The sequence below is a fragment of the Chenopodium album genome, chromosome 21 (assembly GCF_948465745.1).
Source record: "Chenopodium album chromosome 21, dcCheAlbu1.1, whole genome shotgun sequence".
Classification (NCBI taxonomy): Eukaryota; Viridiplantae; Streptophyta; class Magnoliopsida; order Caryophyllales; family Amaranthaceae; genus Chenopodium; species Chenopodium album.
The window spans coordinates 26,802,079-26,874,167 of NC_137854.1; the positions used below are offsets into that span (position 1 = coordinate 26,802,079).

At 37.4% G+C, this 72,089-nt stretch overlaps 1 protein-coding gene across 1 annotated transcript; it reads right to left on the bottom strand.

Moving 5' to 3' along the window:
- Positions 1 to 32,644: 32,644 nt before the first annotated feature.
- Positions 32,645 to 33,079, bottom strand: LOC145600579 (uncharacterized). Its single transcript, XM_081656464.1, has one exon. The coding sequence runs from the start codon at positions 33,077 to 33,079 to the stop codon at positions 32,645 to 32,647; it is 435 nt and encodes a 144-aa protein (XP_081512590.1).
- Between the last annotated feature and the right edge of the window lie 39,010 nt (positions 33,080 to 72,089).

Sequence of the window (72,089 nt, forward strand, 5' to 3'; positions counted from 1 at the left end):
AAAATATTGTGATTGGCTAGTAATTAGGATAGAATTTCCTAACTTTGTTAGGATAATCTTTGAGGATAAATATGATTTATCTTTTAAGATTAAAATAAGATTTTATTCTATCTCATGACTAATTTAGAATATATGATATTTTTATTGATGATCATGAATAATATATGATATTATCTAATTACATTAATTAAAATATGAGATATTTAGGTGTCATGTTTCCTTAATTGTGAACATAATATGTTGTAGTATATTAGGAAAGCATGATGAGTGATTTATTATGTGGCAATTTTATAATATATGATGTTGTTTTATTGCTATATAATGACTAGTATGGCCCAGTAGATTGCTAAATACGATCTGCGCATCGTGATATATTTTTGTAATCTTAGTACGGTCTACGAACCGATAAAGTATTTTGTAATTTTATTTTATTTTATTTAGTAGTAGATAGAATAGAGTAGAATTACAGTTGCAGTTAATCCAAGAAGCCCATGAAGTAAAGGCCCAAAGGAGCAAGGTGGATGCGATCCATGATGATTCAAGTGGGAGCATTTACTTTATTAGTTTACTTAGGATTAGGGGCCATGCTATGTCTTATTTATGCATTCAGTATTTTATGCATGTTAGATTTTATTGATGTTTTGTGATGATGCGCTAGAGTTCACTATTTAATCACAACATAATAAATCTAGATCCCAGTAATATTGATGCAGCTTTTCCAATTAAAAACTCGACGAAAACCTTGATCATTTATGATGGGTCGGCCCTCAGCAGAGCATCATAATATATCTTGGGGAAGTGGGGGTAGGACCGCATATCTACAATTTTAATTGGTTATATTCAACAAGGTTACCTAAAGCGTTTAGAACCTTGAAGCTAAGAGTAATAATTAAACATGCGATGCTTAATTATTCAACCAAGAATTACAAGAGTTGTAATCAGTAAAGAGTTTACTCACCTTGAAAATGTAATGGTTGATTGCAGGGGCTCACTCTGGTTAATTATTGCACGAATAAAGGATCTTGGAATCACTTAATTCAAGTTGGGATCAGTTAAATTGAATAGAGTGTTTTAAAGTCACCAATTTAATTCTCTTATGGTACTTTAAATTTTAATAAACATAATCGAATTTTGCATTTACTTATAAGTAACATGTCGTTCTAATTTTATTATTATATATAATCTCCTCGATTGAGAATAAAGTTGAAAAACGTTCTCAAAAGGTTTAAAAGATAATCCATAAACCTGTATTCCAATTTTGCTAAGATTGTTCTAAAAGGCAAGTTTTAGAAATTCATGTCACATGTCTAAGGTTGGTTTTATTCAAAATGTTTGAGTAAAATACCAACACATCTTCATTTTGAAAAATGTTTCAAGGGATATAATGAGATGAGAGGTACAATCCCTCAAAAGACAAGTGTACAAGTCCAATAAAATCTCTTATCTTCAATATGATTGAATATAAGAAAGTGATTGGAAATCTCTATGATCAAAAGTTGATCAAATAACAACATTCTTTATCTACTTTATATAGAGTTTAATGCTTGATTAAACTCAAATATAAATAATGATAGAATAGACTTAGCAAAATCATGAAATGTGCTTAAAGGTTAAGCAAAGTATCATTTTGAACCTAAGAGAAATGTTCTAAGTGGCTCAAACGGGAAAGGTTTAGGAATATATGAGGATTGCATTAAGAAGTTATAGGCCAAGAATTGCAAACAAGTTGCTACTTCTCAAACCTAAAACTACTTACATGCTAAAAGTTGTTATGAACAACAAATGGTTCAAATTAAATGGACCAATTCCAATTGATTAGATACTACCTCATATAGTTGGAAGGTAAAAGAATGGAAATGTTCCAATTTAAGAATTATATTATAGAAATTGATTTAGCATATTGCTACTTCTTGCACATATGATGTCTTGTTTAGATCACTCATTGCACAATGTGATTGAACTAAAGGAAGAAGTAATTGCTAAAGGAGAAATAAATCTACAAGTTTAGAAGCAAATGTTGCGACTTCACAAGTAGATCCTACAAGTTTGGAAGCAAAAGTTGCAACTTTACAAGTAGAACCAGTATTTCACCACTAATAATTGGCTAGAATTAAATAAATGTTATTCATTCTTGCCATTATCAAAACACCATTCAATGTTAGTAATGACTAAGCATCGAAGATTCAAAAACGTGGAATAAATGTTATTCTATGCTTCTTTGAGTCATAATGTGTTTTGAATTGCTAAATAGGTTTAAAGTTCTATATGATAAAAATAGTTAAACCATTTCTATGTATATAAATTGTCTCTATTATGTCAATTAATTCGAATGAAAATGAAAATTGCATGCGGAAGATCCAAAGGGATGGACTTTCAATCTCATTAGATTATGAATCCATTGATATATGTAATTATCATTCAAATTTGAATTTTTTTTTTTTGAAAGAATTCAAATTTGAAATTTTGACAAAGTCACCATTTAGAGAAATGATGATGTGAACTCAAGGTCAAATACATATCGATGTAAGAAAACCAAAGGTTCAAAGACTAAAGACGGAAAATGAAACTTCATTTGTGATACGATCACCACTTATGCTTAGTTGAAGCATGGAAGTGAAAATTTTGAAAAGTTCAAAATGTTCAATATGAAGTTAAGTATCAACTTGACAAGATAATGATTACACTACAATATGATTGTAATTGTGGAATTTTAAGTCAAGACACATGTACTTGGAAACACATTTGAAATATTGCGATATGATCGTAATAATGAGAATTTAAGCCAAGGCATTGATAAACATCCAAGAGTTATAAAATCGTTTTACAAAAAACTCCGAAAGAAAACCTTGAGAAGTGTTAATGAAGGGAGCTATCAATCTATATGAGATATATTTTGATAACGGATGAAAATACCCTATCTTCCAACCATTGTTCAAGGGATATACTTTTAAGATAAGCAACAAAACTAAACAAACTACATACGTCAAATCAAATTTAGCAATAGCTTCATATGTGATATGGATAAGAAAAGTTCTTATTAAGTCTTTCTACAAAGCAAGGAATAAAACATGTATTAAACCGTTTGATGCACGTTTGATTCCTATATAGAGCACGGGGTACTACTACACAACAATACTTAGCACAAAATGTTTGTTGCTCAAGTAGGTGCCCTTATGGAAATTGTTCCAAAAGGTCAAGTGGGAGTAGTGTAAATCTCTAAAGAGTTCGAGAAAAGCAACAAACAAATGTGTATCAAACCATGATTGGTTCACCCTATGCTAAATATGCCTCCTCAAAAGGCAAGTGGGAGTATAAGAATCTCAAAAAGTTCGAGAGCCTTGAAAGAGTTCAAGAAAAGTGATTTCGAAAATCTCGAAGAAATTTAAGAAGTTATCGAATAAAAGCAACAATATGAGCATGATTCACCTCATGTTACAAATGACAACGCGTGGTCTTATTATGTGTTATGGGATTAATAACCATGTGTCGAAGGTAGTACATTCCAAGTGCACATCCTCAATTGTCGTTTCTCATTGAAAGCTAAACAAAGTTGTTGTATGAGTTTCAATTGTTGCATCAAGCCCACAATGATGACTAGCATATGTAAAACTTAGCCAAAGAAATATGATTTCATATTGACTAAGAGTTCTAAAATATTTATTTTGGAACATGATGATTATGCAAGTAATAAGGATGATTTGACGAGTTATAACTCCAAGTGGTTTTAAAACCATGAAATCTGAAATAGATTCTAAGTCTGTAAGCAAGTGTATGACACTTAAGTAATTTGCCTAAATTGGGTGAAACCCAATATAAGCAAAGCAGACAAGAAAGATAATTGTTTTCTAACTAAAGCAAAGACTTGTTAAAGGATTTAACAAATTCATAGTATGACTATGACTACGATGAAACCTTTACATTAGTCATGTTGCAAAGATCTATTAAAGATACTTTAGTGATTTCTACCTTATAAGATTTGGTAGATGGATTTCAAAACACTTTCTTGAAATTGTTCATGAAATAAGATTTGTATATGATACAGTCGAAAGTTTGGAGATCCAATAATCCTAGGGATGCTAAAAGATCCATAATGGATTGAAGTTAGCATCAGGGAGTTATGTTCCTAATTTTGTGAGTTAATCAAATCGTTTGATGCTCTGGTAAAATAAAGAAAAGGTCTTATATGTACAAGATGTTTAGTGGGAGCTATGAAGTCTTCTTGGTCTAGTATAAAGAGCAATTATTCATTGCTTGAAGAGTCAAGTGGTGGGTAATACATTTTGTATGAAAATCTTGAAGAAGAAGATGAGTACATTTGGGATTCAAGATCTATATAGATAGGTCTCAAAGGATGTTTGAGTTTTGGTTAAGAAGCTTATATTGATAAGATTCTTATAAGGTTCAACATTTACTAAAAAGAGTTTCAATCCCATGTGACATGGCACGTTGCTTAATGATTCAATACCTTGAGAAAGGTTGATGAAATTAAGACTTTGAGTGATGATCCTTATGCAATTCGCAAAGGATGCATCATGCACATGCCATGGACTATACTCGTCTATTTGATTCGCGTGTTTTAAAGAACAAGTGATGATAGATTTCAATCGAAATCTAATGTAACGTTGGAATACAAATTAGAAATTCCAAAGTTCCTTGCGAAAGGGCGAAGGAAAATTTTTAGTGTATGGAGATGAAAATGATTATAAGATTTAGAAATTGAAAAGTTCATGTTTATGAGAATGTCTCATGAACTCTACTTATTGAACCCCTTCCATGACCAAGGTATGAGAGTCATACTAAGGTTTTTGGATTGAAGCAAGTTATGTAATTTTAGTTGTGTATGTTTTGAGAAAGCGTATTACAAAAGTAAATACATTAGCTTGCAGAATTATGTTTATCAATTGAAACAAAGTTTCAATCTTATTTTATCGTGGTTTTGAGATTAAATAAAATGTCCAAAATAATTATGAATTGATGGGCTCACTAGGTTGATGACCTTTTGAATGAAACCCCACAGGTGAACTAAATTCATATATTATTTAAGTTCCTAGTTCGGAATCATTAAACTGGACATAAATGATTTCATTTAATGGACTAGCATGTAAGATTGATTGGATAGCGCTGTTTCATGGGCTATAGGAGCGTAGTGATGCTCGGTCAATCATATGGATATACATGAATGATGCATGATCGAACTAAGACCTACTTTGAAGTTCAAGTATAGAGCTTCCGGATATATTAGTGGATTCCTTTGACATGCGTGGAACACTGATTTCATTCAATGATTGTTTTAACTGTGGTACATTCAAACGTCCAGCCGTAACTGGAGATTATAAAGGATGTTTCCCGGTAACTTCATGAGTTGAGTGGGAGCTTGGTTGCCACAAGATTGGATAGAGTCTACTTATTTAATTAGGAATGTGTCTTGGCCCCTTGAAGAGGGAGAATTCAGAAAATGCATGGCCGTGCTCAAATGGATTACATTGTAACCATTTGTTTTGTAATTCTAACTCAGATTTCAAGAAAAGATTTGTAGATTAATATGATCACGACATAAGATGCAATCATATTATCAAATCGACACACATTGACTTAAGGAATTTGAATATTGCGCACTTGTCTCAGACAAGTGGGAGATTAAAGGAGTTATGTCTTCGATAAGTGCAATTACTAGATATATCAAGGATCACTTTTATGGAGATAATAAGTTCATTCTATAGGGTCGTCAATATCTGGTGCTAGATATGATAATTGATCTTTGGGTTAGTTAAATAGCCCAAAGCCTTATAGAATGGATCCTATCTATGAGGTCACACAACAAGGGTATTGGGTTAAACAAGTAAGAGGCCCATTAATGGGCCTCATGAGATTATGACATACCATGTAGAGTGTTGGGCTAGAGTAGTGTGTTTAGGATAAGGGTTTCGGGCTTTTGACATGGGCTCTTATTTAGAGATGAGATCTATAAATAAGATCCATGCCTAGGGTTTGCCGTAAGCAGTCATAATTCACACACTGTGAATTTTGACATCAAGGCAACCAATCCCAAAAACCCTAAACACTCTCCTCACTCACGGCCCTCTTCTCTCCCCTTCAAGTCCGTACGTGCGGCGGCCCTCATGGTGGCTTGTGGTGTTCGTCGTGGTGGTTTGTGGTTAGCTCGTGTCTCTCTTCTCCGTTGAAGGTTGATTGAAGCGTTCAATCATGACTAACTAGCATTAGTGGAGGTTTAACTTGTGCCCGTGGACCAAGTAGAGGAATCACGCTTGGGGTTCTTTATCTCCCTTTGTTCTTGCTCGATCGCACGTGGAATCACGCTTCAAAGGTACAATTATGTGTTCTTTATGTGTTATGCAATGATCCTTGATTTAGGTGCTTTATGAATATGATTCATGTTATTTCCGCTGCGTAGTACCTATAAACTCCTACAGATTAGTCCAACGACCTAGTCTCCACCCCTAGTCAAAATGGCGCCGTTGCTGGGGAATGACATAATTGTTTGCTATTGTTGTTTAGTTTATTTCACCTTAATCCAAAAATACAAATTTTTTTTGATCTTTTAGGCTACACATGTTGCCGTGCTACTAATCATTTCTTTGAGATTGTATGCATAGGACAAGAGGAAGGAGTTTAGTGCCTTTTGATCCAGAAACTGAGAGAACAATTGGAAGGATAAGAGTTGTTAGAAGGAATTTGAGTTCTAGCTCTTCAAGTGAAGGAAAATTTTAAGAAGAAGAACAAGGAAGAATGGGAGAAGTTCCAAGGATTGCTTTGAAGGAATTGGGAACTCCCGGTGCTTATCGTTTTAAGAGTGGTATTGCTCCACTAACGACACCGGCTATTGACTTTTAGATAAGGCCGGCGATGATAACCATGATTGAGAGAAGGCAATTTAGTGGTGCCAAGCACGAAAGCCCAATAAATCATCTTAAGAAGTTTGAAAAATATTGCAACACGATCAAGGTCAACGGGGTTTCTCAAGAATTCATAAGGCTCAAGCTATTTCCGTTTTCCCTAATTGGTACAACTTTGGAATGGCTTGATAAGGAAGTGAAACCTAATTCCTTGAGAACTTGGGATAAGGTCACTAAAGAGTTTCTTTCTCGCTTTTATCCTCAAAAGAAGACCGACGAGGCAAGAACTTTAACTTAAAGTTTCAAGCAAAAGCCTAGCGAGATTTTGTATAAGGCTTGGGAAAGATACTAGGAGTATCAAAGAGAATTTCCTCACCATGGAATCCTGACCTACCAAATTATTCAAATCTTTTTTGGAGGATTGAGTCCTCACGGGAAATCGTGTCTTGATGCCGGAGCCAGAGGCCCGATCATGAATAAGACCGAAGAAGAAGTTGTGGACATTATAGAAGATGTGGTGCTCTATTATATGGATTGGCAAGAGGGAGAGAGAGAGTCTTCAAGCAAGAGTAGCTCAACGGTTTATTCGGTTGACAACCTCAATGCAATCAACAACTTGTCCTCTCAAATCGCAAGTTTGGGGAAAGAGATGACAACAATCAAGGCCAAGCTTGAGAGTGCAACTTCCAATGCACAAAGTCATCCCTCCCACATTAAGGGGAGAGGTACATCTCTCTAGAAGCTGAACATGTCTGTCTCAAGATAGACTCTTAGCTCATCGCAAATCAGATTAGGGGCAAATATGAGGCAAAAGAGCCCTCAATGATAGCCTATCTCGCCAAAATCAAAACAGTTATTGCGAAGTTCGAAAGAAGCGTCGACGAATCACCTGAAGTACGCTGCGTTGACCATGAATCGAGCTGGATGGATCCCATCCTAGCTGACAAACTTTGGGGAGAAATTCCCGAAAATAAAATTTTAGCCTCCAAACAAAAGCAAAATAGCTCAAGGTTAATAGTCTTCAGAGGAGAGTTCTTGAAAAAATCCTTCTAAGCCCCATTGCTGAAATGCGTGGGACCAACAGATGCTGATTACATCCTTCGGGAAATCCATCTCGATATTTGTGGGAACCTCATTAGGGGAAGGACTCTAGCCCAAAAGGCATCAAGGGCAGGGTACTATTGGCCTACCAAGATTGCTGATGCCAAGGAGCTGGTACAAAATGCGAAAAATGCCAAAAATTCGCACCAGTCATCCATCAGCCAGCCCGAGATCTTTAGCCAATCTTGAATCCGCTTCCATTCGCCCAATGGGAGTTGGATATCTTGTGTCCCTTTCCCTATGCCCCGTACCAAAAAAGATGGCTGATATTTGGCATCAACTATTTCAGCAAATGGATTAAGGCCGAAGCAACCTCGAACATCACAGAGCAAACTGTCACAAAATTCATCTGGCAGAATAAAATCACTCGCTTCGGTATCCCGAAGGTTTTTATCTTCGATCATGGGAGGCATTTTGATAATTTACCACGAAAGCGGTACACTGACCAGTTTAGAATTAAATTGGCATACTCAACAGTGTGTCATCCGCAAAGTAATAGTCAAGCCGAAGCCGCAAACAAGCAGATCCTCAATGCTCTGAAGAATAAAGAGGGTTGAAGATCAAAAGTCTAAGTGGATAGAGGAAGTCCCCGGAACCCTCTGGTCATTTTGGACAATTGAAAAAGAGGCAACATGCCACTCACCTATTAAGCTGGTGTATAGTGGCAAAGCGATTCTCCCAGTGGAAATCGGTTCTGAAAGTCAACGAGTGCACCACTTCTCGACTAAGAATGAGCAATTGATGAAGGAATCCCTCAATTTCTTAGACAAAGCTTAAGTCAAAGACTCAGCCCGAGATATAATGGCTGCATACAACCAGAGAATCAGCAAATATTACAACCTAAGGGTCCATGCGAGGCCTCTCAAAATTGGTGACCTCGTCTTTCAGAATGCTGTAGCTGTGCAGAAAAGCCGAATTCATGAGAAACTCTCAGCCACTTGGGAGGGACCTTACGAAATTTATGATGAGCTTCAGCCTGTGACATACCGACTTCGGGAGTTGGATGGAATAGAGCTGCAAAATCACTAGAATGCTGATGTACTTAAGAAATATCATGTGTAAACCCTTCGGGGTAGAACAATCTTTGTAAGGGCATCTTCAATTATTAATGAAAAGGCCTTTGAGCCACCATTTCCATAAATACTTGCAAATTTTTGTTCTTTTATTATTTTGTTTTCTATCTACTCTTTATGGGTTCTCCTTCGGCACTGTCCGAAGCATTTTCCTTTTAGGCACCATGTTTCGAATTGCCGACATCGGTCTTCCAGCTGAAGCAAATGCTTCGGATAGACTTGTTCCTAAAGGCAGTGAGTCCATGGACGAATCTGGGGTATTGCCTTAACTGAGCCTTGTACCTCAGATGATTATTCTTTGAGACATTGCCTTAAGTTGGCCCTATGTCTCAAATATCCATTTTTTCGGATAGACAGAAGCAAAGAGAACTTGCATGAAGTATTAAATTTTTTTCGTTAATATTAAACATAATTTTCAAGTTTGAATAAAAAAAGGACAAGCTGTTATCTTAGAAATCCGAAGACAAAGCCTTCAGATTTCTGGGAGGCAACAAGTGTACAAGTTTAAATTATCTTCAGCTGAAATTTTCCAAGCTTAAGCTTTTTACTTTTTGCGTATATTTGCGAATTTTAAAAAATCCAGAAAAAGCAAACACACAAGTTCTAAAGCAAGGTAATGGAAGGAAAAGCACTGGATTAATGAGAAATATGCTCGGATTCCGAGCTACAACAAGTTAAAGTGTGTCAGAACACAAAGATAAACATCGGCAGCCGCCCACAAGTGGAAAATAATGGTTGTCGAATTACGTACAAGAAAAAAACTAAATGTTTGTACATCAAGGCAAGCGAAAGCAAAAACAAAAGGCAAAAATTCAAAAGCGGCAAGTCAGAAATTAAGCATAAGTTGATCCACAAGATTCTGAAGACGACTACTCAAGTTCCTAGGCTTTAGTTGAAGGATCAGGATGATCAGCAGTGCTGGGATCTTTGTTAGCTTCGGCTCCAGCTATAGAGGAAGCAGGCTTGGCCATTGCCTGAGCTTGTTTTTCTATGTTCTCGGCCTCCTTTTTCTCTATAGCTTCGGCTGGATCAGCAGCATTAAGCCGAGCCAGAAAGTCATGTTCGGCTTGACTGGTTTACATCATGTGAGGATCCTTGAGGTCTTTAGCCCAGACTTCGCACTGGTCCCAATTCATCTGGGGTTCAGCGTGAAGGGCCAACCTCCGGTCCACTTTGTAGCCATTCTCATAACCCTTCTCATACTCAGCCCTTGTGTAGACTCTGACCTTCAGCAAAGCCATATCATCAGTTAGCTTCTTCTAAACCTCCTTTAAATTTTTCTTAGATTGCTCTAGCTCTTCAATGAGCTTAGAGGAGGACTCTTGCCGTTCCTTCAGCTCATCCTTGGCTTCATCCAACTGCAGCTGAACACTGGAAGCTTCGTCATTTTGGGTCTTCAGCTGACTCCGAATAAGATCTACGGCAGTCCTTACCTGAGACAATTTTGTCTCCTTCTCACGTAGCTAAGCCCATAGGTCTTGCAACCTCTTGTTCTGGGCCTTAGCAGGATTCTCAGCCTCGAGGAGTTCGGCATCTTTGTTGGCAACAACTTTTTTAAGAAGCTTCACTTCGTCATCCAGTGATTGCTATCTTATTCTGAACCTCTCCTCTTGGACAACTATCTGTTTCTTGGCCTCGTCTTCAATGCTTTGCTTAATTTGAGCTCGAAGACTAGGAATGTCAACTACTCCATACTCATTTAGCATCTTTTTGCCTTCATTAACAATGGGAAGTACGTGCTTTTCCATTTCAGCACAGAATGTGCGGAGAGCTTGGGTGCCTCTCTTTTCGCACGCCTCAGCATCAGCGTACTTCTCCTCTGCCGCTGTAGCTTGTAGCTTTGCCAGCTTAGCCTCTACTTCAGCTATGTCAACTCTGTGCTGAGGAGAGTCAATCATCTCCATAGTTAGATTATGATTGTGCACCACCAGTATATCTAAGGCACAGGTCAGCTAAAGTTATAAAAAAGGGGGAAAGCTAAATTGAAGTAGAAAGCTGAAGTTACCTTCATCAGCAGCCTCTGGTTGTCCCTAGTAGGATCTGGGATCTTTTGGCCTGGCTCGCCGATTCTAGCAGTGGCTCTAAGGGACTACTCTTTGCCCGACCCACCTCAGATAGATTGGAGAAGTCATCGAAGAAAGTCGCAGTCTTCTCCCGATGATTCCCCATATAGTTTCTTGAACGCTGTCGGGGATGGGAATGAGGGGTGCCGAGAACCTCATGTCTCCAGACTAGAAAGTCCTGAAAGAAAGAAGGGAAGACGAAGGAACTTCATTGGCTTTGGCTGGTTCAATTCTGTCCCTCGTCTCCTCGGTGGAGCCCAGCTAGTCTCCTTCAAGGTTGATGACCTCAACCTCTTCCTGAGGCTGATTGATGAAAGCATTAGCTTCCCGCTGAATCTTCACAGTGAACCCTTTATTAGCTACTGCAGTCAGATCCTCTTCAACTACACCGATAGTAGCGTCATCCTTGTTAGAGTGCTTGACACCACTTCTTTTGTTCAGTGCTTCCTCCTTAACCCCCTCCTTCGGATCAGGAGTCCTTTGGTCCACCTTCATATCTTGGGTTACGGGAGCTGGTGAAGGGGTCTTAGGAGGGATACTAATAGGTGAAGGAGCCATTGGCGAAGTCCTAGCCCTACCATCTTGGGTTTCCCAAATGTTAATGCCCCCAGTTGGCATCGGCCTTATAGTGAAATCGTCAGGAGCGACCACCGCCCTTCTCCTTCTCTTCCTTAGCGTCTCCATATCAGATTCAGAGCTTTCAAATTCAGAGAGGTCTTCGGCGTTTGCGAGGGCATTCCATTCTCTCCTGTTTCTACCTCCTCCTTTGTCAGATTGCAGGAAAATGGGGGGCAAGAAGTGGGTAAGAAAATAGTCGAAAGAAAAACTTCAAAAAAAAAACCTGTGTTAGTAGATCCCTCAGAAAAGGATGCAGAAGAAACTGAAGCCCATACTACAATTATCGAGTCTACACCCCTACATAACCTAGGGGTGGATGATGAATTCTGTCTGTGGCAGTGGGCATTCGGCACCAGTACCTATCTTCTTCCAAAATTCAGTAGAACAACTCTATCTGTTTGGCAAAGCGGTAGGCTTCAGCATTCTTTACCCACCAATTCTAAGGAGGACATGTCATCACGCCAAAGTTTGCTTTGGCGTTCACCTATTCATTTGCCCTAGGGGGCAAATTCGAAGAAAATTACCTTAATTCGAAGCGGAATTTGCCGATCTGCAAGTTCGGTGCAGCAAATTTTAGTTTTGAACCCTAATTCTCGGGGAATCCAGTGAAGTTTGAAGTCGGAATTAAGGGTTTTGCGCGTGTGGAGTATGAATTTGTGAAGAAATGAAAAGAGAGAGTGCGAGTTGCGGTTTTAATTATTCCAGAAGTCATAATTCAAGGAGCCCGCGCCTTTATTCTCATGTTAAACTCCCATTAAGTAATCGTTAAACACTCCCTCCAAATTAACTGCCCATTATCCGTCCAAATTCCTTAATTATTATCCTAATAACAGTTATGTCACTGATAACTGTTCAAGTTCAAATTTTTTGATTGATTAAATCATTTACTTCCCTCCTTTTTAGAAATTAAAACCCGACCCGTCATTCTTCCAAATCGGGACTGGGTTGCAAGTTTTTTGGGTCCAATCTAGCCTAATTAGGTCAGTCCATAAATGATTTAATTAAAAGCCCAAGGTCTAAGGTTCAACTCGCCAATCCATGCCATGTCAAGTCAAGGTCAAGTCAACATGGCAAGCCCATTTGGCTTTAGGCCCATTTCTCCGCATGTGTAAAGGTATAAAAGCCATCAATTGTCCCCTTTTACATTCATTCACATATAGCTTCAAGCAATTAATTCTCTTGCATAGCTTTCTTTTCCTTATGCACTGTACTGACTTCGGCATCGGAGGGGCCTTCCTCGGCACAACCCTCGAGGCCAGTTTACGTGTGTTATGTTGTGTAGGAAATCCTCGGCCCAGCGTCACTTGGACCGAGTTCAGTCTTCAGCCCATTATTTAGGACCTCTTTGAGGCATTATATATCTAACCCTAGGTCCCATTGTTTTACCCGAAACAATATCATCACCCTCCAGAAGCCATATTGAACTTCTCTCACTTGAAGCAAGCAGCAACAACGGTGGATTTACAGCCCATTTCAACTACAAATAGCAAAACCAATAGTTCTGAATAATCCAACTACCCTTCATCTTCCCCAACATCACCTCTTCCTCTAAATTTACCCATTTTATTACCTCATCTTCTTTACCCACCTCCACCTCCCTTTTAACCAGAAACCATCACACAGCGCAGCACATCATCGTCATCATCTTTGTCATTGTCATCAGAGTCATTGTTTGTCACAATACCTTCTCCGCTACACGAAACATTGGGTGCAAACTACCGCACCCAATAGTTTGTGATTTTGCAATATCATGAGATGATTAGGTATGTATATACTTGGTTTTCAATATTTTGAATGGTAATTTTTCTATGTCGTTGAAAAGTTTAGCATGGGTGAAATTTTCTTCTTGATTAGTTTCTTTTGATACACCTAATACCTCTTTTCTTTGTATAATATTCCTAAAATCATTTAGTTTGATTGGTCTGCACTTTTTAATTTATCTATAGTTAATATACAAAAAAACAAATCACCATGCCATATTTCACCTTTTTTAAATTAAAAACAATGCTACATGTAATGGCGGATTATGGGTGCTGGGTCACCGTCACTCATTAACCGCATACCTATCAATCCAAGAGGTAAAATTTAATTTGTGGAGGATGATTTTGTGATGGAAGAGGATGGTTTTGTGGACGAGGAGGATGAATTTTTGGCTAAAAAAACTTGTCGTTATATTACACCTTTTTCTTTTCATTCTAAAAAATAATTCACAATTCCAATAATAGTTATTGATATTGCTCATCTAATAAATTTATTAGGTTAGCGTTATGAATCTCACTAAATAGCTAGCATTAACTAAAGTATGATTGTGTTAAAAATTAGATGTAATATAGATTAAGGGAAAAAAAATGTAAAACTAATCACAATGATCCTTAACTAGAGTAAAAATAGAAAAACTAATAATTAAAATTCAAAATAATTAATATTATAGCAATTACTAATTAATCCTTAATAATATATTCTTTGATTATTTTATAATGATAATGAAAAAAAAATATATATACTTGTAATATAGAACAAATGAAGTTAAGAAATCATACAAATGAATCCATAATGGTCTATAAATCTTTTAATGCTACTTATGTAAATTGTCAAGTTTAAATAAAATATTCAAAAAATGCTAGTCCCAAGATTAGAACCCGCGCCAACTGTCTATTGATATTAGTGATAGGACCACTGAACCACCAATGCACTATTGTTAATTATATGTTTTCATTTCTATTTATAGCTTAGTTCTTTTTTTAAAAAAAAAATTAAAAATTTTTACAGGTCACGTGACCTAGCGTGACCAACGCTAGGTCCGCCACTAGCCACATGTCATCTTATTTAATCTTTCTACTAGGAGCCGATACTTAGCAGCCTACAAATAAGGAAATGACCATTCAAAGGATTCAAAGGATTAATTAAATAAAATGAAATTTGATTTCACTTACGCAAAATAAAGAAATGAGCTGAAAAACGAAATATGCATGGTCAAAGATATCAAAGAATATTTAATAGAATCATAGCTCATCAACCAAAGATTTAATTGATCCAATCAAAAAGTCAACCAAATCAATCCAAGATCATTTGAGATTAAACCCCTCAACCAATTTAGGAAATAGATAAATCAAAGCTAATTCAAGAAAGAAATCATTTGATTGACGAAATCTTATCCACACTACGGTCCAAACTAAGTTTTGACAGTACAGACTCAACTGCACCTTTGTGAGTAAGGTGACTGCCCTTCTAAACCTTAATGAGTTTGGCAACTTCCATTTGAAGCTCAGGCCAAATACGTAAAGAATGCACAATCACGTCCCATGATTTAAGGAGTGAATCAAGGAAATATCAAGCAACTATATTAATATTTCCTAATAGATGAAGATGTCAATCAATATTATCTACATTACCAAAATAATTAAGATTTTTTAGTAATTAACTTTGTTATATTTACAAGTCAGTATAAATAGGATACTTTTTGTAATATAATTCATTCGAACATTATCTAATACAATTTTCAACACTTTAATATTGTAGAAACCTGATTGTGTCTCCACAAAAACTAAACCCAGTGATGAATATCTTTCACATCATTGATTATCAAACAAAGAGAAATGTGAAAGAGTCTCGTGATTCCTCTGTATTTAAATAAATTACTTTCTTATGTTTTCGAAAATATTTCTTTTCGTACCCTGTTTATGACAAAATATCTAGTCCAGTTTTGTTTGGTCCATAATACGGGTCCAATAATGGTGTAGTTGGATGGGGATTGAAAAGGTCTTTCCAACGATATATTATAAGCCCAATTCCGATGAATAATAAGGAAGTTATGGCCAAAATACTAAATTGGGCCCATTAATTATTATTCCTAAAGTCATTAGGATTTACTTATCTTCTAGAATTATCTAGAAAGTTCTTCTAAGTTCTAAAGAAATTAGGATTAATAATTCTAATTATATTTTATCTGATTTAGAAAACATAAAGATTTTTATTTGGAATAAAATAAGCCTATTGTACGGACTCTAATTACCCAAGCCTATTGTACGGGCTCTAAAACAAGCCTATTGTACGGACTCTAATCTAATTTTAATTAATGATAAATACGGTCTCTAATTACCTAATTATATTGGAAAACGAACTCCGTACGGGAAATTTTATCGTACGACACCATCACGCTGCAACAAGCCTATTGCGTCGCGACAAGCCTGTCATTGCGATAGGATTGTCGCTGTACGACAAAGCTATCGCGTCGCGATAGAAGAAATTTGACTCCCGATTAAAATTCGACTCTTTTCTGATCGTTTTCGGACGATTTTTCTCTATAAGTAGGGTCGTTATTCCCCGTTTTCGAGCAACCAACAATCAACAAGCTTGATAACCATCTATCTTCTTTCTAAGCAAAGCTTATTCATTCTTTCTCTATATCTTGATTTCTAAGCCTAGCTTTTTCAAAAAACATCGTACCTTATTCACAAGACTTAGACACCCCTAACCAAGCTCGAAGTTGCCTTCGCCCTAGACGCTAAAGGTTGATAATTTCTTAGGGTTTGGTCCCAAATCCCTATTTCAATTATTTAAATTAATTGTTTCATTTAATATTTTATTGAAGTTTACTAACGTGTCCATTCTTTTGATAGAAAGAGATACAAGGCAACAAAGTGAGTAATTCAATTGCCTTATTTATTTTAGAAAGCATGCTTAGATTTTATGAATTCTTAGTATCATGTTAGGATATCTTTATTGCTTTCTAGTATCATGTTTAGGTTGCTTCTTATCTCTTATGTCATGTTATGACTAAAGCTTTGATCTGTAATGTTTAGTAACGTGCTAGGATTTGTTATTAGTCATGTTAGTATCATGCCTTGGATCTTGCTAATATTTTTAGTATGCTTTACTGAGATAATGAGGATGATTGTTGTGTCAATAATATTATAGTGTTGCTTGATATCATCTATTATTGTTATTGCTTGAGCACGCCTTTTATGCAGGTTTAAAGGGAATTTGTCCTTGAAATCGCGCTTAATAAGATAACTAATAATTTGATTTTTGGCTAATATGATTTTAATTTAAGTGATCACGAATTATAGATTTATTTGTCCATTGATAATTAACCAACATATAGATTAAACAAGTTTAGGGCTAACCTAATGATTATATGTTAGTCGAAAAGCGCACATGGATATGAGAAGAATAAAGTAGAGGCCTATTTTAGGGTAGGTTCAATCTCGTTTAGGTTGGATTCGTACCTTCATCCCTGAATATCCAGCCATAGTTCCATACCACTATGGAGTTAGTGATCTCTAGGATTGTGAAGGGGTGTAACCTTCACCCTGTGAACGGTTTAACAAGTTCCTAAAATTTGGTGGCGACTCTTTTGCTTTAGCTTCCTTCCCTGGACGCCACCATGCTTAAGTGCATGATCACAATTAGGTTCAAGTTTGGGATGCTTGAAATATTCCCTATATTTTTTGGCCACTCCACTAGGGAGGATTTCTATTTTAATTCCTAAAATTTATTTTGGCAACAATTTAGAATGAGTGGATGAGACTCGAAAAGTTCATGTACGTAATTTTTATTAACATTGTGGTATAAGCATAAAAAGGTCCGCATTTGATAAACTATTACACAACACCTAATTGCCTTGATTAAAACGAAAATCTTTTTGTATTTTTTTAACATGGGAACGCATATACCCAAAGACATTGCAAAATTGAACCAGCAAACCATCCAACATGAAATAAACGATCCCCCCTCAAGCATGATGAGGCAACATGGCCAATCAAAAACAAAGAATCCATGGGAAAGGGGAAATAGAAGTTCAATCTAATAATACCAATATAAGTCCAACAGGGCATTGCTAGGAGGGAAGCAAGAAGAGATATTACCGGGTGCAGGTCGATATAATACTCACAAAAGAGCCAATATAACCTTTCAAACAAGCACAATTCCTTCAAAGCAATGTCGTATAGCCTAATGCGAGCTATAGTGGATCAAAACTTCGCGATTCAAATGCCTTGGGACATACGCTCCGATGAAAGGCCTAGCAAGTAAAACAAAAGAAGGAAAATAGAAAAATCTATACACAAAAGAAAGTCAGTAACTTCAAGAACAAATAAATATAATAAAAAGAAAGCAGGAAGGAAAAGAAAGAAAGAAAAACTTTTCTAAAGAATGAAAATCATGGGAATCAGGTAGCATAAACCATGGAAAAGATAGCATGAGTAAATTAGAAGTAGAGAATCATTAGCCAGCAATTGAGGCATGATCAACAGAAACAACCAACGACATAAAGCATCAATAGACAAACTTCAACAAGAAGTCGACATCAACGGCACAGACCGACAGAGAAGCATGAAACAACAACCATCATCACTAATAAAGAAAAGAGACGAAGAGTGAACCATAGAAGCAAAGGAGGATAGGTAAAGCTCACAACACCAAAAAATAAACCCCTAAGCCTCAAATGAACTACCCCCCTTACTCAAAACCTAACATTCAATAGGCATAAAAACAACACCAAAGAAAACAACCAAGTAGGGGGGTATCTAAGACGGAATCACTCGGCACTATGGTAAGGGGTAGAATGGGTACTCCCCTCACCGGTCTCCAAAATGACATGATTAGAGCTAGCTAAATCGCCCACCTCCACGGGAGCCTTACCCTACAATCTACCCAATCTCCTCACCTTATCCTCCTCAAAAAAATGAGACCAATCATCCAGGATTTGCTCACCCGACAATCCCCACCTAACAAATGTCTCAAGGTTAGGAAAAGGTAAAGGGTTCGAAGGGTCATAAGTGAAATCACACCTGCCAGATTTCTTATAGTCATAAGTGGCCGGGGAGGTGCCCAATATAGCACAAGGAGGGACATGAGGACCTTCCCAATAAGGGTAACAAAGGCGAGGTCCTTTGGAGGGGTCTAAGGGTTCCCATTGAGGGATATGTCCTTGTTGGATCAAGAGGTACAAGTAGTTCAAGTATGGTTCAATCTCCCCGCTCCTAACATGTAAATCATACACTTCACAAGCATGATAGTCATAGTCAAGAACAAAGTCATGCCCCAAAGGCATAGAAGACAAGTGGCTCACAGGCTTAGAAGACAAAACACTAACAATAAAAGCAATATTGGCATATAAAGTAGATAGCTCAAGTGAAGAAGAAGAAGTAGAAGAAGCGATAGGAGTACCTCCCCGCTCAATCGGGGGCAAAGTTACGTTGGAAATTCGCCAAAGGGGCATCATCGGAGTTGGCATGTGACCGATTAGTCTTCCTTCGAAGAGAAGGATCAATGCTACACTTTGGGGGCCACCAAGTAAGAGTATTGTTCTTCTTCCTTATCCTTTGAGTGGTTTCCTTACTTGGGATCAAGCACCAATCCGCAACACGATTGACTTTCCATATGAAAAGATCGGGCTTCTTTGTTCGCTCAAGAAATTTTTGATTGACGAGTGCGTAGATGTTGAGGGAGTGTGAAGGAGACTTTTCCCGTGCACTAGACGAAAATATGAATTGGCCACTGGTTCAAAACCCCCCTATGCCACCGGTTTTGAACCGGTGGCCATTTGGGGGGTGGCAATAATCTTATTAAAAAGCCACCGGTTCAAAACCGGTGGCAAAAACAAACATTAACCGGTGCCAATAATGCTTCCCGCAATTTTTTTAAATGGTATTAACAAGAATTGCCACCGGTTAACCGGTGGCAATAATGCCCATAAAAAACAATTTTTTTTTTTTTTTTTTTTTTTTTTTTTTTTTTTTTGCATTTATTTCACTTAAATTGTAGCAGAAACTATATATATATATATATATATATATATATATATATATATATATATATATATATATATATATGTAAAATACATAAAAACACATATATATTCATCAGTATCTAGTAATTGTACACTTTTTAAGAGTGAAAAAACTAAATTAATAACCACAACTAAATTACTCATACAACAATTCCAATTTAAAAGAACAAAATTAATCAAATCACACAAAACTAAAATTCCAACATTAAAATCAAAAAAAAAAAAATTTACAATAAAAAACCAAAAAAAAAATTACAACATTAAAATTAAAAAACAACCCATATAACACTTAAATCAATAATCCTGCATCTTTATTCTTCGATTTAACATCTACATCTAAATCAGTATACCTGCATCAAACAAAAAAAAATCGATTAAATAAAAAAAATAAGCTGCGAAAAAAAAAATAAAAACCAGCACAATATGCATGGTACCTATAAATCGATTAAATAAACCCAGAAAAAAGACACAAAAATATAAACAAACCCCAGAAATTAAACAAAAACCCAGAAAAAATAACCCAGAAAAATAAAGAAAAAAAAACCCAGAAAAAAAATTAAACAAAGTTCCCAGAAATTAGTGAAAACCCGAGAATTAAATCGAACTCACAAAAAAAATCGAATTGATTTTCAAAACGAGAATTAAAAAAAAAATGAGAATCAAATCGAACTCAAAAAAACAAATTGATTTTCACGAACTCAAAAAAAAAACCCATAATTAAATCGAATAGGACCCAGAAGGAGATCGACTTAGAATTGATTAAAATCAACTAAAAAACGAATTAAAATCGATGAAAACACTCAAAAAATCCAAAATTGACTAATTAACCCAGGAAAATCAATAGCTAGTAATGAAACAAAAACCCAGAAGAAAACCCAGAAAAATAAATTAAACAAAAATAAAAACAAAATCCCAAAAATAAGTTAAGAAAACCGAGGAAGAAACCAAGAAATTGATTCACGAACTTAAAAAACAAAAACCCAGAATTAATTGATTAAAATCAAGTAAAAACCAAATTAAAATCGATTAAGAAACTCAAACAATTCCAAAAACGATTAATTAAACCCAGAAAATCAATCAATTAAACCCAATAAAATCCGATTAATTAACCAAGAAAAATCGATTAATTAAACACAAACCTCGTGCCGCTCTTCGTGGTGCATGTCTTCGTGGTAATCTTCGTGGTGGTCTTGGTGATGATGGAAATGAAATAGAAGAGAAGAGGGAGAAGGAGACGAAGGAGGAGATCGAAGAAGGAGATGAGAAGGAGAAGGAGGAGATCGAAGAAGCTGATGAATTCAAAGAGAAAGAAGAGAGGGGAGGGTAGGAGAGAGAAAGAGGAGAGGGGAGAGCAGGAGAGAGAAAGAACGGATGAGGGGAAATGAGGTAGCTAGGGTTTGGGGTTTATAAGGAGGGCGTTTTTTTTTTAAATTGATTATTGCCATAGGTTCAAACCGGTGGCCATTACCATTTATGCCACCGGTTCGGTTTGAACCGATGGTAATGTGAATTAGCCTATCCCGCCCATTTTTTCAGCCACCGGTTTTCAAAAACCGGTGGCCATAGAGCGGTGCCTTTTTGTATTTTTGTACTAGTGGTGGGTACTCTATGAGTGAAAGGTCACCAAGAAATGTCTTGTAAGAATCATCTAGGCACATGGCAAGAATTGAGATCATGCCCCCGAGTTGAATGCTCCCCGAGAGCGAAACACCATCTCTAACATCAAGCAAACGGTTTATCAAATGTTGAGTGAAGTCTACCAGTTCAAATTCTCCTTGGTCATGGCTAGCCATCCATAGCCAAAACAACACTTCACGAGAAATAGCACCCAAAGAGTCCTTGGAACAAAGAGCATATGTGAGGATGCGATTGAAGTAGCGCATGGCCGGATGAACAACAGAAGCGACCTTAAAAGTTTGTGGCTCATAGTTTTCTTCCTTGGAGATGCTACTCCACCACTTTTTCTCATCATATTGATAATTGTCACTCATCTTGACATTGGCCGGGTACATATAGTAATCTTCATCCGCGCCGGAAAAAAATCGAAAGAAAGCACCAAGTTGAGATTCCAAAATTCGACGGTCATTATTGAAGAATGTCAAGACCCTCGAATCATCATCATCATCATTGTGCTCCTGTACCGCTTCGAGAGAGGAAAGAAATCCAAAGGTCACAAGAACATATGAGGGAGATTTAAGATCCAAGAAGTCTAAATGTTGGGGTTTGGTGAGTCCGACTCACCGCGGAAACAACCCCGACCCGAGGAACCACTCGCAATTAATAAAATCATAAAGCATAAATAAATAACCACAAGAAAGGAGAACGAATCTTACCCTCGAAGCGAGCTTCGCCCTTACAAAACCGGGCTCTTACTTGAAAGCCACGAGCACCGCAAGCGCCGTGCCTCCGACAGTATCCACCCACAAAGGACGAACACAACTTTAAGGTTCGCTACCTTGGAGTTAGCAAGGTCCGACCAAAACCCGAGTGTTATATGAGTTTAAGAGTTTTCCCAAAATTATGGAATGCTCTTTCTAACTCCCACTCAAGCACTTTACTCCAAATCCCAAGGTTGGTATTTATAGAGGAAAGTATGAGTGGGAATTTCTATCCCATCAATGTGAGATCATGAAATACCACAAATTAATTTAAAGCTAAATTAAATTAAAAATGCAAATAAATAACAAATCTACAAGTGGCGTTACCATGTGAGATGGGTCGGTGAGGACCACATGGAGAGTAGGGGACCATACTTGCTCCCCACTCAATACTCTCCTTGTGCCACATGTCCTCCCCCACTTGCTCCCATATTCCCATGCTTCCCCTAATTAACGGCCCAATGGCCCGAGCCTAGCCACGAGCCTAGCTCGAGCCCGGCCCGAGCCCAGCCCACGCCCAGCCCTGCACCAAGCTGTGGGCTGCTGCTGTGCGCGCAAGCCACGCACTTGGTGCGGGCTTGCTGCTGCTGTGTTAGCGAGCCTAGCCGCGGCAGCTAGCTGCTGCACGCACCACGTGCTGCGGCTGCTAGCTGCTGCTGGCCGTGGCTGCTAGCATGGTGCGCTAGCACGCACCTAGCCAGCCATGCTAGGATTGGCTTGGTGCTTGCTAGCCACCTTTGCTAGGACATTTTTGCCCCTAGCATTCGGATGCTCGGGGCACTCCGATGCTAGGGGTATTTTAGGAATATGGTCGATTTATTAATATTTTTGCGCATCTCGTCTTTTATTATTTTGACTCGACTTCCGACGATCGGTTTTGACGCTCCATGCTCGAATTACCGACGTCTAAATATTTGACACTCGGGCGACGAATTAATTTCTTCTGAATTAATTTGTCGAGTCAGTTCATATATTTTTCTTGGGTGTGACCCGAAGGGTTCAGTCAAGATTAAGTTGTAATATTAATTATATTAATATTACTGATCGAAAGCGGCCTCCACCCAGGCATTCCGATCACTTGACCTTGCTGAATATATTAGCTTTCTAATAATTCTGAACCCGCTATCAGAATAATACACTTGTTCGAAGGACACCATTCCTTTCAATCTCCCACTTGTCCTTCCGGACAAGTGTGCATTTAGTGTATAGCCCTTATCCTATGTCTCTTCATGTCTCTTCAAGAACTACAAAGTAAGATTACTCGTCATCTCTGTTACGTCCAGAAGTGTTTCTCGAAATCCGAGTTTGACTGTCAATAAGCAGATGATTTCCAAAATCCATCTGAGCACGGCCATGCATTTTCACAGTCTCACTCTTTGAGAGGCCTTGTAAACAACAAGACATGTTCCCTATTGTTAGTAGGGGGACATTTTCAGTCTTGTAATGTAGCTTCTCTTACTAAGAAGACTCACCCGCCTGATATCTGTCTTTATAATCCCTAGTTACGGCAGACGTTTGGCGGATACCAAAGCGGACTAGTACTTAAACAAGAGATCTCCCACTACTCATGGTCAAAGGAAAAGAGTTCCGATAGTAATAATGAGAAAATACTTATGACAATTTTTAAATCTCTTAAAGTATCCTCATAGGTCGATCCAGTATGGTTCTAAACCAATACCTGTGCAAATGATTTATATACTCATAGCACAACAAACGATGCTATAAATCATACTACACGCTAATCTCTGATGGTCATCAATCGTCCACAAAATATGACCTTGATTAGGGATAATTTTTGATTAAAATATTCAATGTTCACTTAATAGGTGTTTCTTTATCCAAGCCATTGACTTGATACCCTATTTTGAATATTTATGAAAATCGAATGGACTCATTATTTAATTCTAAACCACAATTAAATAGAGACGGAGTGATTTAAATTGCATGAAAATTTTAATTACTCCAAAACTGAATGGTTCATCATGGTGCTTTACATAAACACTGTCCAAAATTTGATTAAGACACTATAATATGGAATTCAAAGCCAGTTCACGACATGCTTGATTCCCAGTGCCTCAATGTGTTTGTTGTGCTTCACTTGAGACAAAGGTTTAGTAAATGAATCGGCTACATTGTCATCCGTTCCAACTTTGCAAATTCTGATTTCACCCTCTGATTTCCATTCTCGAATCATATGAAATTGCCTCTGGACATGTTTGACCTTCTGATGTTCTCGTGGCTCTCTAGCCTGAGCAATAGATCCATTGTTGTCACAATAGAGGTCTATTGGACCCTTGATGGAGGGTACAACACCAAGTTCATCAATGAACTTGCGAATCCAAACTGCCTCCTTGGCTGCCTCAGATGCTGCCAAGTACTCGGCTTCAGTTGTAGAATCAGCGGTTATGCTTTGCTTTGCACTCTTCCAACTAAACGCTCCTCCATTGAGACATAATATGTATCCTGATTGTGACTTGAAGTTGTCTTTGTCTGTCTGGAAGCTTGCGTCGGTATATCCCTCAACAACCAATGTTTAATCTTTACCACCATAGACCAGAAATTTATCCTTGTTCCTTTTCAGGTACTTTAGAATATTCTTGGCCGCAGTCCAATGTGCCTCTCCTGGGTCTGATTGGTATCAGCTCGTAGCACTCAAGGCATACGATACATCCGGCTTAGTACATATCATGGCATACATGATCGATCCAATAAGCGAAGCATATGGAATATGACTCATCCTTTCTCGCTCATCAGGTGTCTTTGGACACTGCTTCCTGCTTAAGGTTATGCCATGTAACATGGGTAGGTGCCCTCTCTTAGCTTCTTCCATTTGGAATCAAGCCAGTACCTTATCGATGTAAGTACTTTGACTCATTCCTATCATCCTTTTTGATCTATCCCTATAGATCTTGATGCTTAATATGTACTGAGCCTCTCCCAAGTCTTTCATTGAAAAACATTTCCCGAGCCAAGCCTTTACAGACTCTAGCAATGGAATGCTATTTCCAATGAGCAAAATGTCATCGACATATAAGACTAGGAAGGCGATGTCACTCCCACTGACCTACTTGTAGACACAAGACTCATCTGGATTCTTGATAAAACCAAACTTACTGATGGCTTCATCAAATCGCAGATTCTAACTTCTGCTTGCTTTCTTTAATCCGTAAATGGACTTCTTAAGCTTGCATACCTTCTTAGGATTGTTCTGGTCGACAAAACCTTCAGGCTATGTCATATACACATTTTCTTCCAAAATCCCATTGAGGAAGGCGGTTTTGACGTCTATTTGCCATATTTCATAATTGTAATATGCAGCAATCGCTAGAAGAATTCGAACGGACTTAAGCATAGCAACTGGAGAAAAGGTTTCATCATAATCAACGCCGTGAATTTGCCTGTAACCTTTTGCTACCAGCCTTGCTTTGTAAATAAATACATTTCCATCTTTGTCGGTTTTCATTTTGAAAATCCAATTACATCCGATAGGTGTGTAACTTACGGGTAAATCAACCAAGTCCCATACTTGATTTTCAAACATGGAGTCCATTTCGGATTTCATGGCCTCTTGCCATTTTGCAGAGTCGGGGCTCGTCATAGCTTGCTTGTAGGTTGCCGGCTCATCTCCATCCACTACTAGGATGTCCTGATCTTCTGTTAATACAATACCGAGATATCTGTCAGGTTGAGATCTTGGCCGAGTTGACCTATGTAGGGTAATGGACTGAGCATTTGCATTGTCGGTTTGACTTTACATATTTTGACTTTGACCAATGTCAACAGCTGCTTTGTAAGCACTTTGATGGTCAACTAGTCCTTGTTGCTCGTCCTCTCGAACGTCGTTGAGTTCGATTTTCCTCCCACTTGGCATTTTGGAGAGATGCTCCTTCTCCAAAAAGACACCATCACGAGCAAGAAACGCTTTGTTCTCGGATTTGTTGTAGAAGTAACACCCTTTGGTTTCTTTTGGATAACCCACAAAGTAAACCTTGTCAGATTTTGGATGAAGTTTGTCAGAAATGAGTTTTTGGACATATGCTTCGCATCCCCAAATCTTGAGAAAAGATAACCTTGGCGGTTTATTTGTCCATCATTCATATGGAGTCTTTTCCACTGCCTTTGATGGAGCACGATTCAGTGTGAGTGCCGCAGTTAAAAGTGCATGTCCCTAGAAAGAGATTGGAAGTTCACTAAGACCCATAGTCGATCGGACCATGTCTAACAGGGTTAGATTCCTCCTTTCAGATACTCCATTCCATTGAGGAGTTCCCGGAGGTGTCAACTCTGAAAGTATTCCATGTTCTTTCAGATGGTCATCGAACTCTTGGCTCAAATATTCGCCACCTCGATCCGATCGAAGCGCTTTGATTTTCTTGCCGAGTTGGTTTTCAACTTCTTTCTGAAATTCTTTGAATTTATCAAACGATTCAGATTTGTGCGACATTAGATAGACATAACCATATCTACTAAAGTCGTCCGTGAAGGTTATGAAATACCGATAACCACTCCTTGCGGGTGTACTCATTGGTCCACATACATCGGTGTGTATTAGTCCCAACAAGTCACCGGCCCTTTCTCCTAACTTGGAGAATGGTTGCTTTATCATCTTGCCTAATAAACATCCTTCGCAATTCTCAAAGGATTTTAAATCAAATGAGTCAAGAATACCTTCTTGTAGAAGTTTCTTGATGCGTTTGATGTTAATGGGGCCAAGGCGACAATGCCACAAGTAAGTTTGACTAGACTGTGTAGTCTTAGCTTTCTTTGCAGGATTATTAACGTTATAAATTTCTCTGTCTAGTGATAACACATAAAGACCATTTTCTGAATGTGCCGTACCATATAAAACATTATCGAGATAAAATGAACATAGTTGGTCTTTAACTCGAAATTCAAAACCTTTGGCGTCCAACGCCGAAATTGAAATGATGTATTTGGTAATGTTGGGAACACAATAAACATTGTCAAGTTCCAAAACTAGCCCCGTGGGCAAAGATAAACTAAGAGATCCTACGGATATAGCACCAATCCTTGCTCCATTTCCTACCCGGAGCTCGATCTCTCCCTTCGCTAGCCTCCTAGTGTTCCTTAGTGCTTGTGAATTTGAACAAAGGTGTGAGCCACATCCGGTATCTAATACCCATGAAGCCGAGCTAGTGAAGTTAAAGTCTATAACGTAAATACCTGATGTAGAAGCAACGGTTCCGTTCTTCTTATCTTCCTTGAATTTGAGGCAGTCCCTCTTCCAATGTCCCTTCTTCTTGCAATAGAAGCATTCGGAATCAGACTTAGAAGATGCTACCTTTTTCTCCTTGTTGTCTTTGGTAGCTTTCGGCTTAGGCGGAAAATTCTTCTTTCCTTTCCCCTTGAAGCCCTTCTTCCTTTTGCCAGCCCTTTTGAACGGCTTGCCCTTCTTAATCATGAGAATATCATGCTTTCCCTCATCCTTGAGCGTCTGCTCAGCTTGCTTCAACATCCCAAGAAGCTCGGTGAGGGTTTTCTCCATGCTATGCATGTTGTAGTTCATCTTGAACTGGTCATAGCCTTTGTGATGGGAATGGAGAATGATGTTAAAAGCCATTTCAGTTGAATACCCCGCATCAAGCCTTCCCATGTTCTCAAATAATCCGATCATTTTGAGCACATGTGGGCTGACTGGCTCTCCTTTCTTGAGCTTAATCTCAAGGATCTACTTGTGGGTTTCAAGCCTTTCAGTTCGAGCCTATTCTTGAAACATATTCTGTAACTCAGATATGATCTCATACGTCGATTCCTTCTCGAAGAAGGTTTTTTGAAGTTCAAGAGACATAGTGGCTAGCATTACGCACTTGACATCCCGATCGGCTACTTGCCATCAGTTAAGGGCCGCTTGAGTTACCTCCTCATTGGGTGCCTCGGGAATTTCCTCATCAAGCACATACTCTTTCTGTTCTTGCATAAGAACGATGCGCAAATTCCTTTGCCAATCAAGGAAATTGGTACCACTCAACTTCTCCTTGTCGAGAATTGAGCGTAATGAAAACTGGTTGTTTGAGGTTGAAGACATGATTCTAAAATTGAAAGAATTTAAATGAAAAACCATTCAAAATTTATTTAAATAAGATTGAATCTTATTCATGCAAATGTTCAATACTTATTTAACGTCTTATTTACACGTGAAAATTGTCCCTATTTTGTGAAAATAAGGCGATTCCAAGATCCGAAGAAACAAAGAGTGGTTAAGCATGCTTTGGCTTGTCTTAAACACTCAATCTTCTAGGTTAAGCATTGCCTTGCTAATGGCTCTAAGCCACTCTTGGTTAGACAATCGTCACATCTAATGCATCTTTGACGATGTATCTCTTTTGCCACGGTATGTGAGGACTCCTCACTCATACCGATGAGTTGAACCAAAACCAACATGCACACCCGGTGTTCCTTACGCGCCTTGGAGAAGTAATGGCACCTCGCTTTGGCGTAGCCTACCATCATCCTCGTCCGGTCAATAAGTGTCGTTTTGGAAAGGCAATTTTGACTCAATATTATAAGGGACCTAGGATTTCTATGTTGGTTGATTTAAGTGAACTTAACTAATCATCTCAACATCAAGAAAACCTAAACATGCATCTAACGAATAATTCACATATATGTAAGCATAAAATATAAAGCGAAATTATAGATGCATATTGGCAACTAGCATGACCCCTTGAAATCTTCATATCTTCAAAAGGTCTTCATTTGCAATTCAAGGCTTTGTCTTCAAAGATACGCCGTCTTCAAGACTTAAACAAACTATGCAAATACTAGAGTCTACGACTAGAAATAATCTAAATATTAAAGTACAAAAATACTTAACGGTGCGTAGACCGTATTTAGATTTACAAAAATACATACGGCACGTAGTCTGTATTTTCTATCATAGTCGGGTCCCACTAGTTGCCATTTCATAAAACCTTTGAGAAAGAATATACATTCCATTCATCCATTCACTATTTGTGAATTGCCCATGCAATTTACAAAAACAAAACAAGTAAAATGCATTTAAACAACGCGCGCACTAGTAACTAATCTAGGTGGTTAATCCGATTAACACGCCTAATTAAAACTAGTAAAAGTTGTTTAACCGATTATGTAATTGACGTCATTAATAATTGAAGCTCCCACTAAATTCCGCATTTCCCTTAATTAATCTAATTAATTAAGTCGGTAGCACCCAAACTTGTCAAAATGAAATTTTGCCAATGCCGCTCAAAACCGAGGCCTAGCCTCCCAAAATTTTAATTTAAATAAACAAAATTAATTAAAATAAATAAAACGGAAAAATAAATAACATTAAGTCTATTACGGCTAGTCACCTCACCGCACCAAGCATACGCACACACCAAGAAAACGCACACACGGCCCACGGCACGCGGCCACAAGCTGCTGCCACGGCACGCCCGCGCGTGGCTGGTGCAGCCCGCGTGCTGCTACCGCGCGTGTGCTGCTGCCGTGCGTGTGGCCGCACGCAAGGCGGGACAACCACCTTGGCAGCCAAATGCGGGCTGCTGTGCAGCCCGGCTCGCCAAGGTGGTTCTTTGCCTCGTTTTGCGTGCCACGGCCTCGGGATTTGATCCACTTTCGTGAGACAAAAGTAATTAATTCTAAATTAATTTTAGAACTAATTTAGTGAGCAAAATGAAATTTTAAACAAGTCTAACTTAATAAAATTTTCAAAGTGCAAATAACCAAAATAATTCCAAGAACCATTCTTAATTAAATTGGTTTAGCTTGGTGCAAAATTAAATTGAGGCAATATCTCACTTTCAATTAAATCAATTTATAATATAAACTTGAGAATTTGACAAAATAAGGGGAAGTTGGAAAAATATGAACTTTAATGTTCAAATGAAAATTCTAACATCTAAATTTTGTGAATCCTTGGGGTTCGGTGAGTCCGACTCACCGCAGAAACAACCCCGACCCGAGGAACCACTCGCAATTAATAAAATCATAAAGCATATATAAATAATCACAAGAAAGGAGAACAAATCTTACCCTCCAAGCGAGCTTCGCCCTTACAAAACCGGGCTCTTACTTGAAAACCACGAGCACCGCAAGCGCCGTGCCTCCGACGGTATCCACCCACAAAGGACGAACACAACTTTAAGGTCTGCTACCTTAGAGTTAGCAAGGTCTGACCAAAACCCGAGTTTTATATGAGTTTAAGAGTTTTCCCAAAATTATGGAATGCTCTTTCTAACTCCCACTCAAGCACTTTACTCCAAATCCCAAGGTTGGTATTTATAGAGGAAAGTATGAGTGGGAATTTCTATTCCATCAATGTGGGATCATGAAATTCCACAAATTAATTTAAAGCTAAATTAAATTAAAATTGCAAACTAATAATAAATCTACAAGTGGCATTACCATGTGAGATGGGTTAGTGAGGACCACATGGAGAGTAGGGGATCATACTTGCTCCCCACTCAATACTCTCCTTGTGCCACATGTCCTCACCCACTTGCTCCCATATTCCCATGCTTCCCCTAATTAACGGCCCTATGACCCGAGCCTAGCCACGAGCCCAGCCCGAGCCCTGGCCCGCACCAAGCTGCGGGCTGCGGCTGTTAGCTGCTGCTGGCTGTGGCTGCTAGCATGGTGCGCTAGCACGCACCTAGCCAGCCATGCTAGGCTCGGCTTGGTGCTTGCTAGCCACCTTTGGTAGGACATTTTTGATCCTAGCATTCGGATGCTCGGGGCACTCCGATGCTAGGGGTATTTAGGGAATATGGTCGATTTATTATTATTTTTGCGCATCTCGTCTTTTATTATTTTGACTCGACTTCCGACGATCGGTTTCGACGCTCCAAGCTCGAATTACCGACGTCTAAATATTTAACACTCGGGCGACGAATTAATTTCTTCCGAATTAATTTGTCGAGTCAGTTCATATATTTTTCTTGGGTGTGACCCGAAGGGTTCAGTCAAGATTAAGCTGTAATATTAATTATATTAATATTACTGATCGGAAGCGGCCTCCACCCAGGCATTCCGATCACTTGACCTTGCTGAATATATTAGCTTTCTAATAATTCTGAACCCGCTATCAAAATAATACACTTGTTCGAAGGACACCATTCCTTTCACTAAAAGCCCCAAATTTTTGCCAAGAAGTCGGACATCTTTGTCAATACTAAGCATTGTAGTTGTTTCTTGATTAAAAAATCGTGTAGACTTAAGCTTCTTCTTCGATAATTGAATGAACCTCACCCAATGGAGTTTCTTTGAAAATTCGATTCCATACGTTGCAACTACACCGGGAGGAGGAGGGACAACATGATGGGATTCACTAGTGCTAGGCCTAGCTCTTTTCTTACGACACAAAGGGGCCATCTACAAGAACAAAGTTCAAGCATAAGCAATTCACCATGAATTTGGTTCATATACAAGTGCACAAGGAATAAAAGAAATCACCACCAAATTAAAATAGAGAATTGCTAAAGAAATTTCCAGCACAAAGATAATCCCAACTTGAATGAATCAAGGACTTGTTACAAAGATCTAATGCCATGAATATAGTAAAAACATAAAATTTACAATTTGAATAAGGAAGCAACTAATTACAAATCAAAGGCAAAAGTCCAATGAAATCATACCTCAATGATGCTTAAAAACACTTGAAATTGAAATAAAAGAATGAAACGAACTAATAATTAGAACACCAAATTGCAAGCTCCAAGTCCAAATTACAAAACCCCTAAATTTGAATTTTAAACTTGCGGTTTTTTTTTTTTAAAAAAAAAAGATCGAAAATCTGCAAATTTGAAAAGGAAACTTGCGAATTTTTTTTGCTATAATTTTCTGTTGAAGGAGGCGGAAGGATTAGGAAGGTGGAAAGAAAAATAAAATGAAATGAAAAAGGAAGAAGAGAAGAGGAGTGATGTTGAGGAAGTCGGAGAGAGGAAAAGAAAATGAAGTGAGGGAAGCAGGGTGGCCCAAAATGAAAGAAAAGGGGAAAAAGGCTGCCCTGCTGTGCCTGCGCGCAGAACCACGCGTGCGCACGCACAGCAGGGTGCGTGGGTGTGGTGCGTGTGTGAGGCAAATTGCGGAGGTGCTGTGTAGCTACTACAGTGTTGGAGAGGGGGGGTTACTGCAGGTGTGCGTGAATTGTTGGAAAGGGTGAATTGGTAGGCTGATTGGTGGTCTTTGCGGGAGCAGGGGAAAATGGTGCAAAATGGTGGCAATGCTGCTCAGGTTGTTGTGCTCCTGCTTTGTGTGGCTGATGGTGTTTAAGTGAGCAGGGGAGTGTGGTGTTGTTTTTGGTGTGGTGGAATGTAAGGGATGTGGGGTAACAGATAATGGTGGGAGAGTGTAGTGTTGTGAGTATGTGAGATGTGAGTGGATTGCGATGCTCTCAATGACGCTCTCGAGCGTCATGCTTGAGTGATGCCCACGAGTAGGACGGACCAAAATTCACTAAATAAAAATACAAAACTTGTTCATGATCAAAGTCCATGAGAGCGCAACCACGAGAGCGTCCCTGTTCCACCTTCACTACTTCGTTAGAACTCAATTTCAACCTCTCCGAACTTCCAAATGACATCAAAATTGTTGGAAAACAAAATCCAAAAGATCCAAAAGTACCTAAAATCAAAGGAAACAAAGAAAAACAAGAAAAATCCTGAAAATATAAAGGAAATAAAAGTAGGGAAAATTTAAAAGAAATAAAAGGGTTAGAAAACCGGGTTTCCTCCCGGGTAGCGCTTTTGTTTATCGTTGTTAGCTTGACGCTCTTCGAACTAAATCAAGGAGGATCAAATTGATGATGTACATCAAAAAGTGGATATGTGACTGGCTTATCAATGGAATTCCCTTCATAATAAGGCTTGTGACGGTGACCATTAACTTTGAACGGGAGATACTCATCATTAACGTTCTCGAAAGAACCATAGGGAAACACTCTTGTGATAATGAATGGACCACTCCATCGCGATTGAAGCTTGCGTGGGAAAAGCTTCAAACGAGAGTTGTAGAGGAGAACCTTTTGGCCTTCAATGAATTCCTTTTTGACAATTTGAGCATCATGCCAAGCTTTGGTCCTTGCCTTGTACATGCTTGCACTATCATAGGCATTCATCCTTAACTCTTCTAAATCATGTAGCTTAAGAAGTCGTTGCTCACCAGCACTATGGAGGTCAAAGTTGATTTGCTTGATAGCCCAATGAGTTTGATGCTCCATCTTAACGGATAAGTGGCAATTTTTTCCCATAAACAAGCTTGTAGGGAGTAGTTCCTATTGGAGTCTTGAAAGCGGTCCTATACACCCATAAGGAGTTAATGAGCTTCGATGACCAATCTTTCCTTTTTCTAGCCATCGTCTTCTCCAAGATCACTTTGAGCTCCCTATTGGTGATATCCGCTTGACCACTCGTTTGAGGGTGGTAAGCGAGCCCTCGCTTTTGAGATACTCTATATCTATAAAGAAGCTTAACAATGGTGTGATGCTTGAAATGTGACCCCCCATCACTAATTATGGCCTTTGGAACACCAAATTTCGGAAAAGTTACCTTCTTAAAAAGATTAACAACCACCTTAGACATTTGTAGGGGAGGTCACGGCCTCCGCCCACTTAGAGACAAAGTCAACGGCAACCAAAATATATTTGTTTCCATGTGAAGAAATGAAAGGGCCCATGAAATCTATAACCCACACATCAAAAATTTCAAGTTCAAGGATGGGGTTTGCGGCATTTCATCCTTCCTTGAAATAATCCCCATCCGTTGACATCTATCACAAGTCATGACAAATATCCAAGCATCCTTGAATAGAGAAGGCCAAAAGAGCATAGATTGTAGAACCTTGGAGGCCAAATTTTGAGCACTCATATGCCCACAACAAGGAGAAGAGTGGCACATATGGAGAACACTTTGAACCTCGTCGTTGGGGACACATCTCCTCAACAAACTATCGACCCCTCTCTTCAACAAAATAGGATCATCTCAAATGTATCTCTTAACCTCATGCTTGAGTCTTCGACGTTGTTGTGAAGTGAAATCCGGAGGTATGTGTAGGGAATATATCAAGCATCATAACCCCAATCTTGAACCCCACTGTGATCATACACTAAAGTATGGTGGCATCCAAAGGGAAAGAAAAGAGAGCAAAAGAGTCGCCAACAAGTTTTAGGAACTTGTAAACCAATCACGAGGTGAAGGTTTCACCTCTTAAACGATCCAGGAGATCGTCAACTCCATAAGGTCTTGAACCAAATAGGGTTCGGGGATGAGGGTACGAATCCAATCTACAAAAGAAAGGACTCGCCCTATAAAATGGGCCTCTACTTTATTCTACTCGTATTCATGTGCGTTTTTCGACTAACATGCAAACATTAGGTTAACCCTAAACTTGTTTATCTATGTTGGTTGAATATTAATGCACAAATAAAGCTATTATTGGTGAACACTTGAATTAAAATCACATTAGCCTAAACCAAATTATTGATTATCTTATTAAGCGTGATTTCAAGTACAAATTCCCTTTAACAAACATAAAAGGCGTGATCAAGCAATAACAATAATATAAATCAAGCAACATAATAATAATAAAGACCATGATAATAATAACAATAAAAATCATGTTAAGAATAAAGCTTAAATATAATAGCAAGATCCTAGGCATGATACTAACAAGATTAATAACAAATCCTAGCATGTCACTAAACAATAAAGATCAAAGCTTTATACCTAACATGGTACTAACATAATATTAGAAAGAATAAAAGGCACCCTAAACATGATACTAGAAAGCAATAATAACATCCTAACATGATACTGGGAATTAATCAATAATAAACATGCTTTCTATATTGAAAGAGAGTAATAAGATTACATACTTTGATGCCTCATACCTCTTTCTAATAACAAAATACACGCGTTAGTAAAATTCATTGAAAATAATAAAAAATTAAAGAATTAAATAATATGGTTGAAAGAAAGAGTTAAAAAGTTTAGACTGGATTTGGGACCAAACCCTTAGAAAAGTATAAACCTTTCACGTCTAGGGCGAAGGCAACTTCGAACTTGGCTAGGTGTGTCTAGATCTTGTTAGTGCGGAATTGTGTTTGTGAAAAGCTAGTTTAGAAAGAGAGATAGAAAGAATCAAGTAATTCTTGATGAGAGTTGATGATTGACAAAAGGGGAGATATGACCTCTATTTATAGGAAAAAAGAGGGTCGAAGAATTAAGAAAAGAATCCAAATTCGAATCGAAATAAAACTCGTGGACAGCAGTTTTTGCGGATTTTGTTTTTATCATATCTTTTGATCCAGAAGTCCAAATAAGGCTAATAATATGTAGTTGGAAATATTTTGAAATATACTTTCCAACCCAATTAAAATCAGATTAAAATCATTTTTAGATAAAAATATATGGCCGAAATAGTAGGACGGTATCAGTTTTTGATAGAGTTGCGTATTTCTTTCATATCTTTTTCATTATAGATCGGAATTAATATTATAATATATCATTTGAAAGATAATTTCAAGATCTATCCAACCACATAAAATTGGATAATAAGTATGAGGCACAAAAATATAATCTGACTGTCTTTGAATATATTTAAATCCGAATAGAATTAGGACTTTAAAAAAGGAAAGTTTATATTTCAATCAAATTCCTTAATCTTATCTTTTTAAAAAAGGATAATTAAGATCTTTTAGAAACTTATAAAAGATTCTAATCAATCCTTATTAGTTTAGGAATAGGATCAAACCTTTGGACCCTCCACATGATCATTGGGTCGTAGGTAAAATCCGGTTTGGGCCTAGTTTAGTATTTTGGCCATAACTTCCTCATTATTCATCGGAATTGGGCTTATAATATATCGTTGGAAAGGTCTTTTCAAGCCCCATCCAACTACATTAATATTGAACCCTTTTCATTGACAAAACTAAACTGGATTGGACGTTTTTATAAAATAGAATGGGTTTTCGAAAACAGATAAAAAAGAATTTTCAATAAAACTAAACCGCAACACTTGACTTTCCACACTTTCACTTCATTCGATTATGGTTCGACGCGAAAGGTATTCATCACTGGGTTTGGTTTTGGGGAGACACAAATGGGTGTCTACAGAAGCCCCCACTTTGACTGAGTTTGGAGAAACTTATGTTTCGAAAACAAAAGTCAAAGTATCGATAGGGACGGAGAATGATTCAGAACGTTCTGCAATCCTAAATCATTCTTATAACACCAATACCTGCAAAATAGCGTTAGTTAAACAGATAAAAAGAGTTAAAAAACGCGTATCTTGCACCGTCGAGCACATGTCTCTGGGGTAACCGTTTTGTTGTTGCATTTTATTGTTTGTGACAACCTCCACAGTATCTCGTGAACTCCATCATTGAAGGTAACATTACGTCGTCATCTTCAATATTTTTGGTGACAATCCTCCACAGTATCTCGGGAACATCGTCGAAAATGACCGTACATCGTCATTCTCAGGATTGTGGCAGTACGTCGCCACGGCATTACGTCACCATTATAGACAATCTCTTCTTTATCTCGAGAGATCGTCGAAGGTGACCATACTTCGTCATCTTGAGTTTTTCATGACAAATCTCCACATCCTAGGGAACGCTGTCTATCTGCTACATCTCGAACTTTTCCTTGAATCATGGTGAAAACCTTCCCAATCATAGCGAAATGTCGTCGAAGACCACCTTATCACGAACCGCTCTTCTGAAATCTAGGTGACAACCTCAACAATCTTAGCTAATGTCGTCGAAGACCGCCCATCTCATGCTATCTTCTCAAATCTGAATGACAACCTCCACAATCTTAGCGAACGTTGTCAAAGACGGCTCATCTCGTGCCATCTTCTCAAATCTTGTGATATCTTCCATGGTCTTAGCGAAAACTACCAAAACCGCTTCATCTTGAATCGCTCTTCTCAAATCTAATAATAACCTCCCCAATCATAGTGAAAGCTATTGAAGGTCGCTTCATCTCAAACCGTCCTTCTCAAATCCAAGTAATAGACTCTTTTAAATCTTAAAGCCCCCTGTTGAAGGCTTCATCATCTCGAATCTTAAAATCTTCTTCCATCCTAGGAAATCTTTGTGAACCGTTGTTTCGGTGCTTACGATGAGCCAATACTTAGGTGCTTTAAGCTAAGTGAGACGATCTTTTGTCAGGTCGATCACTCATTGCGATTGTAATCGAGCTGACTACTTAATCATGTCAAATTGCTTATAGGGGCTAGCTAGCGTACAAAGGAACCCGAAAGTTTTGTATGAGGTCTATATGACCACGTCATGAAGCCACATGACCTGTCGCCGCTCTGGCGCATGCAAGAACCTTCTGTCGCCGCGATATCGTTTTGTCGCCAGGCGACAACCTTGTTGTTTGGCGACAGATTTCTTTTCCATTTCTACTGCTGCTGCTGTTCATTGCCCGGTTTCGCTCCGAACTTTCAATTTGGTCATTTCCTTACAACCGAATCTGCTCAAATCTTTTGCAGATTAAAGCTCGTCATCTCTAATTAACTGATCCATATAATTTTTGCTCAAACTCCTCTTATCTTGGAAAAATCTCATATATTTATATTCATAGTTTTTTTCGAAAAATCCGGAAATATTCTTGCTCGCTAGAATGTACCTGTATTTATATCTTGGACTATAGGACTTTGCTCATCTTTTATTATCTAAGACCTAAGACCTAATATGTTGCTCGACTCGCTAGAATGTTGACCTAAGACCTAATATGTTGCTCGACTCGTTGCAATGCTATGACTCGACTCAAAGCGTTTGACACATGTGTTAGACTTCACTCGATGTGATTTGACACGATATGACTCAATGTACATGACTTGTGTGTAATGTGCGACTCGAAAATGCAAAAAAGAAAAAAATTTCCGTCATGTTTGTGGAGGGTACTGACTTTCTCCCGAAAAAGAAAGACGCGAAAAAGAATCGAAGTGTTTGATGGTGCATGTTGAATGAGCTTAATCAAGTATATACATTTGATACTATCTCTCAAAGTTCAAGGTTTAATTCATCATAGACAATCTTAGTTGAAAGTATTTAGGTAACCTAGGCGCGGAGGCTTAGTACTTCATACTTGGTGATGCAATGATGATTTGATGAGTGGTGAGTGAGCATGCTTCAACGTTTTGTTAAGATTTCATGACCAAGGGTTCCTAAAGGAAGTATCTTTTGGTCATGTATCTATGCAATGTGTGAAAGTGACACTAAAGTTAGGCTGCAAAGGCTAACAGTGTGGAAAATTATTATTTGATAAGAGTCAGATAATGGTGACTCTTAGGCTAGGTAGGCTAATGATGTAAGTATCAAGCCCCCAAGTCTAGGTCTAAGTTAATAGGGATGAGCATTGGAGATCCCTTGATATGATCATGGTGTAAGTGTAACGGCCACACCTCATTGTGAGGTTGCCTACGTATCCGTTAGGAATCAGGCCAACGTAGCTCTAGCCAAACCTTGCACAAGTGTGTGTATACCTCAAAAAGGTCTTTTTAAGGGTTGTAACGTGATTAGGCTAAAGGTTACAGAAGAAGGGGATAAAGGCTCAAGACCCTAAATAAGCCCCCAAGGTGTGCAACCTTGCTTTTGAATCTTTGTATTTTTACGCTTGAGGCTTTCTCGCTTTTGAGCTCTCTTTCTTTTTTTTTTTGTTAATTTTTGCTCTATCTTTTTATTTTGCTTTTGCATTTTTATTTTTGAATCTTTTTTGTAAGTGTGGGCAATCTCGATCATGCGGTTTATCACTCACTTGGCATTCATGTTTCTAAGGCACGGTACTGAGCACTCGATAAGAGACGCAATCTGAGACGTGTTCTTATCAAAGATATTTTCATATCAAAGACATTGGAACACTTGCCTTTTTGTACACTTTTATTTATTTTTTATTTTTATTTTATTCTTTTGAATCGCTCAAGCTTTTGTATTTTGAAAATTGCATAAGTTACACGCCATCCTATCCTAGGGTTAGGTAGATATGGGTTGAAAAATGAATGGTCTATCGTTAGACGAGGCTCAAAGTGGTGTATCAAAAAAAGATTATATATTTGAAGGGTGAAGATGATATGACATGGCTACAAGGGGTGCCTCTAATCATTAGTATACTTTGTGCTTAATGATCATATGCAAGAAATAAAATGCTCGTTTTATTAAAAGGAAAAAGGAAAAAAACCTATGGAATAAATCTAAGGAAGACAAAGGGTGCCTATGCTAGACTTATGGGGGAAAGGTTTGAAAAAAAGAAGAAGAAAGCATGAAATCTTGGTGTGAAGCTTGCCTTGTATTTTGTCTCATCATTAATTTTTGGAAATTTTGATTTTTACCACCTTCAAATAACGACTTGATTGAATTTACCACCTCCAAAAAAAAAAGATTTACTTTACCACCTCATAAAAAAATAAAACATCAGTTTTACCACCAATCACCTCCAACTAACGGATTCCGTCCATAAATCCGTTAGTGGGGCCTACCTTGCACACGTGTCGCCATATTATTGGGTAAGTTTTAGAAAAAAATAAAAAAAACAAAAAATAAATAAAAAAATAAAAAAATCCCAATCCATGCTGCATGCCACCGTCGAGACCCCCACCGCCGGACCGACTACGACCAGCCCCACCACCTGACTGCTACGACCAGCCCCCACCACCTAACCTCTACCAGCCCCCACCACCTAACCGCTATGACCAACCCCACCACCTAATAGACCACCGCACCGCACCGCACAGCCACCGAATTGATTTCGACCCCCTTTCCACCAATTTCCGACCTCAAAACCCTAGGCACCACCTAATCACTCACTACTAAAATTCGGGCGAATCGCGACCGTTTTTCTACGACCGTCATCAAAACGGTCGCAAAAATTGATATTTGCGACCGTTTTTAAAGCGGTCGCAAATTTGCGACCGTTTTTATAGCGGTCGCAAATTTGCGACCGTTTTTATAGCGGTCGCAAATTTGCGACCGTTTTTGGGCTATAAAACGGTCGCAAAGGTACTTAAATATATTTAAAAAATAAAATTCATGTGAAAATTTATTCAAAATTAAATTAATTCTGTTACGACCGTTAGTAGCGGTCGCAAAATGCTTTAATTACGACTGTTTGAGAAACGGTCGCAACATTACGACCGCCATAACGGTCGCAAAAGTGCTTTTTCAAATTAAAAAAAAAGGGTATAAAACAAGATCACCCAAACCCTAAGTCATAAGCCGTCCTCTGCTCCTAAGTCCTAACGCATCCTCTATCCTTTCTCTCTCCTCACACATCCTCTTCTCCTCTCTTTTTCTCACACCCTTCTTCTGTCTCTCTCTTCTCTTTCCTCTTTCCACCTCCCAGTGAACGGCGGCCCTCTTCTCACTCATCCTCTTCTCCTCATCTTTTTTCTCTTTCTCTCACATCTCCTCTCTTCACCAACCCGAAATAGAGCAGCCACCGTTACAAGTAAAGCCCACCGTTAAAAACAACACACGAACTTTGGTGTTTATGGTCAAATTCGACCTCAAAAATTTCAGATCTGGAGTTTTCTTGGTCGAATTTGACCATATTCACCTAAAGACGAAGATATATAATGAAAGGTATGTTTAATTTTCTGAAAATTTTGTTTATTTTCGAATTTTGTGGTTGAATTCGTTTTCCGTTCGAATTTCAATGTCTGTTTGATTTTGTTATCGATTTTTGTTTGCGTTTCTGTTCGAATTCCTTAGATTTTGGTTTTATTTCGAGTTTTTGTTAATTCTGTTCGAATTTGTTCTTTGTTTGTTCGAATTTCATAGATTTTTGGTTTGATTTTGAGCTTGAACTTCTCGAATTTAGGTTCGATTTATGAGGGTTTTATTTCGTTATTGTTTGATTTTTTTGTCGAATTTTTTGTTCGGAATTGTGGGTTTAATTGTTGTGGGTTTATTTTTTTGGGTATAATTATGGGTTGAATTTTTGGGCGATTTTTTTGGTTTAATTTTTGAGCATTTTATTTGTGGGTTAAATTGTTTTGATAAATTTGTTCGAATTATGTCTTTTTTGGGTTTTTGTTCGAAATTGTTTGATTGTTTGATAATGTTTTATTTCGTTTTTGTTTGCTTTTTTTTGGTATTTTTTTAACTGTTTTTCTGGGTTAAGGATGGGTGGGTGGTGCTGGGTATTGGTGGGCGACGGTGATGGTGGGTAGAGGGCGGCAGAGGCAGCTAGTGGTTGTTTAGGGTGAGCAGTGGTGGTGGTTTGGGTGGGATCTGGTTTGGATGGATCTGGGCTAAGGGTGGGTGGGTGGGTCTTTTTCTTTTTTTTTCGTTTTTTTTAATACTTTTAGCGACGGCTTATGACGGTCGCTAAATTCGATATTTGCGACCGTTTCATAAGGCGGTCGCAATTTTAAATTTTTGCGACCGTTTTTATGACGGTCGTTGAAAATAGTTAAAACGGTCGTTAAAAATTTGCGACCGTCAAACAGTCGTAAATTTTTTTTTTTTGCGACCATGATAATAACGACCGCCATGTTGCGACCGTTGACGGTCGCAATTATGTTTTGCGACCGTTTTCACTATTTTTTGCGACCGTTTGCGCCGGTCGCAATTTGGCCAATTTTTAGTAGTGACTACGACCAACCCCACCACCGCACCGCACCGCAGCGCGCAGCCACAGCCCCCACACCAGGATTCGACCCCCTTTTCACCAATTTCTGACCTCAAAACCCTAGCCACCAAAATCCGACCACCCCCTAATTCTGAAAACTCTTAAAACCCTAGCCACCACCAAATTCCACACTCCTAAAACCCTAACCACCACCTAATTCCGACCACCTCCCTAGCCCACACCAAATTCCGGCCCCTCCCCTGCCCCGACACGTAATTCCGACCAGCCACGGTGAGTTAATTTCGTTGTCGGCTAGGTTGATATGGAAATCGGGGAAGATGAAGAGGAAACGTCAAAAAGGGTGGGCTCTACTAACGGATTCATGGACGGAATCCGTTAGTTGGTGGTAAAATCGAATTTTTGGAAATTTTGGTGGTGGTAAAGTAAATCTTTTTTTTTTGGAGGTGGTAAATTCAATTAAGTGGTTATTTGAAGGTGGTAAAAGTAAAAATTCCCTTCCTTTTTTTCTTGTCAATCATATGACTCAAACTCGATTCAACATGCATAGATGGGAAGAGATCATGAAAGAATGAAGGGAATGATATGTGTGGAGAAAGTATGTGGAGCGTGGGAAGAAGATGTAGATGGAGAAATATGGAGAAAATTAGACAAATAATGAACCCCCCAACTCAAATGACGATAAAAAACGACTCATGCATGAACCTAAGACATGGTCATGGTGACATATACAAAATGTGTGCTAAGACTAGTGAGTGTAAGTGACATGTTAAGACTTGTGTCATGACCATGTGTCTAGACTATGTGACTAGACTCAAGCAAAGACTCAATTAAAACTTCATGTATATGCATTAAACTGGACAGAATGTAGTATTTTAGTCATAACTTTTGAACTGTGACTCTGATTGGAACAAAACGAAATTCAAATTAAAGATAAAACTCGGGGCTACAGATCCATAGGTTATACGACTCGTAGTTCTTCCTAAAACTCTGGCTATGACCAAAACAAGTTGACGCATGTGCAGTATACGGGAATAAAAATCCGGGTTGACTTAATGGAACTATGACTCGACTTAAGGGAATTTTGTTAGTTCAAATTAATTAATTAATTGATTAAACAAAGTTCTTGAGTCAGTGGTTAGTTTATTTAGACTTATTTACAAACACAAGTCAAACCAAACGGTTAGTTTAGTCACATATAAGTATGCACAAGCAAATAATGCACAAGTAGTCACAATATGATGCAATGAGTTTGCAACCTAACCATGGCTCTAGTTTTCTAAAGTTCAAGGATATGGGTTAGTCAAAGAGGGTCCATGGTTATGAGTCCGGATGCATCGCGCAGAAGCCTTACCTTTGGAAGGGTTGGCGCGTATGGATGGGACCCCGCAAGTTAAAAACTTGCTTCCACGGTTTGGTGGATTCACAAACTCGGATGTACCCGTCGTTGTCAGGAGCGTTCGATTGGGTAGATGGAGCGTGAACCCCTAGAGGGTTATGTCCATATGTAGAACACATATGGGTTTCAGAATAGCCAGAAAAACTCAATCAGGAAGTAGAATCGAGCCAACAATACTAGAAATGGTCAAAAAAAGAAGGCAGAGTTCTGGCTCGGTACTGGAAGAACTTGACGCCAGACTACAGGGACTGTCGCTGCAAAAGAACCCCTGTCGCCAAGCGATAGAATTGTCGCCAGGCGATAAGCCTTGTTTTCTAGACGCTAGTTCCTACATCCCTTGGTAGGTATCTGTGTTCTTAGAATTTTCCAGATTTCACAATATTATTTTGATTCTTGTTGTGAAAGATATTTCTCAAATTTCCCACGTGTAAAATCCTATGTTTTTTACTCATTTCGGATGGTCTATCCAATGAGGACCTTTTTTATGCAAATGACAATAATGTTAATCAAAATTACGCACATGAGAACTTGGAACTTTTCGAGTCTCATCCGCTCATTCTAAATCATTGCCAAAATAAATTTCAGGAATTAAAATAGAAATCCTCCTCAGCGGAGTCGCCAAAAAACTGTAGGGAATATTTCAAGCATCATAACCCCAATCTTGAACCCCACTGTGATCATACACTAATGTATGGTGGCGTCCAAAGGGAAAGAAAAGAGAGCAAAAGAGTCGCCAACAAGTTTTAGGAACTTGTAAATCAATCACGAGGTGAAGGTTTCACCCCTTAATTGATCCAGGAGATCGTCAACTCCATAAGGTCTTGAACCAAATAAGGTTCGGGGATGAGGGTAGGAATCCAATCTACAAATAGACCTCTACTTTATTCTACTCGTATTCATGTGCGCTTTTCGACTAATATGCAAACAAAAGGTTAACCCTAAATCTGTTTATCTATGTTGGTTAGATATTAATGCACAAATAAAGCTATTATTGGTGATCACTTGAATTAAAATCATATTAGCCAAAACCAAATTATTAATTATCTTATTAAGCGTGATTTCAAGAACAAATTCCCTTTAACAAGCATAAAAGGCATGATCAAACAATAATAATAATATCAATCAAGCAACATAATAATAATAAAGACCATGATAATAATAACAATAAAAATCATGTTAATAATAAAGCTTAAATATAATAGCAAGATCCTAGGCATGATACTAACAAGATTAATAACAAATCCTAGCATGTCACTAAACAATAAAGATCAAAGCTTTATACCTAACAAGGTATTAACATAATATTAGAAAGGATAAAAGGCACCCTAAACATGATACTAGAAAGCAATAATAACATCCTAACATGATACTGGGAATTAATCAATAATAAACATGCTTTCTATATTGAAAGAGAGTAATAAGATTACATACTTTGATGCCTCATACCTCTTTCTAATAACAAAATATACGCGTTAGTAAACTTCAATGAAAATAATAAAGAATTAAAGAATTAAATAAGATAGTTGAATGAAATAGTTAAAAAGTTTAGACTGGATTTGGAACCAAACCCTCAGAAAAGTATAAACCTTTCACGTCTAGGACGAAGGCAACTTCGAACTTGGCTAGGTGTGTCTAGATCTTGTGAGTGCGGAATTGTGTTTGTGAAAAGCTAGTTTAGAAAGAGAGAGAGAAAGAATCAAGTTATTCTTGATGAGAGTTGATGATTGTTGATAATCGAAAAAAGGGGAGATATGACCTCTATTTATAGGAAAAAAGAGGGTCGAAGAATTAAGAAAACTCGTAGAGAGTAGTTTTTGCGGATTTTGTTTTTAATATATCTTTTGATCCAGAAGTCTAAATAAGGCATATAATATGTCGTTGGAAAGCTCTTGAAGTCTACTTTCCAAACCAATTAAAATTAGATTAAAAGTTTTTGTAGATATAATATATGGCCGAAATAGTAGGACGGTGTCAGTTTTGGATAGAGTTGCGTATTTCTTTCATATCTTTTTCATTATACCTCGGAATTAATATTATAATATATCATTGGAAAGATATTTCAAGATCTATCCAGCCACATAAAATTTGGATAAAAAGTATGAGGCACGAAAATATAATCTGACTGTCTTTGAACATATTTAAATCTCAATAGAATTAGGACTTTAAAAAAGGAAAGTTTTTATAAAAAGGAAAGTTCATATTCAAATCAAATTCCTTAATCTTATCTTTTCAAAAAAGGATAATTAAGATCTTTTAGAAACTTATAGAAGATTCTAATCAATTCTAATTAGTTTAGGAATAGGATTAAACCTTTGGACCCTCCACATGATCATTGGGTCGTGGTAAAATCCGGTTTGGGCCCAGTTTAGTATTTTGGCCATAACTTCCACATTATTCATCGGAATTGGGCTTATAATATATCGTTGGAAAGGTCTTTTCAAGCCCCATCCAACTACACTATTATTGGACCCTTATCATGGACCAAACTAAACTGGATTGGACGTTTTTATAAAACTAGGGATTCCTATGCACGCGATGCGCGCGGTATAGGTTGTGTTTCAAGTTGAGTTACTGCAGTTAGTCTTAATACCTTATGCATGTTTGAATATATTTTATTATAAATATTTGTACATATGCGATTGATATGTTGAATGTCATGTATCTTAGCAATGCTCAAAACTTTAGCAAATTACTCTAGAATTAGTGAAGGAGTTGTATAAAGTATTGAGTTCTAGACATGGAAATGTTTGCTATATTTGAAGTAGAGATTGAAATGGTTCAATTAGCAGGACATCACATGTCTATATTTTTCTTGTATTCATATAAGATACCAATACACCTCACTTTAAGTTTTAATCGGTTAAAGTTATGAAAGTAATAAATACAGTTTATTCATTTAACAATGATTGTCTTGTAAATAGTTTATTTTACAGAGTAAATTAATATTATAAGTCATTAATTTATTTTGTTAAAGTTACAAAAATAATGAAGTTATTTTCTTGAATCGGTAAAAAATGCAGTAGACAAAATGGACCAAGTAACCTCAAAAACTAAGGGTCTGTTCTCATACGATTATTTTCAGTTTAGTACAGTTCAGCTCTAATAAGTTCAGTTCAATTCAGTTCAGTTCAGCTCCTAATTTCCTTCTCTCATAAAATATTCATTTCAATTCAGTTTAGATTAGCTCTTATAAGTTCAGTTCAGTTCACATATCTTAATGTTTTCGGAATCAACGAACATAGTGTGTCCTAAGTCGGTAGCAAGATCATAAGGCTCCAAGAGCCCTGGATAAAGATTGAAATCTTGAACTAATCAAAACTCTCGTTCAATTCAGTTCAACTCAGTTCAGTCAATGAGAACAGACCCTAAGTTAAGTGGAGAAATAAGGTCCAAGGATTAATAACAGTAGATGTTGAGTGATTGACTGTGTGAAATTGTCAATCAAGTTCATTCCCAATTCAAATTTCTACCAAGCTAGTCTTCAGTTCAAATGAGTAAAAAAATGGGCAATTATTGCTTGGACCTTAAGAATCACCAAACTAACTAAACTATCTCAATGCATTAATACCGCAATCTCTTGAATAACTTTCTGGTTATTGTATTTGACCAACCTTTGTCTTAGCTTCTAGGTTTTTTTTTTATTTTTTATTTTTTTTTATTAAAGAACTACTCATATGATCTTTCGGATTTCACTTTCATGAAAATTTTTAAATGAACCAATACCCTTGTAAACTTATATCAAAATCATGGACATCGGTTTTCTCTTTCTGTCCGAAATATAACCGATTCACCAACCCACACTTGAGCCTGATTTCTCATATATCAATTTCAATTCAGTTTCAACACAGTTGCTTTTGCACTATATTGGACAAATGCTTACTTCCATAGTTCCTTGTGCTTCATATAGGAAAGAATGTAAAATCAAAACCTCTCATAATCATACTTATGAAGGTTAGGTTTTTTTTAAAAAAAAAAAATACTTATGAAGGTTAGAATAATTAAAGCAATCCTAAATTGAATATACTGACAAGTGAGCAATTAAATTAACGATAAAACCCATGTTGTGAAATTGATCAATAATTACAAATTACCAATAACATAAATACATTGATTATTCATAAACTACTCATACAACATTAATGGGGGTATAAAGGTAATTAAACATTTTCAGGGTTAAAAATGTCCTCACACTATTCATAAAAGTATTTTCCCACTTTTTATAAGGTAGGGATAGAATGGGTTTTCGAGAACAGATAGAATAGAATTTTTAATATAACTAAACCGCAACACTTGACTTTCCACACTTTCACTTCATTCGATTATGGTTCGACGCGAAAGGTATTCTACACTGGGTTTGGTTTTGGGGAGACACAAATGGGTGTAGATATTCCTCAAGAATGCCGTAGTAACTTAGTCCCATGTTGTGAGAGAGTTAGGGTGCACCTCCTTCTCTAGCCATTCTAGACCTCTCCCAATTATAGAAAATGGAAACATCTTGAGGAAAATGTATTCTTGAGTCACTCCATTAGCCTTTATTGTATCATAATATTTCTCGAACTCTTTTAAATGATCATGAGGATTCTCAAACTTTCCATCCTCAAATTGTTTCTTCTCTATCAAAGCAATCAATTTGGGCTTGATTTTGAAACTGTTGGTTTGAGGCTTCGGGAGCCCTAAGAGGACTCAAAGGCGTATTCTCTCCCATTTTGGGGCCTTGCACACTCTCAAACTTGAAGGTTGAGAAAGGATTCATTTCCGAATTTCATGAAGAATTAGGACTATTTCCTCCTTCACTTGAGGGTGAGGAAGGCGGAGTATCTTCTTCTTCTCTTACTCCCTCTCTTGTTGGGGTTTGGGAGTTTCTACTTCTCGCTCTTACTTCTCTTCTTAGCAAGGACAAAGACCTTTTAAGCTCGGGATCGATAGCAATCAAAGACCTTGAGCGATTTCGTCCTCTGTTCATACAACAAAGCTAAAAAGAAAGTAAGCACTGACAAGTAACAAAAGAAACAAACACTAACAATGAAAAAAAAAGTGAGATAGTCTTAATAAAGCAATGAAATAGCAATGGAAGCCGTCTCCCAGGCAACGGCGTGAAAGGAATGGTGTCCTTCGAACAAGTGTATTATTCTGATAGCGGGTTCAGAATTATTAGAAAGCTAATATATTCAGTAAGGTCAAGTGATCGGAATGCCTGGGTGGAGGCCGCTTCCGATCAGTAATATTAATATAATTAGTATTACAGCTTAATCTTGACTGAACCCTTCAGGTCACACCCAAGCAAATATATGCGAACCAACTCGACGAATTAATTCGGAAGAAATTAATTCGTCGCCTGAGTGTTAAATATTTAGACGTCGGTAATTCGAGCTTAGAGCGTCAAAACCGATCGTCGGAAGTCGAGTCTAAAATGATAAAAGACGAGACGCGCAAAGTAATAATAAATCGACCATATTCCCGAAAATACCCCTAGCATCGGTGTGCCCCGAGCATCGAATGCTAGGGGCAAGACGAGCTAGCACACCGTGCTAGCAGCCCCGACCAGCCGCGGCTAGGCACAGCAGCAGCCGCGCCGTGCCACGGCAGCAGCCGCAGCCGCGCACAACAGCAGCTGGTGCGGGCTGGTGCGGGCCGGGCTCGGGCTTGGCTCGTGGCTTGGCTCGGGCCATAGGGCCATGAACAAGGGGAAGCTTGGAATATGGGAGTAAGTGGGAGAGGACATGTGGCACAAGGAGAGTATTGAGTGGGGAGCAAGTATGGTCCCCTACTCTTCATGTGGTCCTCACCAACCCATCTCACATGGTAATGGCACTTGTAGATTTATTATTAGTTTGCAATTTTAATTTAATTTAGCTTTAAATTAATTTGTGGAATTTCATAATCCCACATTGATGGGATAGAAATTCCCACTCATACTTTCCTCTATAAATACCAAGCTTGGGATTTGGAGTAAAGTGCTTGAGTGGGAGTTAAAAAGAGCATTCCATAATTTTGGGAAAACTCTTAAACTCACATAACACTCGGGTTTTGGTCGGACCTTGCTAACTCCATGGTAGCGAACCTTAAAGTTGTGTTCGCCCATTTGTAGGTGGATACCGTCGGAGGCGCGGCGCTTGACGTGCTAGTAGCTTTCAAGTAAGAGCCCCGGGTTTTGGGCGAAGCTCGCTTCGAGGATAAGATTCGTTATCTTTTCTTTGTGAATATTTATTTATGCTTTGTGATTTTAATTATTGCGAGTGGTTCCTCGGGAGGGGTTGTTTCCGCGGTGAGTCGGACTCACCGAACCCCAACACGGCGCCAATTTGACAAGGTAATAATTGTGTCGTTAGACAACTACACCTAAATCAAATACAATTTATAACACTCAACTAACCTAATACGAGTATATGGCAAGAAGAGGGAATGAACCACAGGGAGAAGCACATAAACATCGTATTCACCACTAGAAATTAATCTATCTCGGAATAAAATACGGGGGCAACTAAGGACACTAGAATAGAAGTTCAAACGAGCTAAATCAATATAATCAATGCACTAAGGGAATAGGCTTAGGTAAGTTTTCAGTTAAGCATGAATATGCATGAAATTGTTATTGAACGCGAACTAAGTATCAGACATCAAAGGTTTAAGACACAATCTAACTTCCTATCGAAGTCAATTCCTTTCTCAATTCATCAACAACCTACACTATCGTCTAAGGTCAAGCAAATCAAGGTAATAATAATCTAGCAAAACCGCTCAATGGTAATCTCTAAGCCAAGCTATCGCTACAAATTAGGTCAGTCCACCTAGTTATAACTAATGGTTGGCGACCCAAAAGAAACAACTAGTAAGATATGCAAAACAAAGACTTTAATCACAATCACAACAATTTCAATATCAAAGCATACTTGAGATTCAAATACACCATCACCAATTCCCCTAGTAAGGAGACTACTCACTAATCATGTTAAAAACAACATCAATCATCAAACCAATAAGCATCAACATGATTAATAAACAAAGAAAGAGAACCAAAATAAGAAAACAAAAGCAAATGCAAAGGTAAAGAGAAAGAGTAAGAAATTGCTCATTAATTGAAGCTGAAGATCTACAAAGGTTGAATAAGTTCCTTCTTCAAAATCCAAGCTTATCAATGATGAAATCCACACTTTCTCTTTCTACCAAAGGAAAACTAATGGTGTTTCTCTCTTTACAAATTGGGAAACTTAGTCTAGTACCAAGAAAAACGTCATGCCCCGAAAAAGGAAAAGTCAAGGTGTATAAATAACAAAATAAAACAAAGAGGGACATAGGAGGTGGTGCGTGCGCGCAAAATCTCCCGTGTGCACGCAAAGAGAGGTCTGTGCGCACGCACCCTATGCTGCTGCTGCTAGCGCTCCCCTCATGCTAAGGAGGCAAGGCTGCTGGTGAGCTCGAGTGCGCTCTCGAGCATCATGCTCGTGTGATGGTGATGAACAAGGCAGCCCCAAGTTCCTCACTTTTGCGCACTCGAGACCAAGGCATGTGATGATGATTATGCACAAGAACGCTTGTGCCATGAGTGGAAGCTTGTTCCTTGCCTTGAACTCTAGCCAATCAAACGACACGAAGCCATTTCTCGAGCATCCAAAAGACTTGGAGATCCTTCCAAACTGGATTTCGAATCCTGAACAAAATCTACAATAAAAGAGAGTATAGCAAGTAAAGTGGAAATGATGAAAATACCCCTAAAATGTAAGAAAACACAAAATGGACTAGAAACCTTATTAACAAGAAAACAAGAGAATAAAAAGGGAAAAACACGAGAAAGTAAGCATCAAAAGGACTCTAAACTACTCCCTAAGAGTGACATAGATGTTACTCATCGTCTTTAAATATACACTTTCTATTCTAGATAAAAACTTGTATAGGAAATATTCAAAATATTATCGCCACTGTGATAACGGCTAAGGCCATTTTCAAAGTCACACAGTGGAAGACTACAATAATAACCAACTCTTAAAATAAAACTTGAGTTCATAACCTCAAAACAAAAGTAAGATTAAATAATACATAAGTTATAACCAATTCAAACATGACCCTTTTTAAAATCCAACTTAAAAAATAAGCATAGTAAAGTTATTAGTAGATAAACCATAATTTATTACTGAAATAATTAAGCATATAAAGCTAGCAAAGCATAACAAGTAACTCTCGGCACTTATTCCCATCATGCTCTTAATGTTTTAAGTACCTGTCACTTCCCCTTTATTTCACCCTCTACTCAGATCAACATATAAATGGGTCATATTAGGGCCAGCTAATGGAAAGCCAAACACAAACATAATGGGCGATCTACGCATGTCGTTAATTGCTCAAACCTAATCAACAAAATTTATATATTGAACTACACTTAGACATAATATAAGGTAAGTAGAGGTCGAATCACGAGGAATGGAGGGTTAAGTGCTATAATCTTTCGTTAAGCTATTCCAAAGAGATTAAAAATGGTTTGGTGTAGACTAGGTTCAACAACTTATCAAACATGAAAAATCAAAATCACAAACACTAGGGATTTAGGATTTACATTCACACACAATAAAAATGCTAATTGGATAGTAGATTGATCAATCAAACATTGCAAAGGAAAGTAGCAATTGCAAACAAAAGGACTCAATAGGCTATTTCCTAGGCGCCAAACTAGAGGTCTAAACGAATGACTAGCTAGGAACATCTCAAATCAGGTTCAGTCGATAAATGTAATTTCCAAATCAATGTGTTGTGTCATTAAAGAATCACAATGCATTTTAGCTTAAGAGTCAAGTTTAGCTACTCTTTAACAAAGCACACACATGCACAACTTCTATCAACCAATTTAATCACAATATCAAATCAATCAAAACCCACCTATTAGCTATGATTTATCAATTATGCATGCTTCACCACATCCCTAGCAAAGAATCTACTTGCTGGTGACTCTTTTGCTCTATCTTCTTTCCCTTTGGACGCCACCATGCTAAAGTATGATCATAATGGGGTTCCAGTTTAGGATGCTAGAAATATTTCCTATAGTATTTGACGACTCTACTAGGATGATTTCTATTTTAATTCCTAAAAGTTTTTTTGGCAATGATTTAAAATGAGTAAATGAGACTCGAAAAGTTCTAAGTATTCATGTGCGTAATTTTGATTAACCATGTGGCATATGCATAAAAAGGTCTGCATTGGAAAGGACCATCTGTGATGCGTCTAAAACATAGGATTTTTACGTGTAGGAAATTTGGGAAACATCTTTCACAACTAGAATCGAAAAAACACTACGAAAACTGGAAAATTCTAAGAACACAAAAAGCTGCAGAGGCATGTAGGAACTCACGTTGAGAAAATAGTGCCCATGGCAATGCGATGGCTCTGTTGCCGTGCGACAGTGATTTCGTTTGGCGACAGGGTCATCGTCTGGCGACAGGTCCTGTTGTCTCGTGCTAAGTTCTTCCAATACCGAGCCAGAAATCTTCCTTATTACTTCGACTAGTTCTAGTACTGTTTGCTCGATTTTACTTCCTGGTTGTGTTTTTTCCCTCTTTTTAGAACCCATATGTGTTCTACATATGACCTTAACCCTCTAGGAATTCACGCTCCATCTACCTAATCGAACGCTCATGGCAACGACGGGTACATCTGAGTTTGTGAATTCACCAAACCGTGGAAGCAAGTTTAACTTGCGAGGTCCCATCCATATGCGCCAACCCTTCCAAAGGTAAGGCTTCCGCGCAATGCATCCGGATTCATAACCAATGACCCTCTTTGACTAACCCTTATCCTTGAACATTAGAGAACTAGAGCCATGGTTAGGTTGCAAACTTCTTGCATCATATGGTGCTTACTTGACTACTTGTGCATTCTTTGCTTGTGCATAACTTTATGTTTTTACACTAACCGTGTGTTTGACTTTTAACTAAGTCTAAATAAATAAATTAATGACTAAAGTACTTTTATGATTTAAATAATAAATTAATATGAGTAATTAAAGTCTAAATAATTTGATCGAACTTGACTTAGTACCACTATAGTCTTGTCCTTTTAGAGTAAAACACTAGAAACAGACCTAGACTAATGTCTCAGCAACGATGCAGAAGTTTGGCCTGTGGCGTGACACGTTAACTTCCGGCGTTATGCGACAGCAATGTCGAATTGCGCTGGTCCTGTCGTTTTGCAACAGTTCCGTTGCAACAGTTTTCTGCTTGACTCTTCACGTTGAGTCCATACTTGATTCCCAAAAATATACACTTCATTTTTGCTCTTTTACCTTTTAAAACTTATAAAGTTAAAGTCTATTTGATTCAAGTCATTAAAATAAAAATGTTTTAATTTACAACGCTTGGTCAAGAAAGGAAGGGCGACTAATTAAGGACAACACTTTTGTTTAAGTCTTACTTTTTGATAAACCGATCCGTCAAAAGAGAAAAGCTAAGAAGAAAATGGCAAATGAGGAACAAGTCAATGAACTTAGGCAGAATGTAGCCAATCAACTTAGTTGAGATGATAAAGACTATGTCTCTTCAAATTAATGACCCTGCAAAACAACAACAAATGGAGCGAATAGAGGAAAGCTTGATCAAGCTCTCCAATGACTAAAAGTTCCAGGGCGTTCGCTCACAAGGGGTCTCAGTGGACAAGGAGCTTCATTCACAAAAGTTTAATGCGAATGACATCCCTCGGTTCAAGCCAACTGATAATCCTCTTCCACTTTAACGCTTTTGAAACTACAATGAACATTAAGGGGATCGATAGGAAAGTTTTTCACTCTTTATTCTCACTATCTCTTGAAATCGTTTGTCAACAATGGTTCTTCTCTTGAAAAAGGGAAGACCTCTACTTGGGATGGAATAATAAACGCTTTCATAGATAGATACAAATGTAATGTTCAAGTTCAAACTGACCATAGAGAACTTGAAATATAAAAGAAAAAAGAGAATGAAGGATTTACTTCTTTCTTTAATAATTGGAGGGAAACTTCCACTAAAATGGTTGAGGTGCCTACTAAGAAAGAATTTGTAAGGATGTTCACTAAGAACCTCCAAGAAAAATATTCTAAGCATCTGAAATACCAAATCAATTTGAACACTTTCAAGGCTGTCTATGACTGTCTATGACATAGGAATTAACATTGAAGACGACCTTGCAAAACAAAAAGCTGCTAACAACTCCAATAGTGGCAGGAAAGGAAAGAAGAACAACAATCCTTCTTCTTCCAAAACTAGACACTCAAACAACGTTAGCACCTTTAATCTGAATGAAGTCCTCGCTATGAATAATCAAGGGCAAAAGAAGCCATTTAGGAAAAACTTTACTCCTATTGGCTTACGTTATGACATCCGCAATTGATCGCCAAATCATGCAAAAGGTCTTATAACTCCCTTGGACCATTTGGAGATCCACAAGTCGAAACAAGGACAGCTAGTTGGAACCCCAATTTAATGCACATTTTAAATACCATCAAGGCAGGGGCCATCCTATTGAAAATTTCTAGAAGCTAAAGGAAGCCATTCAAGATCTGATTGATAGCAACAAACTCCCATTGCCTCCTGCAAGCAAGAAGCCAAGTATTTATAGTGCTCCACTTTTAGATTCCTTGGCTATTTCTGATGAGGACAATCATGTTGATCCAACATCCCTCATTAAACTAGTCGAAGAAGGTAATGACATTGAAGAAGAGGAGGAAATCTCTTTCGATGCCAAGAAGGACACCTTAGGTGAGTTGCCTGCCAATATAGAGGAAGTATGGCACCTCACAAATATGTGTAAGGAGGTAATAAACATACGTAATGAGACCATTGACATTGTAAAGAGGAAACAAAACGAGTGTGTCACGGACACTACTAAAAGAAAACCATTTTCTCTCCAAGTAGTTGAAAAACCCAAAAGGAGTAACAAGCCTTACACTCTAATTGGGATCTCTTATGCAAATATGTGAAAAATGCTCTTCGAGAATGGGAAGATCAAACCTCCATTCTAATCTCACGATAAATGCTATCCTTAGAAAACAAGGACACTTTCCTGGAATGACTCTAGGAAAGAAAAAAGAGATAGCAAAACGAATAGGACTACCTAACCTCCCTAAGTTTGATATTTTTGGACTTGGTTTCGAACCGACTCTAGAAGATCTCAAGCGGGCCCGGGAAAAGACTAATGAACGAAGAAACGCTCGTACACAAAAGAAAGCAATCCCAATGAAGCACTATCATGTTACTCTAATTACGTGCAATTCATAAGAGAGGGTAAAGATTATCTATGTCATGAATTTCTCAAGCCCAATTTCAAGAATGGGATAAGACAACCTGGGTTCGAAATCTTCTTGGATTGAAACTTCTTAAATGATATCCCAACTCCAATTCATAAGGAGAAAGCACCTCCATGCTTTGACTTCAACGCCATGGGACTTCTATTTAGGCACGAAAAGAATGAGCCAACTTATATTGAAGACAACTCCGCGCTTATTCAAAAAGTACTACAAAGTGAGAACTTTGACCCTTTAAAGCTTATTACTCAACAGAGGGATTAGTCTAAGGATGGCGAAAGACTATGAAGGTGCTATGCCAAGTGGAAGGAAGATCTTCATAACAACAGGACAAGGACCTATGTTCGAAGAGTCTTTCGAGTCAGAGTCCGAATCAGAGTCTTCCCGTATCAAGTCTTTTAAGTCTTTAGCTTTAGAACCTCTCTCTAGTTCTTCCACTTTAGTACATACTCCTAAAATAGTTAGTATTCAAGTCCCAACGGACATTTCTTTATTTTATGTAATGATTCTGAGTTCAATAATATTTCTTCTTTGACTTACTCCTCGTGTCATTCTCTTATTCAAGATATCTCTTACCCAAGATTACGACCATTGCTTAACTAACATTGAAAGTGACAAAGAAATAATTAAAGCAATGGAAACACTTGAGAATAAAACACCAGTGATCAAAGACACTGAATAGTTTGATGTCTCAAAGGATCCCACTATTAAAAGAGAAGTTAAAATTGGTCTAACTCTTAATAAAGAAGAAAGAATCGATTTAATTAATCTACTAAAAGAATTTATCGATGTATTTGCTTGGTCATACGAAGATATACAAGGAATAAATAGAGAAATAGCTCAACACACAATACAACTAATTCCAAGAATGGAACCTGTAAAACAAAAGTTACGTTTGAATGAAACCCGACGTAGCTCTTAAAATAAAAGAAGAAGTTCAAAAACAAATAATTGCATGTTTTATCAGGGTATCTAAATACCCCGAATGGGAATGTGGTCCCTGTTCCAAAGAAGGATGGAAGGGTATGAATGTGCTTTGTCTATCGAGGTCTAAATAAGGCAAGTCTAGAGGACAACTACCCTTTACCACACATCGATATTCTAGTAGATAATACAACAAATCATGAACTTCTCTCTTTTATGGATGGGTATGTAGGGCACAACAAGGTTCTTATGGCTGAAGAAGACATGGAAAAGACTATCACACCTTGGGGCACTTACTGTTACACGGTGATGCCATTCGGGTTGAAAACGCGGGTGCCACTTACCAAAGAGTAGCGACTGCCTTACTCTATGACATGATGCACAAGGATTTTGAAGTCTATGTGGAGATATGATTATGAAATCAAAAGACCGTCCAGGACACCAAGTAAGCTTAAGGAAGTTTTATGAAAGGCTAAGGAAATACAATATGAGGTTAAATCAATCTAAGTGTGCTTTTAGAGTCACCTCAAGAAAACTCTTGGGATATGTCATTAGCTCTAGAGGAATAGACATAGACTCAACCAAGATAATAGACCGCCGCTGTAGACACCCTTTTGTGTCTCCCCAAAACCAAACCCAGTGATGAATGCCTTTCACGTCGAACCATAATCGAATGAGGTGAAAGTGTGGAAAAGTCAAGTGTCGCGGTTTAGTTTTATTTAAAAATTCTCTTCTCTCTGTTTTCGAAAATAACTCTATTTATTAAAAATAGCCAAACCAGTTTAGTTTGGTCCATAATTAAGGTCTAATAATAGTGTAGTAGGATGGGGCTTGAAAAGACCTTTCCAACGATATATTATAAGCCCAATTCCGAAGAATATTGAGGAAGTTATGGTCAAAATACTAGACTGGGCCCGGTTAATTATTTACATATGGCCCAATGATCTAGAGGAGGGCCCAATGTTAATTATTATTCCTAAAATTATTAGGATTAATTATAACTTTCTAGAAGTTTCTAGAAGGTTCCTTTTAATTCTAATATTATTAGATTTAATAATTATTTATTTTAAGATGGACTTTTATTTGGAATAAAATTTTATTATTTTATTATCATTATTATTATTATTATTATCTTTGAAAACACGTTTTTATCTTATATACGGATTCCGTAGATCAAGTTGATTAAAGAATGGATTCCGCGTGGAAAAGCGCGTCTAAGTCAGACTGTCGCCAAACGACAAGTCTGTCGCTTCGCGACAGACCTTGTCGCCAAACGACAAGTCTGTCGCTTCGCGACAGACCTTGTCGCCTCGCGACAGAGTGAATATCTGGCGACAGCGTATAGTTTTATTCCTTGTCAAATTCTATGATTTTCCGAACTATTTTCTTATAAATAGGGTCCTCAACCTCTGTTTTTAATCATCAACTCTCATCAAGAATTACTTAATTCTTTCTCTCTCTCTCTCTCTCTCTTTCTAAACTAGCTTTTACAAACACAATATTCCGCATTCACAAGACTTAGAATCATCTAGCCAAGTTCGAAGTTGCCTTCGTCCCAGACGTGCAAGGTTGATATTTTCTAAGGGTTTGGTCCAAATCTAGATTAAACTTTATTTTACTTTATTTGATTTAATTTAATTCTTTAATTATTGTTTATTATTTTCATTGAAGTTTACTAACTTGTGTATTTTGTTATTAGAAAGAGGTACGAGGCATCAAAGTATATAATCTTATTACTCTCTTTCAATGTAGAAAGCATGTTTATTATTATTCAATATTCCTAGTATCATGTTAGAATGTTTTTATTGATTTCTAGAATCATGTTTAGGGTGCCTTTACTCTTTTCTAATAACATGTTAGCACCATGTTAGGTTTAAAGCTTTGATCTTTATTGTTTAGTGACATGCTAGGATTTGTTACTAATCTTGTTAGTATCATGCCTAGGATCTTGCTATTATATTAAGCTTTATTATGCTTTATCATGATTGTTATTATTATTATTATGATTACTCTTGTTATTATGTTGCTTGATATTTATATTGTTGTTATTTCTTGATCACACTTTTTTTGCATGTTAAAGGAAATTTGTACTTAGAATCACGCTTAATAAGATAATTAATAATTTGGTTTAGGCTAATATGATTTTAATTCAAGTGATCACCAATAATAGTTTTTTCTGTGCATTAATATTCAACCAACATAGATAAACAGGTTTAGGACTAATATAATGTTTGCATGTTAGTCAGAAAACGCACATTGATACGAGCAGAACAAAGTAGAGGCCTATTTTATAGGGCGGATCCTTTCTTTTGTAGATTGGATTCATACCCTCATCCCCGAACCCTATTTGGTTCAAGACCTTATGGAGTTGACAATCTCCTGGAATGCCTCAAAGAGGCGTTCTGTTGACTTTATAGCCCCCCCCCCCAAAAGAACGCCTCTAAGGCATTCTATATTGCATGTTTAGGCGTTTTGTATTCTCATTTTTGTAGTAGTGCTAATAGTTGAAAAAAAAAATCGGCTAACCACCTCTTGGCCTCTCAACGCTAAGATCCCATGCGAACAAGTAAGTCCCATTAGCCAGCTACTCATGACGGGGAATGTAACTGAGGGGAACGATCTCTTTCTCCCCATGGCCAGTATCTTCATTTGACTGGATGGTCACTTAAAAGAGACCCCGGTCTAGACATTGTTCCCCGGCCCTCTTTGGGACAGGCGGCAGCTCTCCCCCACCTGATAGAAGAGGGGGGTTTCGGTTCTACCAGTTGTATTTTTTGTTCTTTACTTTGTCGGAGGAGGTAATAATGTAAACCTTGCTCCTCCAACCCTTCCATTGGGACTCTTTCTCCACAACCTGATGAGTGTCATTTATGGCACTCATCTGTTTTCTTTTAGGGTGATTTTAGATCGCTTTTTTATCTCTTTTTATTCCTTATTCCTTAGTTATGGTCTTTATTTCTTTAGTTTGCGTTTTCCTTAGTTGATTTTCCATTTTCTTGAATTTCTTGGTTTATTTTGCCTTTTTCCCTTTTATTTACTTATTTTCTTTTATTTTCAGGAGAAGATTGTTGTCCAAGGTATCCTGAGGTCTCTTCTTGGGTTTTTCATTACTTGGGATGCTTAGTGTCTTCCCATTGAATCCCAAGTCTAGTGTTGTAGAAGATTCCTTCTTTCTTAGGCCGTGCATTCAAGTCGTGGGGCACTAGTTGTGGTGTTGAACCCACCATAGAGGCCTCTTGGATCTGCCAACTCTCGTGTTCATCAAGTGCATCAAGTGGAGCGCATGGGGAGCATCAAGATAAAGGGGAAGAGGGTTGCCCTGCTTCCAGGCGCGGGCGTGCACGACAAAGGTACTACCGCACCTGTGGTGTCCCATGTTCTTTACCCTCCTCTGCGTGGCCGCGTATCTTCAAGGAGAAGGCCGCACCTATACGAGTTATTTTGGACGATCTAACTAACTTCTCCTTTGTTAGTTTTACTATATACAGACTTTTCTTCTATTTTTGGAGGGAGAATCATTTTTTAGAGAATTAGACCCAAAAATTGTAGTAGATTTTAGAGAGAGAAACTTGTTGATTGATGGCTGATGATTGATGATTGATGATTACTACATTTGGTTTGATTTCAAGCACATTTCCTTTGATTTGATCAAAGTTTGTAAGAATTCTCTTTACTTTAATTTATTCAATCTTTAGCTTTTGATTTCAATAGTTTTGTTGATTGTTCAAGTTTATTGCTTAGTTGATTGAATTTGTTTGATTGGAATGATGATGATTAGTTTAGTTTTGTTCTTGATTTCTTTCAAGGATTGTGAGTAGTTTTGTTGCTAGGGATGTGGTGAAGCATGTATGAGTGATGGATCATAGCTAATTGGGAGATTTTGATTGATTTAGCATTGTGATTAAATTGGTTGAATAATTTTGTGCATATGTGTGATTAGTTGAAGAGTAGCTAACTTTAATTGTCATACTAGATTGCATTGTGAGTCTACATTGATCCGAACCATTGATTTGTAGTTTGCAATTGTCGATTGAGCTTGATTAGTGACGTTCCTAGTTAGTCTTTCGTAGTGACGATAGCTAGACCTCTAGGAAATATCTTGTCGAGTTCTTTTGATTGCATTGTCTATCTTCCCTTGCAATACTTGAATTAATCAATCTCTAATTCAATTAGTGTGTGTCATTATGAGTACATGTGGATCCTAAATCCCTAGTGTTTTGATATATTGAATTACTTCATTTACTAGTTGATTTTAGATTACTTTCACCAACTTTTACTCTTCGAAATAGCTTAACATAGACCATAGCAACCTTCCCCTTATTCCTCGTGGTTTTACTCGGACTTGCCCCTATACTAGGAATAGGTTCGGTTATAAATTTTGTCTAATTGGAGGTATTTTAGAACCCAACGACCTAGAATATCTCTCCGTCAAAATGGCGTCATTTAACGGGGAATGGCGTAGTTGTTTGCTACAGAGCGCTTTTCGGCAGAGCCCTCAAAGACTTTCCCAGAAGTAGATGGCTCCAATTCATCGTCAAAACTCTCGGACCTAAAGTCCGAATGGGGTACCTTATGAACAGAGCCAAAAGCATTGCTCCCTCACTTGTCCCCAAATTCATGTAAAATTGATTCATTAGGGGTACTTAGGGTACCAGGCAGCAGGTCCGATAATTCACTTACAGGTTCCCTAAAGGAGACGTCCGGATTTTACTGCCCAGTTGTTCTTTCTATTCTATCCATAGTGTCCTACTCAAACACAAAGACTCCGGATTCGAGGAAGTTCAGAAAGGAGAGTCCAAGAAGAGGCAGTCGGTACTCCTAGTTCTAGATTCACCCATCCCCGGTGACCTGCTGATCACTAACCTAGGCCGTGCCATGCGTGTTTGGGAAACCATTTTCAAAAAAAAAAATGAAGCAAAAATTAAAATAAAAAGAGAGAAAAGTAGGCGGTTACCTTAAATTGAAGGTACTGAGGATGGTACAGGGACCTTGGTCGGCTATAGTAACAAGCAGACAAGGTGCAGGTGACAGATGCTTTTCGTAGAAAGGACAAAATTCTCTCTCAAAGACTTTTACATAAATGTGCGAAATGCGAAGGGGTGAAAACTATTTATAAAGGGAGTAAAATTTTCGGGGTCAAAACCCTAATTTTACTCCGTAAGGTGAACATTAAAAACTTGTCACCAATGCATGCGTGACACTTGCCATAGGCGCCACATAGCACACCACGTCACCCTTGTAAGGGGCAAATGATTTGGGTATTTTTACCTCGCCATGTGGACTAGCTAGAGCGTGACACGTGTCACCCTAGGGAAAGCCCAAAGTGGACCTACCAGGACTAGACACGTGGCAGGCAGATATCCCAAGGGAATTGGCGGCCTTAGGGCCTAAATAAGGAAGTAGTGGGGGAGGTTAGTTATGCATTTGCAAATGCATAACAAATACTTAAATATTAAAAAGCACATGGGGATGAGATAAAGGAGGAGAGAGTTGTATAAGTGGGGCCACTTTTTAAATGTACTGTTGAAAGCTTAGATATTACGATTGACTATGTAGTGATACTAAGTCTACACGTAGTGATGAGTACCACTGAATGGATATATAGTATAATTACATACATAAATAGTACCACTGAAATGTTCAATATATGATCATCTAGTGATACAATTGATCACCCAGTGGTACTATGATAAGTGACATTTATGTCACTCCTAGGGGTAGTGTTTAGGTTATTTTCGTGTTTATTTTCCCTTATTTTTCCTTTTATTCTCTTGTTTTCTCTTTAATAAAGTTTCTAGTTTATTTTGGTAATTTTGGAGCGTTTTAGTTTATTTTCTTTATTTTATTAGATTTAGTTTATTTTCGTATTTTATTTTACTTTATTTGCTTGTATAGTTTTTGTTTTGTTTTTAGTTTAGTTTTATGTCTCTTATTTTCTATTTTATTTTATTTATTTCTATTTTATTTATTTTATTTTATTTGTCTTGGTTGTGTTTTATTTCGTCCTTTATTTATTTTCATTTTATTTTATTCTTATTCTTTTTCCCATTTCCTTCCTTCGGTTTTGTGTGTAGGGGTTCGGGTTTTGTGTCAAGAGAGTTCGGGTCCCAAGTTGAGTCAAACGCCAAACAAACCTGCTACCCCTTATCCATCACCGCACCCTTCTTTATCCTACACCACCCCAAGCAACAGTACCTCACTCCCCTGCTCCCTCACGCACTCAGCAGCCCACCAAACTCACAACACCAACAACCCACTACACCAGCCACCTAGCAGCTGCAACCAACACCAACACCACCAATCATACCTCCAGCCTGCAACCCCGCAAACACCACACACACCAGCACCAACCACCGCTAAAACCACCAGCATCTCCAACCACAATCAGCCACGCACTTCTCAGCTCACCAATTTCAGCCACTCCGCAATTAACCACCAGCTCCACCAATCACAGCAACCACTACCCCCTGTTCTCACGCACACCACAAACCAAAACCCCCTGCTCCAATTCACTCACCTGCTGCCACCCTCACAGCGCCACCAGCCGCAAAACAGCAGCGCCACCTGCGACCTCCATCTAACCACCATTAATTACAGCAGCCACGATTTCTCCCAACTCCTCCTCGCATCACCAAACCGCAATCAATTGGCCCGAATTCGAAATTGCAGCAACCCAGACCACCGCGGGCGCACAGCTCTGTCAGAAGGCGCACACAATTGGAATCCAAAGAACAGAATGGTACAGTAGCCTTTGCGCGACCTCAGCGCGATGTCTTCGCGGGCGCGCAAATGTGGGTTCAATCACGAGCTTCTCACGCGAGTTTTAATGAAAATTGAACGGCCTTGATTGATTGCTGGTTGATGAAGATGTCGGTGATGATGGTGTTTTGATAATGTGATTTGAGCCGTTGATGATGGTTGTTCGATGATGATGATAGAAGCAACCAAAGATTTCGAAGAAGGGGAATTCGGGGTCTGATGGTTTTTGGGGGATTTGTGGGTTTATTTTTCTTTTTCTTTTATTTTTATTTCTTTTCCTTTTCCTTTTCTTATTTCTTTTCTCTTTTATTTTCTTTTTATTTCCTTTTCTTTCTTTATTTATTTTCTTCTTTTATTTTTCTATTTTTCCTAGTTTTATTAAGTTAGTATAAATACCCAATTTTAGGGTAATTAGAGGAAGAGAACATTTTTATCTATGATTCCACTCTCTAATTAGTTTTAGGAGAGCTTCTCTCTCTAGGTTTAGCTTAGGATTAGGGTAGTTTAGAGAGAGAAAGTGAGGGTTTCACCATTGTTGAACTTGGATTTTGAAAAAGAAATTGATCATCTTTTCTATAGATTTACATCTTCAATCAATGAGAATCTCTAACTCTCTCTCCTCTATTTTTATTGCTTTCTTTTGATTATTATTTTTGTTGTTGGTATTGCTTGTTGATCATGTTAATTCTTGATTATTTGTTGATTAATCTTGTTATTATCATGATTAGTGAGTAATTTCCCCATTAAGGGGATGGTTGTGGTGTAGTTGGATCTTGAGCATGTTCTAGGTTTAGAATTGATTTATTTGTGATTAAAGTCTTTATATGCTTGATATTCTTTAATCTTCTTGTAAGTGCACATTGTTGGTTGATTAAAGGTGAATCTTTGCTAACAAGGAATGGAAGTTGACTTAGTTAAGGTTCATTATTATCGATTGTTATTTAACAGTACCTCCTAGTATATATATGGTTCTAATGTGGAAGTATAGAGGCTATGTTAGGAGAAGCCCATTAACCCCGGAAGGCGGTTAGATTGGACCTTACTTCGATATTCGAGCATGTTTAGTTCATAATTAATTCAACTTCTATGCCTTTGTTTATGCTTCAGTGATTGCTATTCATAGACCATTTCCCTTAATGTTTTATCTCTAGTTTTAGTTTGTTTAGACCTTTAGTTTACCTTACCCTATCCCGGTCTAGCTTAGTTGTTGATAGCATTTGGTAGTGTTTAATCGTTCCTTGTGGTTCGACCCCTCTTCTTGCCATATACTCGTATTAGGTTAGTTGAGTGTTATAAATTGTATTTGATCTAGGGATAGACAATTGACGACGTGTTTATTCCCTCATCATACTACTCTAAATTCAGAAATGCATTTACGTGAAATGACCCTCATGCCCCTCGTTATGCATTTATTCATACATCACTAACCTCCCTTTGTAAGGCCTCGGGACTAAATCCCTAGAAAGCCGTGAAACGGTGCAGCCCATCAACCTAGGTTTCTGCGACCTAGCCAAGGCCACAAATTCTAAGGATCCTATAAATAGGGAGATTCCCCCCATTTTGGGGGCACGTTCCATCAATACATATTATTCTCGAAAACAAAGAAAATACCCAATCTCGGAATCTGAAAAGATATACTTTCCGCACTTTTTTACTCCAAAAACTTTCTAACTTGATTGTGGGAGGCGGAACTCCGACGAATCGGAGCTTTTGTTGTTTTGCAGGTGTAGACGGTCGAAGTCTAGTCTTAGTGACGTTACTCTCCCAAGGGAAACAAAAACCCGCGGAAGTGCGGAACACTTCCCTAAATTGGCAAACCTAAATGTCAAAATAGGTGCGAATTGGTTGCATCACATTCCTAAAATAGATTTTTCAAGTTGGTTGCATCACTTTCCTTTTAAGTTAATAAACTCTCTCTTTCTCTCTCCTATCACATGGGTCCATTTTTTTATTCTCTCAATCTCTTTCATCTCCAAAAATTGTCTAGGAGGACGTAATTTGCAAAATGATTTAAATAAAAAAAACGAAGGAATTAGAAGGTAAGTACTAATTTTCATAATACAGATCAACCTATTACATTGTACTCCCTTTGTTTTTAAATACTTGCTCCATTTTAGGGGTGATAAAAAAATCGGGTCGGGTCAGACCTTTACACAATTCCTCGTGCCCAAACTCGCAAAAACGTAGCGGGCTTGTCCAGAACGGGCTTTTTAGGTTATTTCGGGTTGGTTTTGGACTTTTTGACTAAAAGTGTGTTTTTATGCCTACCTAAACCCGCCCTATTTCGGGTCGATCGGGCCAGGCCAATGTTGATCACCTATACTCCATTTCTGCTCTCCATTTCTGCTTTTTCCCTATTCATTTGTCCTACTTTGACTAATACTTCGTATATGTTTATCATTTATACATAAGAAAAAATATAGTCTTGTGGGTAATTGTTGGAATCGTGTCAATAACTTATTAATTTTCAATTGTTAAAATATATACTTATTGATAATCAAATATATATTATAGATCAAAAATTGACATCGGCATGTCCAAGAGAAATGGAGCAAATATTTAAAAACAGATGGAGTAACTTTTAAAACAATAAAGAAATGAATGTGGGGCAAAGCAGATAAACAATAAAAATGAAAGTAGTGCTTGATAAACCTTATTGCCACAGTTGTTAACAAGCCAACTCATGGTGATCTCTAATAATTATCAATTTGTATGTGTTAGCTTAGCACATAACTTATTGGGTCACTAAGAAACGTGTGGTTGCATTGCTTGAACAGCTTTATGCCAGCTTCTTGTAAAGTATTCCACACAATGATAGAGGCTACAATAAGCACTTATGAATGAAGAAAATAAAAAAAATGTAAAAAGAAGCATTATGCATTATGCTAACCCTTTGACTTCTATAGTAGGTTGACATTTGATATCATCAATTATTTTTCATGCAATATTAATTTAACTATATGATGACTAGTGTTGAATTGTCTACTTTGCATGAAGCAGATTAGGTGTAATGTCATGGAATCATACTATATTAACAGGAAAAGTAAAAATAATGAAAGTAAAAAGAAAGGAAACTTAGACTTCAAAATAAGCACTAAAATTTTAAGCACCAAAACATCCCCCCTATTGTCATAGGTTGCTTAATGCCGACAACCTTTTAACTTCTGCCTCATCTCTTTTTCCCTTTTTTTATTGTAGCCAGACACAAAATTGCTATAATTATTATGATTTCTATATCTCATATAATGTCTTGCACAACCACAACCATAAGTCCATAACCATAACCATAGCCACAACCACAAGTCCACAACCCTTGTAAATACATGATTGGACTAGTCCATAAACTATTAAATTAAATAGCCATGGCTCAAATCAAATTTTAATAAAGTATTTTTGTCTAAAGCATACTTTTGCATTCCTTTTGCCTCAATTTTCATTGTGGTTCGTCCTTTTAATTTTGCCCATTAACTCACTAAGTTTTTCTCTTATTATCTTCTTTTGTCCAAAATTTAATAAAGTAACATTACAATATGGAGCAAAAAAAAAGGGACAAAGTGATTACAAGCTAAATTTAGTATTATATCAAGATATTTTACTAACAGTAGTGTAGTGGTAAAATTTGTGTGGTATTTTCTCAAAAAAAAAAAAAAAACAAAAAAACAAAAAAATTGTGTGGTAAATTTTTCCAACATACATTTTGCAAAGCTATTATGTTATTTCAATGGATCAAGAATACATGTCGAATTTCACAAAATGGGAATGAGGAAATATCTTCACCAAAAAAAACTACACAGATGAGATTGGATATTATGGAGTCTAAGACGTCCAATCCCCAAGTTATTATCGAGTCAAAAGTTTTGTCAGTATTTGGCTATTTTAGCTCAAATTTTCTCGAATCAGCCTAGTTTTGTAACCCAAAAAAATATTTATCTCTATCTATTTTAATTTTGAGGTTATTCTAAATTTCTAATGAACTTTAGCATAGTTTGACCAAGTTTATTTTTGGTAGTGAAACAACGTTTCTTTCCCAACATTAGCATCTTTTGTTCATAAGATTAATCAAATTCATTTTTATGTACACAAACACTCATGTTTCTTTCCCTACTCTTCATCTCCTTCATTCTTGATTTTTATTTGTGAATTTTGTAGGGACTTCCACTATTATTTACCGGTGGAAAGCCCCAAATCTCTTTAATTACTTTTAATAAAAAGATAAAATCCTTAAGATGGTGTTCATGGTAGGGATTTTAATTACTTATTTATTTAAGAATGAAGATCGAAAGTTTCGCAATTTCTATCGGAGTTTAGAAGACCACGCAACTATATTCATCAAAAAAATTATACATCTGCACATGATCTTATCCTGAGTTAGAGCGAACTCACAGATTGTATTGCTTCGGAGGAAGTTCTTTATTAAGCCTAATATCAATCGATTATGCGATGTTGTTATTTTTAGGATTTTATATATTTTTGTTGGAATTTTAAATAAAACCTCTGCTTTATATTTTTTTTGCTGCTTTGGGGTATTATTTGTGAAATATGAAATATTTCAAAGTTGCAAAAAAAAAATGAAACTGAGGTAGTAAATAAATAATAATTGGTTCTTGAAATATTCCCGGAGTTAACATTTTTTTTGTCCCATTTCACCAAACTTTTTAACATATTGCTACATTTTATACAGAGTACTACGTATGAAAGTATATGAATTAAACCATATCTATTACAATTTAAATATAATTTTTTACAAATTTCATACAATTATACGAAGTAATTTAAATTTTCATATAAGTCATTGGACATATTCAATTTTCTAAATTAGCTACTAAGGGACAAATCAAAGAAAGTTTACTAAGGGACGAATCGTGAAGAAAGTTTTGTAGTAGAAGCTTTTGATAGAACAGTGGGAGACCAAGTGGAAACAAGACTCTATATCATGAGTGGAAACCTTTATAACACTAAACTTAAAAGTTGGTAGGGGCCTTTCCTTCTCATTTCTTCTTTCTTCTTTCTTCTTTCTTCTTTCTTCTTTCTTCATTGGTTTGCTTGTTAATTTTGTCCTTTTTCATGTTTAGGACTAGAGATGGCAACGGGTCGGATCTGGACCGGATCCGACTGGATCCAGATCCAGATTCGTTTTTCTATACTAGATCCATATCCGACCCGGATACGTCGGATATCGAAATTAAGGATCCATATCCAGATCCGTCGGATCCTACGGATCCGGGTCTAAAACGGATCCAAAACGGGTCCAAAACAGAGCTAGCAATTAATTCAATAATAAGATATAAAATCAACCAAAAACGAATTTAATTTACATATTTTAGTAATTCACAATACTATAGAGTAGATGTACAATTCAATAATCAAATCAAATTTCTGTGATGTATAACTGATATACCTTGAAATTGCACAAGTAAACTAAGTAAGCAACATTAATTCATAGAATCATAGTAGTTAATTAAAACAGATCTAAAAGTAAATAATCAACATTATATTACACCTATACAAGTAAAAATCGTAATATAAATCTAGCTTTATAATGGGCTAATCTAAACTAAGCTCTAAAGCCATAGATGGATTCGCCACCACCATCATCGACAGCCTAACGGAGCAGCAGCAGCGACGGGAGCAGCAGCAGCGACGGGAGCAGCAGCAGTGGCGGGTGCGGCAGCGACGGGAGCAATAACAAAACCAAACTCTTGCAGGTGTAGAAAGAGAATATTAGGGATAGAGAGAGAGTATGTGATCTAAATTTTGGTTTTTGAGAGATGTAGTTAGTGTACTTGGGAATTGTAGTCTGTGAGGTAATTTGTGGGCTGGGCCTTAAGGTATGTGTAGGATATTTAGGGTTTTTAAATTTAAAACGGGTAAACGGATCTGGATTCGGGTATTACGCTTAGACCCGTATCCAGATCCGTTTTTCCCCATAGGATCCGGATCCGATCCGAATCTGCGCGGGTCTAGATTTTGAAGATCCATATCCACAAAAACGGATATGGATTCACGGATCCGGATCGGATCCGGATCCATTGCCATCCCTATTTAGGACTCGACCACATATCCCTATTAAAATCTGGTTGTTACCAAGTTGACTTGTAAGGTATAAAAGTATTTATTGGATTTAGCATATGTTTCATAAGATATAGCCTATATATCTTATGATTTTTATCCCCATCCTGCCCCACAACCCATCAAACCAAAACTCATCCCCGCCCCAGTGGCGGGTCTCCTACTTGACCCGCCCCACTGACATCCCTAAATATAAGTTAACCCCTTGAGCATAGCTGGTATTATTTAGCAAACCTATAGGATGGAAAAATGTACCACTACATGAATTTTGAGGGACAATATTCAATCTATAGAATGATAAAAAGTATCACTACATACATAATAGTACAAAAATAGTACTATTAAGACCATTATATTTTAATGGTACATTAAACATGCATAATGGTACATAATAGTACATTAAAATGTACTACTGTAGAGTCAGTTTTTTTCCAGAAACTTACCAAATTTACATTTTTGCCCTCCTATATGCTTTATAAATGCATAGCAGCTATGCACTGAGATGTACTATATATATAGGACCAGGTTATAATGAGAACTATCTCTATAATAGGAACTAGGAACTCATCACAGTTGTCAGATTAAAATGAAATAAACGGTTCAGGTAACTTAATATTTAGAATACTGAATCATGCGATTAGCTCTACACTCTCTCTCCTCTGATCAATCTCTCTCCTCCATTGATGCTACCGCTTTAATTTCTCCATTCGAGCAGTTTTCGAGCAATCTATTCTCCATTAGAGCAGCTTTCGTGCTCTTTGTACTTCATTGAAGCAGTAAGATTTTTTTATCTTTTTTTTTCTAAATCATCGAGTTTCAATAAAGTCATTTAAATGTGATTTTTCTTGAATTTTGTTGTTAGTAGGGTCAATTTAGGGTTCTTAATAGTGTAATTCTGGATTACCTACTAATTGTTGCTATGTTGTCCAAGGAGTTGTATGTTTTGATGAGAAATTTTTTAATGCACACTAAATATTTGACAAAATGCCTCAATGAATTCTATTATTTAATCAATTTCAAATGTAGAAAGAAACCAAGTAAAAGTAAATTGAAAGACTAAAACATGATTTATAATATATATGAGCAATCAAAATCAAAGGGAGTGTAGAATCAGAGGTGTGAATGCTAGTGCGGTCATGAATGAGGTATGCATCAATGTATAAAAAAGCTCAAGGCGCACTGAGGCAAGAGGGGTTTCGCTACGCCTCAGTGCGCCTCTTTGAAGTGAGGCGCTGTATATGGGTAGTTAAAAATTTTGGATGAAGTGCACCTCAAGTGCGCCTCGTGCGCTTTTTGTGCACCTAACCCAAAACACCTCGCCTAGACCTAATTAAGCGCTCCCCCTGATCGCCTACGCGCGCCTTACGCGCACATTTTCAAACATTGGTATGCATGCAATCAAGCTTTAGTTGTTGGCTCTTGTTTTGTGAGTATGATATATATGTTTTGTGAGTCTGCAACTACTTTCAAGAGTTGTTTAACAAATATTTTCAATCTTACTTCGAATTAAAAGCAAGACCTTTTTGTCCTGAATGTTTCTAAGCTCTATCATGTGTGAAGTGGATCATTAGGCAGCTTTAACTAATGAAAGAGAGTGTTCATTATTTTGTACCTAGATAACTCATAGTATGAATAAATTGTCCATAAATAAGCCAACTAAATTTCTTTTTAAAGTAAACTAGATATCCTTAAAAGTAAACTAAATTGCTCCCAAAGTAGATAATTCTTTTGCTGGAAGCTAAGGTTAGCAATTGCCGACTAGAGTTCAGGTGGCATTTTGTGTAAGAAGAAGGGTTAAAGGAGTCTTCTACTGGTAAGTTTGCCAGTAGGATGTAAGGACAGAGGAGTTGTAATTATAAACATACTGTCAAGGAAAAGGAAATCATAGGTGCCTTTGTTGTTGTTTAACTGATAATTTTTTGTGAATTTGGTGCCTTTGTTCTGTGTGAAATAACTACTTCAATTCGGTCAGCATTATGTAAGCAGTTAAATAATTAGGGTGTCATCTTTTCATGCTACATGACTTTCTTTTTAATTATCTTTGACCAATATCCTTGATCAGAGTCGCTGATCAGAAGTAAGGGTGTAGACACCTAATAATGTCTCCCCAAAACCAAACCCGATGATGAACACCTTTCACCGCCATTATTGGTCGGGCTGAGTATGTAATCTTTAGAGTGCTTAAATCCATGTTCATTCCCAATACATTTTATAAAACAATCCAATTCATAACCCATTTCCCCAAACCATAACTTATTTTCCTCATTTCGTGCCTTTAAACCCAAAATAATTCATTTCATGTCTATTAAAATCATTCATTTCGTGTCCTTTTTATAAAAACGTTTATACCAGTTTATTTTGGTCCATAATCTGGGTCCAATGATTTATTATTTGAATGGGGCTTGAAATGATCTTTCCAACGATATATTATAAGCCCAAATCCGAGTTATAATGAATAAGTTATGGCCAAAATACTAAACCGAGTCCAAACCGAAAGTAAGCCCACCTTACCTACGACCCAATGATCATGTGGAGGGTCCAAAGGATTTAATCCCACTCCTAATCCAATTAGGATTAATTGGAAGATTCTATAAGTTTCTAAAAGATTCTAATTATCCTTTTTGAAAAGATAAGATTAAAGAGTTTGAAATTGAATAAAACTAATCTTTTTGAAAGTCCTAAATCTATTCGAATTGAAAGACATTCAAAGATAGTTAGAAATTATTTTCGTCCTTCATATTTTTTATCTAATTCTTATATGGTTTTATAGCTCTTGAAATTGGTTTTATAGCTCTTGAAATAATCTTTCCAATGATATATTATAATATTAATTCCGAGCTATAACGAAAAAGATATAAAAGAAATACGAAACTCTATCCAAAACTGACACCGTATCACTATTTCGAAATATCTTTTATTCTACGAAATATTTTAATCTGATTCCAATTTTATTAGAAAGTAGATTTTAAGAGCTTTCCAACGATATCTTATTCATCTTATTTCGATTTCTGGATCAAAAGAAATGATAAAAACAAAAACCGCAAAAACTGCTGTCTATCGCAAGCGTTTTATCCGATTCGAATTCTTATCTTTTCTTGATTCGACCCCTCTTTTTTTTCCTTATAAATAGAGGTCATATCTCCCCTTTTTTAATCATCAACAATCTTGATCATCAAATCATTCTCTCTTCCTCTCTTCTACACCAAAAATCATCCTCTCTCCC

Bases quoted from the DNA above. Each gene is read 5' to 3' on its own strand.
- LOC145600579 (XM_081656464.1), bottom strand. From the start codon at position 33,079: ATGGAGCATCAAACTCATTGGGCTATCAAGCAAATCAACTTTGACCTC.